At 48.2% G+C, this 72,089-nt stretch overlaps 1 protein-coding gene and 1 long non-coding RNA gene across 3 annotated transcripts; both read left to right on the forward strand.

Moving 5' to 3' along the window:
- The first annotated feature begins 24,715 nt into the window (after window positions 1–24,715).
- On the forward strand, window positions 24,716–43,577 carry LOC144155312 (uncharacterized). 2 transcript variants are annotated; one of them, XR_013319550.1, is made up of 4 exons: window positions 24,716–24,880; window positions 36,132–36,250; window positions 41,301–41,644; window positions 42,475–43,577. It is a non-coding gene; the product is annotated as an uncharacterized LOC144155312 (long non-coding RNA). The 2 variants fall into 2 exon arrangements; XR_013319549.1 differs by lacking the exon at window positions 42,475–43,577 and having other exon boundaries at window positions 41,301–41,840.
- A 5,334-nt stretch (window positions 43,578–48,911) lies between these two features.
- On the forward strand, window positions 48,912–51,998 carry LOC144155311 (uncharacterized). The gene is made up of 2 exons (XM_077686660.1): window positions 48,912–49,186; window positions 51,779–51,998. The coding sequence occupies exons 1-2, from the start codon at window positions 48,975–48,977 to the stop codon at window positions 51,879–51,881; spliced, it is 315 nt and encodes a 104-aa protein (XP_077542786.1). The 5' UTR covers window positions 48,912–48,974; the 3' UTR covers window positions 51,882–51,998.
- The last annotated feature ends 20,091 nt before the right edge of the window (window positions 51,999–72,089 follow it).

Consider the following 72,089-nt stretch of genomic DNA (forward strand, 5'->3'; position numbering starts at 1 on the left):
CCTCGAGTTTTTGCATTTCTGTTCCCCGTCATTGACAATGCCACGGAGTGCCCCGCCAACCGCGGACACCGGGAGCAGCCTCGAGTTTTTGCATTTCTGGTCCCCGTCATTGACAATGCCACGGAGTGCCCCGCCAACCGTGAACACAAAGAGAAGCCTCGAGTTTTTGCATTTCTGGTCCCTGTCATTTACAATGCCACGGAGTACCCCGCAAACCGTGGACACCGAGACAAGCCTCGAGTTTTTGCATTTCTTGTCCCCGTCATTGACAATGCCACGGTGTGCCCCGCAACCGCAGACACTAGGAGCAGCCTCGAGTTTTTGCATTTCTGGTCCCCGTCGTTGACAATGCCACGGGTGCCCCGCCAACTGTGGACACCAAGAGCAGCCTCGAGTTTTTGCATTTCTGGTCCCCGTCATTGACAATGCCACGGAGTGCCCCGCCAACCGCGGACACCAAGAGCAGCCTCGAGTTTTTGCATTTCTGTTCCCCGTCATTGACAATGCCACGGAGTGCCCCGTCAACCGTGGACACCGGGAGCAGCCTCGAGTTTTTGCATTTCTGGTCCCCGTCATTGACAATGCCACGAGTGCCCCGCCAACCGTGGACACCGGGAGCAGCCTCGAGTTTTTGCATTTCTGCTCCCTGTCATTGACAATGCCACAGAGTGCCCCGCCAACCGCGGACACCGGGACCAGCCTCGAGTTTTTGCATTTCTGTTCCCCGTCATTGAAAATGCCACGGAATGCTCTGCCAACCGCGGACACCGGGAGCAGCATCGAGTTTTTGCATTTCTGGTCCCCGTCATTGACAATGCCACAGAATGCCCTGCCAACCGCGGACACCGGGAGCAGCCTCGAGTTTTTGCATTTCTGGTCCCCGTCAGTGACAATGCCACAGAATGCCCCGCCAACCGTGGACACCGGGACCAGCCTCAAGTTTTTGCATTTCTGCTCGCTGTCATTGACAATGCCACGGAGTGCCCCGCCAACCGCGGACACCGGGAGCAGCCTCGAGTTTTTGCATTTCTGTTCCCCATCATTGACAATGCCACGGAGTGCCTCGCCAACCGCGGACACCAAGAGCAGCCTCAAGTTTTTGCATTTCTGTTCCCCGTCATTGACAATGCCACGGAGTGCCCCGCCAACCGCGGAAACAAGGAGCAGCCTCGAGTTTTAGATGCGACGCATCTCTTGCTCTCGGGCATGTCCCTCCATCGGCGTTATTGTTGTCGTCGCGGCGTCCGCACGCTCACTGCACATGTGCAACTCTCTCCCGTTCCTCTCTCCGACAGCTGCATGCAACACTCTCACTCCGTCTCATTAGCATGACAGCTGCGCATGTGCGCTTCGCTACACTCGCGTCTGCTCCGGCGCCGCAAGTGACCGCATGCGCGACTCTCCTCCGCTGTCTCCTCTACTTTAGGCGCTGTGAATATAAAGCGGGTAGCGCGCTGCGGCGGTTCAGTCAAGCGCTCGCTCTCGCTCGAAAAACGGCAACCAGTCTCTCTCTCAGTAAAAGAATGAAAATTACGCCCATCTTCCCGCGTATGAGGACACCTGCATGTGATGGAATGCATCCTACGCGTTCACAACACGTCTCACCCGATTTAGAGAATCAACCCAATGGAAACGCCAATTGAACCCCCCGATGCATCGCATCACATCAGGGTTCCCTCGCGGGAAGATGGGCGTAACTTTTGCATTTCTGGTCCCCATCATTGCCAATGCCGCGGAGTGTTCCGCCAATCGTGGACACCGGGAGCAGCCTTGAGGTTTTGCTTTTCTGGTCCCCGTCAGTGACAATGCCACGGAATCCCGCGTGTGAAAACGGAACCGTCGGTGCCAGCAGGCAGGCAGCCATGGTGCCAAACTCTTTGGGTGCTTTAAGCAAAAAATGTTTGAATGTGTGCTAGGACATCGTTGTTTTCACGTGAAACCAGCATACTTTATTACCTTTGACCTCCCTCTAACCGCCCGTATGGTGAATTAAGGATGTACGCGTCACTTCCGGCGGAATGGCCAGGGATGTTTCTTTACCATTTGGAATCCTGGCGAGCCCGTGCTCATGCGGCCTGCTAGTGAAATCAGCGTCTAGCGTTCTAGCACGTTTCCTTTGGTCTTCAGCGGCTCGACACTTAAATGCTAAGAACTATCAGAATTAAAGCACTGCCAATGTCTATGAAGCTCCCATATACGCAACGCTACCTGGTTTGCCATTTTGAAGTAGCCGAGACAATGACTCCGGAGTGGTATAAGTGTTTAAAACACATGGACTCCTTTAGAAAAAAGTTAGGAACGCGTACGCGTTGCTGGTTTCCTTAAAACTATTCGCTCATATTTTTATATGCCTTATTCGGAGTGAATGCCGAATCTGTAGAAGAATAATCTAGACTACATCAAGTCAAGTCAAGTCAAGTTTATTCGACATCGACATATAGATATTACTACGGACCATAAATTCAGAAGTCAGGAGCGCGGACAAAAAGCCAACAGAAGCGGCTTGATGCGGTTCGTGCACACTAATGTATTTATAAAACAATTGTGTATACTTATGCAAACAAAAATACATACATAACTCAATGTAGTAAAAACACAATTCACATTCCTTGGCAGCAATATAATAAATCCAAACTTAATACACACTGCAACAAGATGCTTGCACAGAATCAATAAAGCGAATTACGAACTACGAAAACCGATAATAAATACACAACATTGTTCATTGATTATTGATTACGTGAATTCATATTGCATCGAATATTAAAGAGTTCTGTGTCAAACAATGCTGATTTCATTTATTTATTTATTTATTTATTTATTTATTTATTTATTTATGTGTTTGCGTGTTTGTTTGCATGTTTGTTTCTTTGTTTGCTTGCATGTTTCTTTGTTTGATTGTTTCTTTCTTTGTTTGCTTGCTTGTTCGTTCGTTCGTTCGTTCGTTTGTTTGTTTGTTTGTTTGTTTGTTTGTTTTTTTGGGGTACCTCCAGTGCTCAATTTCAAGTGCATGCGTAGCAGCCGATAGAAAAACATCAATATGGCTCAATGGATAAATGCTGTCATGAGAGTAAACGAACAAGTGATATGGTCAACGCATTCAAAGAAAATGCCAGTCCGTTCAACTGCCTGTGAACACAAAAAATCCAAGGCATAATATAGTAAACAATTTAAAGCTTTAATGAAACTATTATTGCTCCTTAACTTTAGCAAAATTATTCGAAAGACCGCTTATAATAATTGAAAACTGGTTTTTGAACCTAACAACTTTTGTTTTGCTGCGTTATTTCGCTTCAAGAGTGGAGCCTTATCCTTAACCCATGGCGGCCGTAACCTTGTGAAGCTTCGGATTTCTGGAGCACCGAACATGGGCTTTCATAACCTCAACGACAAGTTCCTCCTGGTCAGAGTTTTTCAAGCACCTGGTGCGCAGTTTTCCGTTCTTACAGGAGCGATTTTCGCTTTTTGTTCGACCGTGTCCCCAAGCAATGTATGTGAAATACTGCATGTAATCATTTTTTTGTCTTGATACGTGTTATTAATTGCACGTACGGTCTACCTTCAATATTCGCAACCGCATGTTGTCTGCTCAAAGCGGCCTTGCTTAAACCCAGGGCTAGAATTTCTAGAACTGGGTGTTCTTCCATTTTTTAACTCATGGCCATCTAGCTGCAATTCACAGTTGATGTACAAGAATGTGGCAACCAAACCCCACACCCGCACACATGCACACGCACGCACGCGCACGCGCGAACATAACTGCGCGCTAACGTTCATCCGCCTCTTTCGTCTCCGCTGTACTATATGCCTCACCGAGGATTCACGTTATCACAAAAAGGCGTTTCTTTTATGAACAATCTCCTAAAAAATTTCCCGGCCGAGACATGGTATTCTTGACCGACTTCCACGAGGTATCTCGATCAAATTCCAAACCTGCTTTAGATCTTAAAACTTTCTTCTCTTACCCCCGTATTCAAACCTATCCTTAAGTAGAACTTTTCTCTTCAGACACTTTTGGGCGCCTTAACGCGTTTAAAGAACCAAACTTATTATCAAAGGCCGCCTTTTCGCGAACTTATCTGACCGAAGCTCCCAACCTATAGCTTAAGTGCGCCTTCTTCCGACCAACATTGCAGACTACTACGATAGCTTGGCTGAGGTGTTCGATTTTGCGCGTAGTTCGGGAGAAATTGATGAAGCTGTAAACCATAAAGCGCTTTCTGTGAGCAAAAACGATCCGCGCACACACCTGCCGCCCTGACGCGGCCGTGCCACCGGCCCGACCGGCGCGCGATGCGGCCAGCGCCAGCACCATGACGCTGCCTCCCCGCGTAGAACGACGCTGGCAGGTGCAGCTACAGTTTGCCGCCGCTTGCCCCAATGGAACCATTCGTGCGAACGGAGTTACGCATGCGAGAAAGGGGATGATACTGTAATGAAAATTCACGCAATAGATAGTCATGCGCGATAGTAGCGCAAGCGGCGATCAGTATCCAGCCGCAATTTTAAGCCTGAATTTCCCTAAAGGCCCAACCACATGCAGCGTACTTTTGGCGTTTTCACGCACCGACGTATTCCTGCGTCGACGCGCGTCAGCGCGTGTCGCCAAAAATGCATGGCGACGCTAGCTGAGGTGCCAGCGACGCCGGTGTCTATGCTCGCCAGATATCGGCGTCGACGCAGCGCAAGACAGCATCGGAAAGCGGGTGGCAGCGTCCGGGTTGCCTGTCCTTCTCGTGTTTGGGGGTCAATCCTTTCAGCAGAAAACAACCAATTTCTTTTTAACTTGCGGTAATCGGTTGCCTTGAGACAAATTGCAAGCTATTTCTGTTCGCAAGCGCTCATCCACTTGTGGCTTGTTCGGCTTTCATCAGGGAGATCGGGGATCTGCCATAGCTTTGTGTGAGTTAAATAAGGAAGCTCTGACTATATTGCTTGCAGTATTAGCATAATGTGGCTTGTCTGCGAGATTAGTGCGTGATGAGCAAGCGTTATCAACGTCAGAATTCTAGCGGTAATTCCATTCTATTCGGGGTTACCGTGGCTTGCGCAGGGGAGAGACCGGGGATGTGTGATAGCTTTCCTTTACTCAAATAAAGGAGCTGTGGTTGCATCGCTTGTAGCACTAACATAATTGTCCTTGGTTCCAAGATCGGTGCGCAAGAAACAAGCGTTACCACTGCTCAAATCTCTCAAATACGACCAAAACAAAGCACACCCCACAATATTCGTAGGCAGCCTCGGTTTTCCCGTGACCCGCCGTCACTGTCCGGCCCGTCCGCCTACTGCACCCTTCTGCCCACGCTCTTTTCTTTTAGAGCGAAAGCTCGATTATGCAATGTAATTACAAACCCTAAAAACGCCTGTTCCGTCAATCTTACTTCCATGCTCAGCAAGGTCAGTCCAGTAGCGCCTTGTGCGGTAGCAGATTGCAAGCGTCTAATCGCTCCTCCGTTCCAGGGAGGTGAGGGGGTGCGAAAAGGGGATGGGGGAAAAGTAAGGCGCGCGCCATCAGGAAATGATACACGAAGCCGCTGGCTGCATCAAAGTACATTGCCGCTCGCACCTGTAGTTCATTTCAGAATCTGCGTACAGCGCAGTGGAGGCTACATTGTTGTCAACAGTCAGCCCACTCATCCCGGCTAACTCACCATGAAGGGGGCCTTGAAACGACGTTTCCGCTTCCCCTCTCGGCAGGTGGAACCACAAGGCCCCCGCACCTATTGTCGCATTCCTTAACGGTGAATTAGGCGCCCTCACTGGGCGGACTGTTGACAACAATTTGGCCTTCACTGTGCTGCACTACGCTTCTGAAATGAACCATAGGATACCTACCCACTGCGCGCAGCAGCGCCTCTTGCGGTGTAATTGTGTGTGAGTTAGTGCGGGCTGTCGGCACAAAAGCCGACCTATCGACAAACTTGGTTTGACTGCGTTCAACCACGGCAAATTTTTTCTTTTATTTGCAACTTTCCGGGTTCCCCTCCCCTCCCCCCATGCTGCCCCCTTGCCTCCAGAACAAGCACATCACGTTTTGTGGGGATAGGATGGCCGGTACTGGGACCAATATCACCTTGTTTCGATGCCAACCCGCTCTGTGGAAGAGTCCTCTTAGCCGAACCGCAGGGCTCACGGTCACTCTAGTGTGGACATCAGGTCGCACCAGGAGTGTTTTTCACCCATTTAGGTATCCTTAAAAGATGGCGTAAACACGGTAGGTAAGGCTTCTTTTTTCTGTAGAATTTTGTGCACAGAGATATATACAGTCGAACACGGATATATCGAACTCCAAAGAATAGCAAAATAGTTCGATATATGAAAAATTCGATATAAAAAATATGGGCTCTGAGACCTCAGTTGTGGCGGACGGCCACTAAGCGATCGGCGCATTCAAGAATGACAACTAATTCCGCACTAACGACGCAACAGGATGCTTTATTTGCGTGAAAAGAAATCGCTGATCTTGGCCTGCTTCTTCGTCCTGTACATGGAATTAAAGACGCTGGTCTCGATATTCTCGAGGCTATCCAGGTGTGACAGCCCAGTTCCTCCCATGTCGCCGCAACTACGTAGAATCAAGCTGAACGCAGCCGCCAGTTCACCGGCGGAGTACGATCGTGTAGCCGCATCCTCGTCCGGACGATCTTCGCCACTCGAGCTATCAGCCTGCGTTCCTGCAACCGCAGCTACGATATCCTCGTCACCGACGCTCGCAACAGCCTAAACATTGCTGTCAGCGTTCACGAAGTCGCCAGCAGACAGTCCGGCTGGAACAGAAGCCGGGAAAAAGGACGACAGCTCGCGAAACGTGTCGTCCACGCCCTATTCGTCGTCGTCGCCGTCTTCGCAAGCTCCGAATGTTCGGCCGTCACGAAGCCTGCCTTCCGGAAGCAGTTGGCCACGCTCTGCTTTACGCTGTTTCCAGGCACCCGTCATCATGTGTATGGCCCCCAGCTGATCAACTTTAAGCTCGGTGCCCACGCGGAGGTTCATCAAAAACCTATCGAGGAGTCACCTCCTGTACCCAACCTTGAACGACTTAGTCGAGTGGGCGAGCGGCTGCAGCCTGGCTGTTGTGTTCGGAGGCAGAAACTTGAGCTCGATGTTGTCGAGCTCACAGGTGGTTTGGTTGGCCGAGCAGTTATCCATGAGAAGGCAAGCGTGACGCTCCGACGCCCCGGCTTCTGTCTCTGTTGGGTTTCGGCGAAGGCACTAAGCGACCGCGGAAATCGGGGGTGCAGCGACCGCCGAGGAGCACCTTCCAGCTTTGGCGGTATTCGATATACAAAACGTTGGGAAAAATACCGTTCGATATAAACGTACGAATTCCCATACTTTTAAACAGAATTTTCAAGGGGATAATTCATGAGTTCGATATAGACAATAATTCGATATATCCGTGTTCGATATATCCGTGTTCGACTGTAGTTAACAATCGTCGGCAGTGGGTATTGTGCCCCGTCTGGCGCCATGCAGTCCTAACCCGCCCTCAACATGAAATGACAAATTGCACCAGCAACGAAGAGCTGCCTAGGCGGATTGCCGCACCACGAGTCCATGAGTGTACTGTATACGAGCGGCTTCGAGAGACTGTCCGCACCACCTGACCCAGCCTGTACGGTAACCGCGCCTGATAAGTTCTGATTTTCTTTTGTTTCCAGTCCCTCATAATGGACTCGAGCTGGTCGCATGTGCTCAAGGTTTAGCCATGGTTCCTATCAAGAGCCCACCAGCAGAAAACTGTGCCCCCCAGAACAGGCACGGCAACGAAGGCGCGCACGGCGGTGAAAATTATGACGACGACGGGCATTCCGTCAGCTACGACGCCCCACCCGGTGACTGCCGATCTGTAGACGTCCGACGAAGCCTACTTTTTGCTGTTTTCTGCTTTCCGATTGCTTAAAGCTAATCCGTCACTTACCATCCATAATCAAGTAAAATAAAAATGTAATCATTTCTTTGCATTCTCACTCGTTACGTCTGTCACAAAGCCCTTAACAACAGTATTTTACTCCAGTCAAACCCGGCGACCTTGGTGAGCGATTTAAACCTTATTCAGCACATCACTTGATGCCCAGCTGTTGCATCACATGGTCAGAAAGAATAGAGTGCCACAACGTTGTTTCCAACACAAAAAATAAAAGAACTACTCTTTTACCATTTTCCCGCACATGAATGCTTTAGGGAATATTACAGCATCAAAGCTGTGGGGCAGGCATTCCAGCAAAAGCCCGTCAGAAATTTTGGAGACATATGTACAGCTTTCCCCAAAAGTAAACGGAGCCCGGCTTCGTGAAATTATAATAATTTCTATTTTGTGCGGCTGCCAGCACAAATAACTATTGAATTACCTTCTTGAGAAGTCACTTAGAGGTTGCTGGTTAGGCACATGGCGGAGAAATTTCCTCAAAATCTCCAACCCGTGCTCCGTCTAATTTTTGGTGCACCTGTACCGTCAATGCGCTCATATCGGTGTTATTTACGGTATTATAAAAAGGTGACTCATAGCGTGCAGAAAACCGGACAAAATGGCCGCCGCATCCATTCGACTTAACTCAAAATGCTGTGTGCACCTTCCTACCTCAGCCATGACCGCAGCTAACTGGTATCACTGAAGAAAGAGCTGCATAAACAGAGCCGACACATTATCAATATCACACAGGCAAGTGATAGTTCATCACATGTGGTGTCATTCTCCTTATCGAATTTATAGGGCCCATTTATTTCTAGGAAACTTAATTTAATCCGCTGTCCTCGGCATTACGATAGCTAGCATTAAGAGATTTTCGCGTATAGTTTCATAAGCTTTACCTACCGCTGAGCCTTTCCGACAAAGATATGCCTCTCAAGGGACACCTAAATGCCCTCACTTCTTCAAAACCCCTAAAGCCTCCACCCCCTCATCTGGTTCTGCCGCAAATTTTCACGTTATCGCACATCCACACACCCTACAAAAAAACCCTTTTATTCCCATAAGCCGTTATAATGTCGATACCTCTTCACCTCACACTCACTGCACTCTTCTCGTTGTATAGCGCTCTTGCCCGAGCAGTCTAGAAAAGTGACTTTGCTCCCCCCGCCAACCTAGCCCTACCACCCGGTTTATGCTCTATGGAGAGAACTATTCTATCTCAATAGCCTTCAGCTTAGGTTCAAGTCGGCGAAAACATCAGGCGTGAATGCGACGTAAATGGGATGCATGTACACCCAGTTTGTTCTGAGAATTGATTGATTGTAGGGTGTAACCCTACAATCAATCGACAATAATTTTTTACAATCAATCTTTACAATAAACCCTGCAATATTTTTTAACGCGCCGACGCAACGCAGGCGATGAGGTGCGCTGTAGTGGAGGGCTCCGGATTAATTTTGACCACCTCGGGATCTTCAACGTGCGCCGAGATCTCGTACACACGGGTGTTTTTGCTTTTCGCCTCCATCAGAAAAGCCGCGGCCGGGAATCGAGCCGGAGTCCTCGTGCTCAGCAGCACAACGCCTTAGCCACTGAGCCTCCGCGGCGGGTCACTTTGTTCTAAAAAAAAGTGTTCCTCATCATCCTGCATGCACCCTCCCCGCCGATTAGGGTCAATGCCCGTGGGCGGGTAGGCCTCATCATGCGCTTCCAGGACGCATGACGCAGCAGAGGGGCTCACAGAAGCAACCCAGCTCCATGCGCCCCTAACCATGGTTAGGGGGCGCATGGAGCTGGGTTGCTTCTGGATGCATGACTGCGCCTTAAAAAGGGGACGCCAAGTCGGCACGAAAACTGGAAGCCAAAGCTAAACACTGCACCCTTTTTCTTTCTTCAGCAAGACGTAACGGGAACGACAGAAAAGTCGAGCCAGTCGCCCATGGCATGTTGTCTTGCATCGAAGCACTACACAGGGCATTGCAGAGGTTGTTTCTTTTTTATTATTTACATTATATCCCATTCATTTACTGCCGATATGTACACCGCCTACGTAAGAAAGAGCAAGGAAGGAAAACTCCCAAATAACTTAAGGTTGATACGTAACGAGAACGCTGCGGGCTCTTCAAGTGGCTCTTAAAAACCTCGTCGCCAATGAAATATTTCAACAGTTTAAAAGGCCCGCGCTGAGCGCCCTATCAAAAGAGCATACAAAATAAACAACAAATAATGCCTCTGCAATGGTGACTCTAAGCCCCAGTCTGAAGAGAGCTCCAACCACGGTGCGGCAGCCAATTCGATCGAAATATACGTCCAGGAAAATTGAAATTGTTTATACTACTTGTTCCGCCTGCCTTCCTTTAGTGCTCTTATTCGGCTGTGTTTTTTTTTTCTTTGCTTCGCATTCCGTTTTCACGTGTGCGTTCAGATCATCTTTATTGCCCGATTTAGCCACCAGGTGATATGGGAATCAAATACGTAATCACTGCGATATTATTCATGCATGGCTGCTCTAAAACAGTGTCGCTTCACCTGACTGACTCCATTTGGTTGAGAATTTTCTTAAATTTTATTTCCAAGTTATATTATTTGCGTCTAGTTATTAGTTTCCTGGCATGTCCCTGCTGCTTAGAGAAAGAAGTTTTTGGGTGATGCCCCCTTATGAAAGCTCATCATTGTCATCATCGTCGTCGCCTTCGTCGTCGTCGTCTCCAGATGGTCACCGGCTCGCGGCATCTCGTGCACATCAACACGTCAGCGTTTCAGCGGATTCTTCGTTCCACTAAGCGTCGCCTTGTGCATATTGACGTCTTTCACGCGGTGAGTTTCTTCCCTGGTAGAGCGGGCCAGACGCATGGCGCTATTAGCCGGAGGCCATGAAAGTGGCGTTGTTTTTCTTGTAATTTATTCTGCTTTATTTACAGCTCCACCGCCACGCGCTGTTCTTCCCGAGCTCCAACCCCCGCCTTCTCGGATCCTTTGAATCGCGGCCAGAGGACACGCCGGCGCCACGCCAACCGTGGACCCCATCGGTGAACTCCTGCCCTGTCCACTTCTGCCACGTCGGAGTCAGAAGAGCCACGGGATCGTGGGGCGCTTCAACGAGCCACAGCTAACGGCGCAAACAGGCAAGTAGCTTCAGTACCGAGCTCTTCAGACGGTATAGGGAAGAACACATGTTGCAAAGGGCTAGAAAATTGTGTTGCGCATGTGAAACAAGTAATCTAACTGTAACAATGCTTATCACGGGAAATTAAGGACCCCGGTCATTTTAAATAACCCACCTTGGGCGTTGCGCTGCTGAGCCCAAGGACGCGATTTCGATAACTGCAGGATTGGCTGCTTTTCTGATGTGATGCGTAAAACAAAAATTCACCTTTGTCGAGATTTCGGCGTAATTGAACGCCCCCAGGTGGTCAATATTAATCCGGAGGCCTCCACTACAATGCGCCTTATATCCCAGGAGTTGCTTTGGCGCGTGGAACTATCAATCAACCAACCATTTGAATCAACTGTGATTCCTGGGACTGCCTTGACGTTGACCCCGCGCAAATGGGGTGCAGGGGGACGTTCGTTCTGTAGGTGATAGAGAGAAACCTTGGCTTTCATTTGTAAAAGTTTGAAAAAATCTAAGGAGGAGGGGGAGGAATAAATGTTTATTTTACGAGCGCTGGTGCTGCTGTAAGGGCACGCGCTCGGTGGGGGCGGGGGTGGGGGCTGGGGTGGGGGGGCGTCCCTAGTCCTGGATGCCCTGGCCTTCGCTGGAACTCCCAGGCCTCTTCACCAGATGGCCCGTTTTTTTTCACTTGGTTTTCAAAATATAACGAAATGCGTTACCTAGCTGCAGTACAGCACGTTTGTCAAATTGAACCGTCTTGACCGCAGATGCTGAAACCGGCACAAAGATTGAAAAAAGATAGAAGAATAACACCAAAATAAATTTGAACTACCTACCTGATTTAGATTCAGAGAAGAAAGGCCCCACATTTGGGCAATTTTCAATTTTTTTCAATTTCGGAATTTTTATTCAAAAGAATTTGCTCCGCAAGCCGAACACGACTACATTAAATCATTGTAGAGTATGCAAAGTCTTTACAAAGAAAGAACTAGTGCGATATCTCCCGTAGTTTTCGTTTTACAGCGGTAAACGTTTCAAATTTTCTGCAAACCACGCAATCCGCCAGTGACCCGAGCCAACTTCGGGAATTTTTTTGAGGAAGATCATTTTTTTTCCACAAAATAACTTCACATATGTTTCCCCCTGTGCACAAGGAGCTATATATAAAATTTTTGTAAAAATTAAAGCTGCCTACCGGACACGCCCGTCCCATCTCGTGAAAACACCCACCGCAGCTTCTGGTTCAGCCGTCGAACGTTACCAGCAAACTAAGCCCAGCCGAGCGCACGTGAGCTTTCGCCTCGTGCGGAGCGCCCGTCGTCGTCGAGGCTTGCGCGTGGACTTCCGCCGAATGAGGATCTCGCAAAAAGATACCCCTAAAATACCGAGCGCGCGTCAGCGTGCACCTCGTGAGGCACGCCCGGAGTCGGCCTGCTCGATCTTCGGGAACACTCTCCCCAGCGTTCGTGGTGCAATCCCCCGCGTGTTGTGCTCATCGCCAGTTCACGTGCGTTCACGCCTGAAAAAGGGGAGCACAGACGCCGACTTCGCTAAGCCGGTTGCCGCCGGTTCTAGGGCGAGCTAACGGTCCACTTTGGGAGAGATGTGAAAGCCGGCGGACAAAACGATCCGGGCCTGCCAGTCATGGAGAACTTCCAGCGGCAAGTTCTGAAATCCATGTGAGGTACAACAGCCGGGTCTCCGACGTAGGGAGAGGCTGTTTCTCCATTCTTGCACCAGTAGTGCAAGCTGCGCCAATTTTTGTGCGACCTTTCCCGCAACATGACTGTTCTTGCTCTGGAGCACTACTTGAAGGCAAACCACGAAACCGATGGAGACGACCACCGCTTCACAGCGCCTGGAAAGGACGATCGAGTTCCGTAACTTCCTAAAATGACCATATTGGAGCAAACTTGAAGAAGAAAATCGGACACCTTGGAAGAAGAAAATCGGAATAACGGGCAATGGTGCAGAATATTATCTCTTGCTTGCAATTGATCACACCTATACCGGAACGTCAGCTCGTATTATGGAATTCCCCCCGCAGGTCAAGGCTATCTCTCTGCAGTCGATAGGCGCTTACTTAAAGGAAAAGAATGAAAACGCTTTGTGTTTACTGCGAAGCAGTATACTGCGAACCAGCCAAGGAAATTTTAGTGTTCGCGCCAGCAGAAAACTCCCAGGCTACTGCAGGATATACAAAGAAACATCCCAGGGTACTACTGACTACTGGATACGCCCAGGCTACACAAGCAATCACTGGCACCGCCAGGGATATAACCTGGGCCTACATACAGAAACGGAGCAAGTGCACGTCGTCTTGCCGACTAAGCTACGCCCACATGTGGAGACGGGGATGCAGACGGTGGCTTGAATTCAGCGTCTGGGGAGTGGGAGAACGCTTTTTGGAGGCGACACGTCAAACAAGGTGAGGGGGAGGCCGTGAGGGAGATGACGCCATAACCGCGCGTGCCGCCCTCCTCCTCACCCTTCGAAAGATGCTCCTCTGCGATTTTTTAAATGCAGAGCATTTCTTAGCCTCGCCTCTTCCTGCGTCGGACGGCGTCCACAGCTCCGCGTCCGCAGCAGGTGCGCCTCTCCTCCTTCCCTCCTCTCTCTCAACAGCAGCTGGCGCGCGCATGCGTCGTAGTCAGCCCGTCCGCTCCGTCGCGGTCTCGGCGTAACAGGTGCGTGATAGCAGCGCGGTGGGGCGTGGAAGGGCGCGCGCTGCTTGCGCATGCGCGCTCTCCCCCTCCGTACTGCTCTCCCTCTACTGCGCGTGCTGCAAATATAAGACGGCTAGCGGTCGCTCGTGCTTCAGTCACTGCGTTGCTCCTTCCTTCCTTGGTTGACGCTCGCTCCACCCTAACGCGACTTTACTCTACTCTCTATACCCCAAACCAACACCAACGCAACTACGACCCAACTACCCACCCTAACGCGACTTTACGCGGCGTTAACGACCCCCAATGCTCTGCATTTACTCGTGTTCCCCTCGCGGGAAGGCGGGGGCATTTTTTCTGCCGAGGCTGCTGCGTTGGGGACGCCGCCCCCGCGAATCCCAGGAAACGGCTGGAAGAGTCTCTGGTTTCACTCTTTGTAGAGCCACGTGTGTGAATTCAAGTGACGCCGCAAGGGTAATCGTTCTGGGTGTCGTTTACAGCTTCGCAGTCCAACCAGCTTCACAGCATGGATTGGATCCATTTTTTTTTAATGCGTAAGCCTTTATATTATTGTCACGAAGCCAAAGATGAAGCAGTTGGTTTGAAAGAAAAACAAGCTTATTGGAGCGAACTGGTGCTCCACTAACCCTAACAACTCAAAGAATACACAGGCGGCGAAGCAGCAGTCAACAAAGTGACGTGTGCAGGCAACTGTCGGCGAATCGAATACCGCGGCGTCTGCTCTGCGGGCATTCATCTCTCAACGCGAGTGTTTTTCGAACCGTCGAATTGCCTCCAGAACACTGCAGATTAAAGAAGATTATTCTAGGCTGGTGACGTTAGTTCGATACACTCTCTCCATCAAAGGAGATAACACGTGCGGCATAAAGAATGGAACGCGCACTTCACTTGGCCCACGGATAGCACAGATAACACAGCCCGGCTTAGCCGGCCAGACAAAGCATAAACAAACAAACCAAATGCATGGTTCGCGGCAATATGCTGACTGAACGAATAAACACATTGGTCCCACGGTAACGCCTGACCTTCACACTTTTGGCGCACAAGAAAACGCCATTAGAAAAGGCCGTACGTCTTTCATGTTTTCATATCAGACCGATTGTATTTCCCCCTGAAAACAGTCTTTCCAGCAATGCGTATGTGTATAATTCTAAGCCAATTGACATGAAGGGGGCTCTGTGTATAGAGCATTAGTGGGATACATGGGGTCTTACGTAGTCATTGCATAAAAGGTCCTAGAGCCTTAATACCAGACTGCTTATATGGCCTCTGATAACGTGCCTTGCCAGCAAGGCATTTTTGTATGGTAGTGAAGCCGACTTTAAAGACGCGTTGCTCGCGCATTTATCCCGAGATTTCCAATTTGGTGTTTTGACGAAAGTACTTTCGTTTTGGAGCCCTGATCAGAATTGGAACGAACGGGTGAACGTATTTCATAAGGATTGCGCCACAGCCTAAAGGAAAAAAGGTGGTGAAAGGGAGAAAAGGTGGCCCACATTTTCACTTTTAGGTCCTTTCCGAGAGGTGTGCCTCCTTGACGAAGGCCCACATAATGAGCAGAGTGTCTTCAACTCGGTTCCTTGAGTATAGCCCTTCATTGACGCTAGGGACTCGCGAAGGCTTGTGTTTGTTCGACACGGATATCTGGCAGTTCCGGACAAGACCTGAGTATATAGCTGATAGTCCGGGGTTTCCTGCGGCATTGCTGCCAGAGGAGCTGGTCGGGTGACATCCGCGCGTTTTCTTTTTTTTTTTTTATGCTGTCTGTACGGCGTCCAACGTGCCGCAATATTGTCAGTGGTGGCGTAGCCGGTCCGTGCTTTGGCAAGGAGCCCTTTAGGCGCCCACGGAATGGTGCGCGGTAACGGATGCTGCAGTTGGGTCACCGTATTATTGAGCTTTTCCTTTCCGATTTGTTTAGGTGTCACTCGTTCTGCTTCTGGTTGTGGCTCGTATTGAAAGCAAGATGCCGGTGACTCGCCGGGGTGACAAAAAAGGCCTCCTTCGCAAGTTTGTGGGGCTTCTCACTGCTCGTGTTGCCACTGTAACCGGGAACCCATTTGATTTGTGCTTCAACATCGCGACTGTGGCGAGGTTTTTTTGGTTCACTCTTTTCTATAATACGGGGTCGAGTTTCGCTTAGGTGGGCCCCTTAGTGTCTTGAGAGCTTCCAAGCTGTCTGTATAAATCTTTTCCTTTGATGTTTCTAAGGATGTCGACATCATCACTGTCTTCATTCCTAGGAGGATGGCTTATAATTCCAACTCGATTAAACATTTGGTGAAGAGCATACCCTCGGTATCGGCGCGCCTTAACGATTCTGTAGCGCGAGAACGCTGGGTGCACTACAACGTTAAGTTCCGTCTACCGTTCTTTCATAGGGCGAAGCCTGTACATCAAGGTCACTATGCGAAATAATGGCGTCGGAATAATGGCGTCCAATTACCTAATAAAACGTGGCTAGGACACACTGAGGGGCGTCGGGCTTGATAGCCACAGCGGCTGCTGTCTGTGCCAGTGGAGAACGCGGTCGCTGCACAGGATGCTCAGAGGATGTCAGCATGAAGATGAGGTCAGCTTACATGTTCACACTTACGTGACGTTAGCTCCCCGTGCTTGTGCAGCGTATTGCCCCTGTTGCCTTTATCGGCTCTTCTGTTTCAGAGAATGGACGAGCGAAATACTACTTCAACCGATAAAAATTCTCGGCGCCGCGAACGTCAAGCTCAAAAAAACTTAAACGGCGCACAGCACCACGGGCGTCGGTTGAGCCTAAAGTAGTGGTTCAACAAACATTTAAAAAAGAAAAATAAAGATCAAATAAGCTAGTCAACAATACCCAAGTGACGCCTGCCCCGCTCGCGTGCTGCACCTCGCTTTCCCCTCAATGAAATTACTTTAAATTTCTTTTTTCAATGCTTATAGGAAAGATCAGGCGTCACATAACCTACAACCTTAACATACCCCCTTCAACCAACCTTTCACCTTCACCTACAACCTTAACATGTACCCTTCCCCACGTCCAACTAACACACTCAATGCGGTCTGGTAGCTGGCTGGGTTGCTGGCTCCTGCTATTGATTGATACGGGTGGCATGCTACGCTGTGCCCCGTAAGCACTTTAGGTGTGGGACACATTGATTCGTACAAACTTATCTAGCTCAATAAGGAGTCCTTTGGGGCTGGGGTGAAGCACAATATCGTTCATCTGAGAGACCTGCTTCACTTAGGTTAAAGCTACAATCGACACTTGTGGTGGCGATTGTACTTCCCCAACTGTTCCCCGACTTCCCCGACTGTTCTTTTTTTTCTTGCAACGTCTACGTTTGGGTGTTATTGTGAAAGTTATACCGCACGAACGTTTTCTGGAAAACATGGCCCAGTCGCTGTAATATCGGCGCCAATAGAAAGCACAGCGCATTGCGGTTGAAAAAAAAAGAGAGAGAGAGAGAGAGAGAGAGAGAGAGAGAGAGAGAGAGAGAGAGAGAGAGAGAGAGAGAGAGAGAGAGAGAGAGAGAGAGAGAGAGAGAGAGAGAGAGAGAGAGAGAGAGAGAGAGAGAGAGAGAGGTGCCCAAAAAATGTTTTTGCCTCGATTTTCTCGTTCTTTTTCCAGGGGCTCTCATCTCGTGCATGAGGCCGCTGTCCACTTCACGTGTCAAGATGGGCCCTTACCACCGGCCCCTGCAGCCTCAACATAAGGGGCGCATCAAGCCCGTGTCGACTTCCTCTGTGGCTGGCCCGCAGTACAGGTCCCCGGCGGCCACACAAACGAACTTCAGCCACAACCAGGGGTTTCAGGATGCCCAGCCGCCCACGGATTCCTCGAACCCCGGTAGGATTCCGCGTGCGTCAAAATAGCGACAATTTTTTTTTTTTTCGCTGGCGTTGTGCTCGGCCTGCTGGTAAATACAAGGTCACGGTAACGCTGATGGTTAGACGGCATACCGTCTGGTCAGGTCGCACAATACAATGGATGAAACACAGTCAATGACCAAGTCAAACATAACAATGACGTTTCGGGACCGCTACCGCTCCCTCGCTCACAGTGAATGCACTCAGTAGAAGGCGCCGATTTAAAGGGCGTCCAGTAATCTTTTCTAAAAATTGACGTAACTGGGATGCATGCAGCGGTCACATAACGTTAGCAATAGATGTCTATCTCTCCCAGTCGTCTCGTATGATGTCTTCGTAAGTTCATTGCTTCCATGGACGAGTGTTACCATAAGTTAAGTCATGGTGCCTGGCTATATCGGGTAGTTCCTGGCGCTGTTGAAAGGTGTTTGGGGGTTATAATGCAACGTATTGTTTTCTCTCCCACTTAGATTTTAATTACGACGTTTTTTTTTTTTCTTTCGAGCAATGAACCACCCACTGGTGCCAGCTAGTAGTGCTGGCCAGGACTGTTTGAAACGGATACAAGCTCCGATGTTCAATGTGCACTGGTCTATGTAATGTTGAAGTTACTATAGCTTTGGCAGATTGGGGAGAATACCTTTCTCAGGCGACTTCACCTGAGTTACGAAGCGAAGCTTGCAAGATTTACGCTGGTCTTCCCGGCAATGTGCTGTCGCGCGTAAAAAGCGTACTAAGTGCACACTTTATTAGGCGACAAAAATCAAGTTGATGTGGACAAGCCCTGCGCACAAGCACGTAGACAAGCACGTGGACAAGCATTCCCTGTGGAGGACTCCACAAAGCCTAACGGCAATGTTCGCCATGTGTTTCTTCACCTTGGTTAAGTATTTTTTGAGATGGCTTTGCTTGCGGGTAAGGCTTTCATTCGTGTACAGTTGTCTAAACAGAGATTTGTACGTAAGACAACTCGGCAGTTAGCCCTTGCCCCTTATGATGTCATGCAGCCTGATCACGTCGTTAATTCGGAATGACGAATTGCCCCAGCAACCAAGAACCGTTCCGCGGCATGACGCACCACGAGCCCGCGAATTCACCGTGCGAATCGTTTGGCGAACTCGACCGCATTGTGTGACGTGTACGCGCCTGATTAGGCCTGTTTTTCGCATTCCCAGCTCCTAATGATCAGCTCCGGCGGGCCGCACATGCTAAACGATCCGGCGTGGTGAGCCATCAAGAAGCCAGCGGCCGAAAAACAGCAGGCTCGCAACGATGACAGTGACGACGATGACGGCGATTCCGGCAGCCACGACGTCCCACTGGATTGCCAAGCGAGCCGAAGACGTCCGATTAGGCCTGCTTTTTGCTTCTTTGTGCTTTTTTGTTTAAAAATTACAATCAATTATTCACAATAGATAATCATTTATAATAAAAATGTAACCATCGAAAGTTTCAGTTTCACTCGTGCTCACCCAGCTCGGAGCAATAGTTCTTTACATGTATCAAACTCTCCGACCTGGATGAAAGCTCTGAACATTTATGAATATGCAGCCAGGAAAGAAAACAGCAGTGCATGAGGAGGGAGAATGTGGCGCAACGCGTGCTGGGAAAGGAAAACAGCCGCTCCGGTGGAGAGCCGTCTCCAGCGGTGAAGGTACTGGTAGGACCAACAGGAGGCTCCCGGCAATGGCGAGAGGGAAAAGGGAGATTAAAGCGGGATGTTGGGCGAGTTGGTTACTAACGGTTACTAACTAATGAATTCATACTGCTGGAGTTTGTTTCGTCTTTTCTTTCCTTTCTTAGTCCACTGTCATGTACGCTAGCAGTCAGGCGCGTAGCCAGGAGACGGTGGGAGGGGGGGTTGGGGGTCAAAACACGCCTACAATTTCCTGAGCGGTGCATTCCCCTCCCCCTTCCCCCGTCCACTTTTCATTTCAGCTTTTTTTCGTCCACGCTGTTCGCACCCCGCAACGGTACATTATCATGTAAAAACAAAAGTAAAAAAATCGCATACGAAATGAAAATGAAATTATATTTGCGCACAGACTTTATTTCCTTTTAGGACTTTTTTTTTTTTTTTTTGCTGGCGGCGTATAACACACCCTTCACAAATTATTTCTGGCTGCGCCACTGCTAGCAGTATGAGTTCATTAGAGAGAAGGGAGAGAATAAACTTGAATCCAGAGGCCTTCAGTGCGAAATTCCCACTGCACGGAGGAGGTTCTCTCTTCACGGAAATCCATATGCTGCTATCGCCGCGTGACCCTGAGCGGAACGAGATTCGAAGGGCGCTATCCAGAGGGTTGGTCAATTGGTTACGGGAGTGGCCGCAAAGTACAACAGAATGGTCAACATCAGATCAAAAGAAGGTCCAACTATATACGCTTTCACCTTCACATTCTTAAGGAATTCAAAGGACCCCTGAATTTTTTTTTCATTACATCCCAATTATTTATTCCCGCTTTATTCACGCATCCATAAGGAGGAGCAGCCAAGAAAAGCTGCCAAATAAGGGTGCTTGATAGAGCGCGCGCTGCGGGCTTTTCAAGATGTTCAAACTAATGTCGTCAATCAAAACTTGTCAACAACAATCTGAAGAGCTCGCGCTACTGCCGCTATCAAATTTCAGCTCAACCAAATTTATTTTTAATGTTTAGTAAGTACCCCCAAATCAGCTGGGACACGAGTGGCAGCCCCGTGAAACGCCTCGTTAATCAGTCAGAGGCGTTTAAAAAGCTCCGCCGCAGACCACGCTGCGCCTGCCGGCGGATCGGGTAAACAGCCATACAGCGCTTGTGACGACCCAGCCGACGGGGGCTTCTTCCTCTAGCCAGCCACGCAGCAGGAGAACGAGTCGAGCTCTGCTGCGTACGCGTCACCGTGACCATTTGCTGCCCCGTACGCGCGCAGAGCTTGCGCGCAGGTAAGCTCCCCAGCTGCTGTCCGTCCGCCCTCTCGCTGGACGGCTGCAACGTCACTTCAATAGCCGCACTCTTCTTGATTGCGGTTTCAAAATCGCCGATTTTTGCTGACCGCTTGCGGCGTCCGCGCGCGTAATTCAGCTGTCGTATTTTGTATCTTGCTTTCTTTTTCAGCAGACTATACGGAAATAGTGTTTTCAAGAGGCGGAAATTCTGAGTGCCGTTGGCCTTTAATATCAGATTTTGCAACGAGTTGATATGGCAATCCCTTGTTCGATCATCCTGCCAACCAGGGATGGCACGCATAACATGTCACTTCAACTGATTCAGTTGAGTTTTGTGGAGTGTGCGCCGTATTGTCTCCCTATGTCTGCATTCGGCTTAATACATTAGTCGTTGTTAGTTTCCTTACATATGCCCCCAGCTCACAAGAACAAAACTGTTTCTTTCAGTGACCCCTATGCAGACGGAAAAGAGGTTTTGAGGGCTCATCATCATCATGATCAAAATCCTCATCATCGTCGTCGCGGTCGTGTCAAACATCACAGGCACGTGGATAGACAACATAATGTAGCATTCCCCCGATGAAACACAAGATTTTCTCAACCGGATTGCTCTAGGATTGCATACGCGTTTTACATCAGTGGGGCGATCAATCCTCACGGGATATCGTCAGGATGACTTTGAGGAAGCCACTCTGGAAGACCTCGAGAAAGGATTGCGTCGAGCCCCTGATTCGGCTCCAGGACCTGATAACATTACAGTTAGCATGCTGAAACCCCTCTTCAGCGACTCCCCCGCCTGCCTACTACACGTGGTTAATCAGTCTTTACGGCATTCGTGGGTTCCATCTGAGTGGCGGCTGGCTAAGATTGTTCCCCTCCTTAAAAAACAATGATTGGGTTTTGCGATGGATAATATTAGACCCATTGCCCTGACGTCTAATTTAGTAAAATTGGTAGAAAGAATTCTACTCACTCGAATTGAAAATATCCTGGAATGTCACAACATCTTTAGCCGCAAACAGGTAGGTTTCAGGCCGGGCTGTTCAATATGGTCTCCCCACAATGATTTGGAGAGCCGTATTCATTTCGCACGCTCACGAAGTGAAGTTGCCGTCCTAGTCAACTTGGATGTCGCCAAGGCTTACAACAGTGTTGAGTACCAAATTCTTTTTAATACGCTTAAGCGTTATCCTTTCCCAAAATACATTATCTCATGAATTATCAATTTTCTGTCTAATAGAATTTTTTTTGTTCACAGGAAGGTCTGTCCTCACCAGTATACAGTCAAACACGCGGTGTTCCTCAGGACTCTGTTTTGTCCCCCGCGCTTTTTAACGTTCTGATGAGCTCCATTACAATACAACCGGAGGCTCAGCTCTACGTTTACACCGACGACATCGCTTTTTTCGCATCAAAGACATTCACACATTCTAGCAACGTCTTCAGACCTATCTATGCTCCTTAGAGGCTTGGCTAGATGTTTTATGCTTATGTGGACAAATGTGCTCTTCTTGTCTTTCCGGTGGGTGGCCCAGTCTCGATTTTTCTTATTTACCGCTAACAAACCATTCTCCAGGTCAATTCCCTAAAATACCTACGGATAATATACGAATGCACTTTGAATTGGCGTCCGCACATTGACTACATTGCTGCTAAGGGTCCGCGGTCTGTTTCGGTATTGAGAAGCCTGAGTCACAAGAAATTTGGAATGCGCCGTGACACCTTATTAATGATTTACCGAATGTTCGTCCGTCCAATCCTTGAATTTGGATGTGTGCTCTTCTCAGGAAGCGCACATAACGAACTTCGGCCACTAGTAACGCTAAAACGGTAAGCCCTCAGACTATGTCTGGGTCTTCCACGGTATGTGCCAATAAACGTTTTATACGTTTTATACATGGTAGCTCGAATTCCCACACTAGTCTCCCGCCTGCACGCCCTCACTGTTGATGCATTCCTAAGAGTAACGGCGTCGCCCATATCCAGACCGCAGACTGCCTTTGTAACATGGCCGTCGTTGTTTTTCAGCAGCCCATGGCCCCGGTTCAAACGCCCACAAGTGATATTTCTACAATCCTTACTAGACCCGTTACGTGTGGCCCTATTATCCGTTACCGTACCTAATCGTTGTCTCATCCTTAGATGTAGCTTTCGATGAAATCTTCCCCAGGAATGCTAAATTGCTCCCGCCGAATCTCTTATCCGGCATTTTTAAGGATCACCTTACAGGTTTCCCTTCTCATGTCATTATTGCAACTGATGCCTCCGTCCGAAATGAGAAGGCAGGCGTGGGTATTGTTTTTTCCCGATTTAGATTGGGCCTTTTCTCTCCGACTTCCTGATTTTACTAGTTCTTTTCATGCAGAATACTTAACAATTATCCTAGCCCTTCGAAAGTTAGATTCTGCTAAGCAACATGTAATAGTGATTACTGACTCTCTCTCAGTTAGCACTGCTCTTTCGTCCCCAAATACATCTCCTCTACGCTGAGCCCTTAATTATTTATTACCTACATCATTACGAGAACTTCGTTCGTGTGGGTGCCTGGACACGCTGGCATCTGGATTAACGAATCGGCAGATAAGTTGGCGGGTCTTGCATTGGATGGCCTAGTGGTGGAAATCCTGCCGCCCATAGATTTCCTCACCTCGGCACATTTTCGTAGATTAGGCCTCCTACATTGCATGGCTGAAACTGCGTGCGTAGGTTCAGAGCTTGAGCACCTCCGGTACTCATGGAAGTGCCGGATTAGTCAATCACGAGAATGTGAAATTAGCCTAACTAACTTTCACTGTGGCGAATCAAATTTAAATAATTATTTGCACCGCTGTGATTTGGCCTCCTCACCCCGTTGTGCATTTTGTAATGAGTTAGAGACAGTAGAGCATTTTTTCCTCTTCTGCCGACGGTTCATCTCCATACGAAAAAGATATCTGGAAAACACTTTTAATCATTTGGCCCACCCAATGTCTGTTCCTCTCGGGGATGTTCCTCTCGGGGCGAAAGTCCTGTGTTTTTGCCGCGGGCATCTTTGCCGCGCTGCACACTCATTCATTTCTGAATCTGGCCGTCTACCATGCTAGCCGCTAGATCAAGATGGTGGGCTGCTTTATAGGCGGTATTCGTTGAAAAGTTTAGCGGTCAATTTCTTCGCTTGGCAACACTGGAAACGGCCACAGACATGGCCGATGCGCCACGGACACGGCGCGGCTTGGGCCACTGCGCCCGCACGCCGAAGAAAACACCGGCGTGCGTCATCTCCTCCGTTCCAATCCAATTGTAAACGGTGGCGTCAACAGAGATGTTAATAATCGCCCTCACATTGAACTCGAGGCAATACTTTGCGTTCGGTTGCTAACGTGAAACACAGTCATGTGTTTCACAGCCGTGCCCAGCATGGACAAGTACCGCCATCCCGCGGAGCCCGACGTAACGAGTGACGGCGCACCACGGCCGGACTAGAGCGGCTGCGCGCGATGTGTTGATACGGCCTTGAGTCGCCCAGTCTCGACGTAAAGTTCCGCCACCAACGCGCGCACGCCGCTGCTCTAGCCCGGCCGTGGGCGCACTCACACGGTTGCATGGAGGAGAAGAGGGGTGCCTGATCTGCGGGCCGTGCGCATAACGTCGCCTAGCAACAGACGCTTGGCCAAAGATATGGTGGCGCACACTTGGTTGCCTGCATGCATTCCACGCCATTGAATACCGGCTATAAAACATGTCGGCGCCTGTTTTCACTGCCTTCCCGCTCACTGCCTTTCCTTCACTGCCGCATCTTCTTCCTTTATTTCTTTACGTAATTTTCACAGCTGTACTGCTTTCTATCCTTTCCTTATTCATTAGTGTTGATTTTATAGCTGGTGTGTCCTCTCTGATGCCGTACCTCATTTTATAGCAGTCTACTTGTTGTCTTTTTTATTCCCGATTATATACACGTTTTCCCCCCAAACGATTACTTCAAGTGTAGTCACTATATTTCTTTTGAGCCGAGCCCAGTTTTTTACTCTCAGTTAGCGCCCATTTCCTGGTAAATCCCCTGAGTGGGTATGAGCCATTCTCTTGGCACCAACCAACCATCTCGTGCCACCGCGCCAGCGTTGCGAAGAACCTCTGTTCGAATGAGCAGCGCATCTCGCATAGCGACGTGATCAACGTGGTAAGCTGTGTGACTGGCGGAACGGCATTCGAAGTCCTTGAAAAGGACGTTTCTCTTCTCCGCAGCTGCGCCGCCGCGTACTCATCTAGGAGAGCCGCCACCCGGTTTCCTTAGACGGCGGCCAGAGGACCCGCCGGTGCCGCCACGCCAACCGTGGTAGGCCCAACCGACGGACTCTTGTTCCTGTCATTGCCGCCACCCGGCAGTGAAGAGCCAGACCCGAAGGCGCCAAAAGGCAAGTCGCTTCACGAAGAAATTTTTAGACACATTAGGAAAGAAAATATATAATTGTTGGGCAGTTGCATTGCGCGCGTGAAACGTTCGCACTTCGTGATTGATTTGATTGATTGTAGGGTTTAACGCGCCGACGCAACGCAGACGATGAGGCGCGCCGTAGTGGAGGGCTCCGGATTAATTTTGACCACCTGGGGATCTTTATCGTGCGCCGAAATCTCGTACACACGGGCGTTTTTGCTTTTCGCCTCCATCAGAAAAGCGGCCGCGCGGCCGGGAATCGAACCCGCGACCTCGTGCTCAGCAGCGCAACGCCTTAGCCACTGAGCCACCGCGGCGGGTGTTCGCACTTCGTAATACGCAATTCTTTAACATGTCTTTAACAAGTCAAGTTATCTTTAACAATTTTTCTCTTTAGTTCCATGGCTTTGCTCTCTTATAGTAGCGCCTGAAGCATTTTTTGCAGGTGTTCGGCAGGCTCACTTAGCAAGATTATGTCGTCTGCAAATCTCAAATGGCTCAACTACTCCCCGTTTATCCATAATCTTATGTTTTTTCTGTCAAGCGTCCTGACTACCCCCTTCAGATATGCTGTGAATAGTTTTGGCGAAATGGTATCTCCCTGTCTAACGCCTTTTCGGATGCGGAATTTGTCGCTTCTTTTGAGAATTATCCTGTCCGTACATCCTTAATTTATGTCGTCTAGAAGTCTTATGTAGGTTTCTCAGTGTATTCCCAGGTCTTTCAATGCTTTCAGCACTGCTGCGGGGTGCACTGCATCAAACTCTTTTTCATAGTTCATAAATGCCATGTAAATGGGTTTGGTGCACTCTGCGGATTTTTCTATAACTTGATTGATGACATGAATGTGATCTATTGAGTATTCTTTCCTAAACCCAGCCTGCTCACTGGGTTGTTGGCAATCTAGGCTATCGCTAATGCGGTTAACTATTACTTTGGTAAACAGCTTATATACAACTGAGAGTATACATAGGCTGATGGGCCTGCAATTCTTAAGGTCTTTGCTATGTCCCTTTTCTTGAATCAGAATTGTAGTGGTGTTCTTCTAGGCTATCCGCACTTTCAATTTCTTTAAGCATTCTGACAATAGTGCAGCAAGCTTTACCAGTACGATATGTCCTCCCTCCTTTATGCCATCTACGGTTTAAGACCTACGTTTATGCCATCGCCACCTGCAGCTTTTTCTCTTTTCATTCCCTTGAGGGCATTTTCGACTGCGTCTTTGGTTATTAGTGGGACTTCGCGAGCTAAGCTTGCATACTGAATATGTGCTCCTGGTCTAATGCCGCTGGCGTATAGCCGGGTGTACAATCGCCCTGCTACTTTCATTATTTCGTTCATGTTTTTCGTTGTTACCTTACTCATACCTGAGTGCGTACATTCTGTCTTTGCCGATATCTAGTTTTCTTTTAGTTGCTTTTAGGCTTGCTCCTGTTTCTAGCGTGACCTCTATCACTGCCATGTTGTACGCCCGAATGTTAGTTTTACATCTGCTAATCAATTTCGAGACTTCTGCTAATGTAGTCTGATCCGCATTACTCGAAACTTTCGTCTTCTTACGTTTCGCAATTAATTCCTTCTTTTTCTGAGTTAGTTTTCCAGATTGTTTTCTATATGTTGCTTCTCCTACAGCTGCTGCACATGCTATTATTTCCGTTCTTAGGTTGTCATTCAGCCTCTTTACACACTCCTCCTCCTCCTCGTTTAGAAGCGCGGATTTGTTTTGGGGGGTTAATTCCTATTCCTGCGTCCTGTCTCCGACTGATTTTAAGCTGGATTTCTTTCTTTTTACCAGTTTCCTTCTTTCCCTTTTGAGGTACAGCCTTACTTTGCATCTCATCATCTTATGATTGCTGCTCGGAATCTGGCGTAGCACCTCTACATCCAGCACAATTCCAGGATTGCAACTACAAATTAAGTCAAATTTCTTTTTTTCTTCAACTGTCGGGACTCTTCCATGTCCATTTCCTGATTGTCTTTTTTTTTTTTTCATTTGCAGAAGAATGTGTTCATTACCCTCAGGTTATGCCTCTCTGCAAATCCCACACGTGCGTCACTTCGACTGTTGCGACTTCCTATTCCAAAGTTCCCCGCTGACCTTTCTAGTATTTGCTTCTTGCCTACATTTGCGTTGAAATCTCCCATCACAATCGTTAACTGTGCTGTTTCCTTTTTCATTGCTGATTCGACGTCCTGGTGGAAACTTTCTGAGGCATCATCCTCGTAGTTAGCAGTTGGTGCGTATAGGCTTGAACTATCTTTAACCTGTATCGTTTGTTTATCTTGATCACGACGACTGCTACTCTTTCGTTAATGCTGACGAATTCCTCCACGTTCCCCGCTATTTCTCTGTGAATTAGGGAACCTACTCCACGCTCTTTCCTTTCTTGAGGTCCTCCATAGCACAGAATCTGCCCGCTAGTGAGCTCCATGAAGCCTTCTCCTGTTCGTCTAACTTCACTTAACCCTATGATATCCCGATGATGTCCGAGAGCTCCTCTAGTAGTACAGCTAAGCTACCCTCACTAGACAAGGTTCGCGCGTTGAACGCTGCGAGGTTCAAGTTCCAGAGGCGGCCTGTCCGGACCAAGAGATTCTTAGCACCCTTTGCCGTACTGCCGCCCTGACCACCCCCGTGGTTCGGTGCTCTACAGCTGCTGGGGACTGAGGGCCGAGAGTTATGTTGGTCAATCATTGGAAGTGGGGGCTGACTACTACACCAGGGTGGCCAGATCCTTCTCTGTTAAGGAGTGCTGTTTGGGTATCAAAGAGCCTCACTAGCGTGGTTGCAGCTATCTAGTTTAGCCTCTCAGGTATCCGGGATCATGGTAACTTCCGGAGCAGGCAGCCCTCCTCCGCACCTGCATCAGTTGAGCTCTGGGAGACGGGAGAGGAGAGCAGAAGAAAGAGGAGGTAAGGAAGAGAAAGAACAAGACAAAACGAAAGAAAAAGAACAGAAAAAAAAGGAAAAAAATAAAAACAATCAACGAAGGTAGTAAGCCCTCCGCGAATGCACGATATACATGTTTCCACTAATCCGCGATCGGTGTATCTTCCTTTCTTCCTTCCACGCAAAGCGCCGCCTCGTATGAGGAAATGAACAACGTAACATTCGAAGCCTGCCTACATCTTATTGTGATGGTGCCAGAGAAAGAAGCCCCTACGCTGTTGCAGCAGCTAAGGAGGTATGCGTCAACAAGCGGGTTCGTTCGCAGTTGATGCAGGTCGTTGCACCCAAATCTAATGCGACAGGCTGCAAGCTCGCACAGAATGTTTTTAAACCGGCTGCATAAATGTATTGAGAGAAGTTGAACGTGCAAGTGAAACGGAAGGAATATTAAGCCGCACTGGCTGACGGTGGTCACTCACGTTTCGCCGCTCACGAGCAAGGAGGGGTATTCGTGTTCTACTGTTACGTTATATCGATATATGTCAGCAAAGTGGGCGTTCGCAGTTAATGGCGGCCTGAAAACGACACCGTAGCGCGTGTATCTTCGCAAAACATCTGCTCTTAATCAGCCGGTTTAAATCGCAGATGGTGCCTGTTACTACTTATATAAGGGTGACTTCGAGAAAAAAGTTTGCAGACTATTTTGCGGTACTATTAACAGCTGAGAGCGGGCACGTAAGGTATACGGCCGCGAGTGATGTTCGTGCACAAAGAGAATTGGCTTGAGCAGTGATGCGGGAATCGCTCTTATACTAGAGAAATTGGCAGCCAGTGGTTGTTATTCTGTCTTCCAGGGCGATCAAAGGAAAGCGTCGTGCAGGGAGCGTTCAATTAGCGGCGTTCAGTTCGCGGGCTTTCAATTAACCAGCGTTCAATTAGCGGGCGTCCTTACGCTGCGTCCTTACGATGCGGTTTTTGGATCGACATATCACCATCCACTGCGGATAAGGAAGGGAAGAATGCCAGTCGTTGCTGTTGAGATCACCTCTCATAGAATCCCCCGTGCAAAACCTAAATACACTGCAACGGATTAGGATGTGTTGCGAAGTTTCCATCTGCTACTCTCCGCCGCGGGCAAACACGTGTACTTAGCTAAAGAGAGGCGAAGAGGTGAAAACTTGGGGTTAACAAGGCATTGTGGCCGTAGAGGAGGAGGCGAGGCGGTTTCACGACAGGAAGCGAGTCCGATGCTGCAGCGTGCGCGCAAAGACTGTTTGGCTGGGCGCGGAAGGAAACCTTGATCAACTTACGGCGCTAAATTACGTCAGCATGCAGACTGGCACACGCCACAGCTTCCCTAGAATCAGGGTTCGGAGCGGGTGGTGTGCACCTGTTCCACTCCCATGCCGTCACTTTCAGGTGTCACGCCGCGCGCACTATTGTACAACTTTCGCGTTTCCAATTGATCACCTAGCGATTATAAAAGGCTGGCGGCAGTAATAGATTCTCATCATTGTACATGATTAAAGGGGCCATGCAGACAAAAAACAAGTTGGCTTTATTCGAAAGATTTCATGTTTTATGTGCCCCCAGCGCTTGTCCGGCAGCAAACTAGGCCGTATTCACTGAGAAATTAATCAATTTAGGTCAAATGTTCATTCTCCCGCCAAATCGTGTTTTCGTTACGTCGTCTATGAAGTTACAGGGTCGGGTGTTCAAAGGAACTTTTAGTGCGTCATTAGACCCTGCAGACTTGCTGACCGTCAGTCCTCTCAGATGGCGCTACCATGCGGAACCGCAGACCGTTCTCCGCCGTTGCTTTATTTTTGACCCGATATGCCCCTGGCTTGTTTTAAAGCAAAGCTTTCTACCTCTACCAGCCAACGGTTCTTTCGCGGCGTGCGGGACAAACTACCAACGCGGCGGAAGCGGCGGCGGGGGAAAGGGGGGTGGAGTGGAGGGTTTCACTTACGAAGCACACTGTAGATGTAGCGGCGAATTTACCCAGCGTTCCCCGTGCGGCGGCGCTTGCTCGCCGGCGGGCGCGTCGGAGTTACGGCTTTGTCGTCTGCTTTAGCCACGGTTGTTTTTGGCCTGTTCAAGCGCAGCTTCGCGTCCATTGCGCACTTCCTTCGCACGGCTTGATTAACTTACTTCCGGGTTACCCAGTTACCTCCTGGGTAACCCGGACCCAACGGAATTAAGTGGTCGTACGGCAAACATACGTTAAGGATTGGTTTGCAGTGCGGGAAAACAAAATGTAGAGACTATATACAGAAATCTGGCCGCTAAAGAAACGCTAACTTTTGCGCACTGCTTGCCCCGCATGGGACTCCGTTTTCTAAATTGGTGAATACCAATTCGGTTGTGTTTTAAGAGGCCAACAACAGGCGAAAGGAGCAACTGGTTCTGATAAATAGCTTTCTCGCAATTCTCAAAGTTGCTAAACCAACTAGTTTAAATCGGTATAAATGGGAATCACTAAGCTCACAGGCCGAATTGTTTCGGTGTCTGCGCTTGTGTCGCGCGTTGGTGTGGCCCCGAGTTAGCACATCAGGATGACTAGGTTCCGCTGTCTCACCCTTCGAAACACGCTCCTCTCCGTTTTCTTTCTGCCGACGCACGCCTGGGCTATAGCGGCCGCGTCCGCCGCTCTAGCCCGGCCGTGGCCGATGCTGCTGAGTTCGGGACGCCGACCCCGCGATTTCCAAGTAATGGCTGGCAGAATCTCTGGTTTCACTCCTTGTAGAGCCACGTGTGTGAATTCAAGTAATGTCGCATGGGCAATTGTTGTGGGTGTCTTTTAAAGCTTTGCTTTCAAGTCACCTTCACAGCGTGGATTGGAGCCTTTTTTTTTTTCTGCTACGCTAGAAAGTAATCGCTTCATAAAACATGGGGTGCGCTCTACAAACAGGGTCACGTAAGATGACGTCGCTTACGCCAATCGGCCAGTGTCGTGTAAGACAACTACAAAGCGGCGGACTGCTGTGCAGCCAAAAGAAGCGTAGTGCGCCCAGCACCAACAGCAGTTTGCATCGGTACTTCAATGTTTACGTGTCTTTTCCTAACTTTCATTGTTTACCCCAACATTCTTACGGCTGTAAAATGAATATGCGTTACATTTAATCGCAAATAGTTCGTTCGGAAAGCTTATAAGCCCTGCCCAATTTGCGTCTGTTTTTACCGGCGTCAGCCAATCGCACAGCTAGGCATATATATGACCTCATAGGTTCTGTTGCGGGAAATGAGCTAGTGGGTCGCATGGCCATTTCCTTTTCCCTAGTTATATAGCTTATTTGAGCGAAGTGTGCGTTAAAATTGCTATCAGTATAATTCAAACGAGGCAATCTTTCGACTGAACTAAACTTGTGTTTTGTCTGCATGGCCCCTTTAACCATTATTGTTTATTGCAGGGCTAGGAGTATCAACTTCCACCTTGCATCACAGTAATCCATTATTCACTAAATGCTCTAAACTCGGTCTCGATGTACACTGTAAAAATATTTACACCCTTAAGGGAAACCTTCACTCTAACACCCGCACACCTCACAAAAAACACAAGAAAACATTATACGGTATTTTCTTGCGTTTTCGTCAGGGTGTAAGGGTGTGTCATAGTGAAAATTCCCCCAAACTAAGGGTGTAAATATTTTTATGCGTACCTGCCTTATATTTTGTTCACTAAGAAATTGAAATTCCGTATTTTCCGTTCTGTAAGTCGCACTTTTGTATAAGTCGCACCCCCCTCAAAACGGCAGTTTTTCCTAAATAAAACGTATAAGACGCACCGGTATACAAAAGGCACTTGTTAATATGGTAAACTCACAGAGGATCAGTTCGTTAGAAAGTGCGGCGAAAGTACATGGTTGCGGCGGCCGCCGCCTCTGAACGCATCCTCCGGTAAGCAGTGCTAGACACGTGCATCTACCGTCGAAAGTCTACACAGAACTTCTCAAAAATGGTGTATTGGTACATCCAGATGGCATGTACCTACAGACGGCGTTTAGGTCAAACCATCGAAGCCTTCTGCTATAGAGCTGTGTCTCTTAACGTGCGCTGACAACACGCAGCACACAGGCACCTTTTCGAGTACGGACCGCGCACGGCGGCCACGTACCGAATTTATTCCATACATAAGTCGCACCGGTGGATAGACGCACCAACGAAAATTTCAGAAAAAAAAACGCAACTCATACACCGGTAAATGCGTCTTGCAGCCAATGACGGATCCAGAGGTGGGCCCTTCCCCCCCCCCCCCCTCCCCAATACACCTGTTCTTCCCCCTTGCTGTCCCCTTTCATACCCATCTCCACCCATGCGTTTCATTCGCCAGCAACGTAATGTTCTGTGCATGGCTCCGGGCTCTTCATAGGCGCACTTCGCACCGTCTCACATTTCACCCCCCCGCACACACGCCGGCGGCTCAGTGAGCAAAGAAAAGCGCCGGAAATCTGTGCAACACCTTTGGTCTCTTTTATTTGCCTGTCCAGCGCAGTTTTGAGCAGCTCCTGGCAGTCCAGGACTGCCCCCGCGTAAGGCAAATGAAATATGTGCAAATGGGCAAATGAAATGCAGAGCCAGTTTGGAGCAGTTCTGAGCAGTCCAAAATGACAAATAAAAGAGACCTCTTAGTTCGCGGGCGAAAGCGACGGCGAAGCATCAGAATGTTGCTACAGGAGCACTGGAACACACCTCCCCCCCCCCCCCCCCCTCCAAAAAAAAAAAGGCTACACGTTGCACTTTTCTTTTCGTAACAAAAAGATGGAAACGATGTCTGACGTCATGCCACACGGGGTCATTTGGAGAAATTTGAGTGATTGCTCCTTTCGGATATTCAAAAAGGGTTTTAGTGCAAGTACTGCGCCCTTTTTGGGCCGGAAAACGCTGGCGGCAAGCCCGAACCGGTGCCTCTTCAACAGCTGGTTTCCAAGTCACGAACGCAGTTCAAGAAATTGCTAGGGCAGAACGGTAGCCTGACTACTCACGCAAGAAAAGCATCACTTGGCTGCTGTGAGTTCAGGGAAAGAGTTTCTCCAGCGAATTAACGCGCCTGAGATAAGCGTAGAAAGCCAGCCCAACGCCCATCTATTGTCTCAGGTAAAAGAAAATCGGCGAAAGCTGGTGCCAGTCATCAATGCTATCATTCTTCCTGGCCAACAAAATATTCGTTTTCGGGGACACCGAGATGATGGGGCCCTTTGGAAAGATTGTGAAATGAATTTTTCTTCTTTTCCTAACGAAGGACATTTCAGGGAACTTTGAAGTTTCCGGGTTGAACGCGAAGACAAGGAGCTCGCTGGACACCATACTCGTTCCTCACGCCGGGAAACGTACATCAGCAAGACCATTCAGGACCAACTTATATGCTGTTGCGGCGATGAAATCAGCTCTATCCTCACAGAAAGAGCTAAAACTGCGGTTTTACACAGAAACATGTTTGATGAGACTACGGATATTGCCCAAGTCGCAACTAGCGCTGGTGTTGCGCTAAAGGCTAAAGGCGTACTCCGCGAGGACTTCCTTAAATTTATCTCTTTGAAAAGGTCATCTGCCGAGCACTTTAGGACAATGAATCACTGCCCACGAGCCGACCATCACAGGTAAAGATCTGCGGCGCACTGTTCTCGCCATTCCACAAAGGCATGGACTGAATTTAAAGAACTGTGTCGGCGTTAGGACAGATGGTTGTAGCACTACGGTGTCTGAAATGAAGGGAGCTGTAGCAGAGATTCAAAGAAGTGCACCGCATGCTCTAGGATGTTCATGCTACAATCACGCACTTTATTTATCAATTTCGAGATCAATTGAGGTGCAAGATATCCGGAATACTGTCGGTGTGATAAAGGAAGTACCCGCATCCTTCACAGCTTCGTCTAAAAGAAATGAAGTTCTCAAACAGATGTTTGGAGGGCAACTTACAGGATTCTACAAAACCCGATGGGTGGAACGCCATGAAAGTGTTTAGCAGTTCCGAACCTGGCCTCTCCGGAAGATTGTCGAAACGTTAGATAACATTGCCCGCTGTATAGGGAACGCCAGAGCGCCTCCAGAGTTGCGACACTTCTCGCTGCGATATCTGATAGTTGTTTCGTTATTGCTTTGGTGGTCCCAAATGATCTTTTGGCACACATGTACCCACTCAGCAAGGTGTTTCAAATGCCACAGACACTAAGACGGCTCAAGACGCTGTACAGGACACGCTGACAGCTAGACTGCGGGAAAAGTGACGTTTGAGCGAAAACGAATTTTCTAACATTTTTACGAGGTCACTGCACTCGCTTAGGATATCGGGACAAATTCTCGCCTGAAGCACACACCGAAAAAACAGGCTTGCTCCCAAAATATGTCCACAAGTGACAGTACCACTTACTTCAGACACTGTCTACGTGCTTCTGTTGGACAATGTGATCGTGGTCATTATCCAAAGATTTCCATCTGAGACGCTGGATATATTCCAGCTCTTTCCTGTGTTGCCTTCCAATTTAGTACATACTAGTTGTACTTCCTAAACTAGCCTCATTTGCAGCAGCCTTGGAATGAAATATGGCTCGCATGCCCCCGACTAACCCTGAACAGGCGTTCTGCGTTGAGTCCGACTTGTGGTTTGCGATGTGGTGCCGAGAAAATGAATGTGGCACGTGCATTCCGTCGACATCCATTGAGACCTTCGGCGCTTGCGATAAGGACATTTTTCCGTCTATTCTCAGACTCCTACAGGTCCTGGTGACCCTGCATTGCGACAGCAGAAAAGTGCTTTTCAACTCTTCGTAGTCTGAAGACGTGGATTCGGTCCACCATGTGCGAAGATAGATTGTTAGGACTTGCTTTACTGTGTGAGCACCGGGACATTTTCGTCGGCGTAAATAATGTAATTGAGCGGTTTGCTCCTGGTGGGAACGGCTGATTGCTGCTATCTCTGTAATCCGTCTGTAATGGCAAACTAGTGGCTGTAGATTGACTGCTGTTGTCTTTGTAACCCGTCTATAAAGGAAAAAGGAATGGCTGTAGATTAACTTTCTTGTGTTGGGTGCGTTAGTTTTATGCCTCCTTTTTTATCGTTGACATCTATAATTTTTGCGTTTAGAAGCCGAGAAATTTATTTTAACTGTCTAGTTAGGCACAGTGACGCTGTCTGGTGCTTGAAAGATCCCGTGTCTGTCTGAAAGTATGTCATATGCCATACTGGAATTTTTAGGTGCGGAGTACCTTAGGACCACACAATGTCCGTCCGCGTCCGTGCGCATAGCATTTACAATCGCAAAAAATCACACAGACACCGGCAGGATTCCAGCCTGTGTCTAGACCAGACAGAATTACTGTCAGGCGCCTTACCCATCGGGTTACAACCGAGAGTTAGTACCCGAGAGTCAAACGGCTTACTCCCTCGCCTGTAACGGTACGGAGTACCTTAGCATCCCCCAATGTCCGTCCGCGTCCATCCATGCGCACACCACCATCAAGCGAAAATCAAGCGAAATTCGATTTCAGCTGTTAGTTGCAGTTTCATTTAGGGAATAATCAAGGTGAAACTCACGGCTCAAATCGAATGACGGTCGGGGCGCAAATCAGATGTCACTCGGGGCGCAACTTGGATGTCATTTCGAGTCCCCGTACTCCGCACCCTCGCCATCATCCATGGAGTGGAGATGCAGCCATTTTGTTTGCACTTTTTTGGCGTTGTGGTTCAGTCGCCGACGCTCCTTTTGCACTAAATAAATTATCAGAACAATGTAGACAGACTTCTCTTGCTTTCTGCATGACATTTCCCTCCGATACATAACAAATACACAGTATACAACTCCTTCCTTACTCAATGTGTGTCGAAAGATTGTACTTTCAGCTCTGAGCACTTAACGCCAGAAATCACAACGGACGTCCTGGGATTTGTCTTGCAGACAAAATAGTCCACTGCGACTGTAACTGACCAGTGGTACGTGCACACTGCGTACTTTTTTCCCCTAGTTTCTTTAGCACAAAAATAGCTCAGCGCATTCGCAATATCATTATGTAGTGCCGCAAGGTTTGTTTTCTTGTACGCCTTTAAAGTAAGCCTGCTTGGGGTATACAGGTGTAGGAAGCAGCACAAAAATAAATTAGTATTTGCGTGGATTTCTTCACGGGGTAACTTTAGCCTCGCTCTCCGCGCATTCCCGTTCTCTGCCCCCCCCCTTCCCCCCTCCCCGCCCCCCCCCCCCCCACCTCCCTGGTTACCCTACCCGGGATCCGCCCCTGCTTACAGCCCTCGTACAGCAAACTTTTTCGTGAAACTCTAGCTATGTCTCATACCCTATCTCTCATACACCAGATTGATTAGTATTTCAAATTTTTTGCTTCTCCTCAGGCAAAGCTCCAGCTTTGAGGATTTAAAGCAGTACCAGAGACACACGGACCGTGAGACCAAGAAAACACTGCGGAAGTTGATACCGCGTGGTTTCAAAGTTCCAGAGGGCCTCTCCCCTGGTAAGTACATTTTGTGTTCGTGACTGGTAATAACTATTTTATGAAAATACGAGAGCAATACTCAATACGTAGACTGCGTGCTTGCATGTGGCGCTGATGGCACTATTGATCCCGCACCAAGAGCTAACCCACCCTCATTATTTTCTATATTTGCTCCTCTTCTGTAGAATGTTTACAGTGAACAGTTACGCCTGTCTAAACCAGACTGCCATACTGGACTTTAGCGCACGTGAGTTTCGGTTTCCGCCGTAGACTGGCATGCTCCGTTGGGAAGTGTGTCGTTCGTAAAATATGAAAATATTCACAACTTAATACTGTCGCCGCAGTCCTAGCTCATGTACGTCGCCGCGACATGGAACAGAACGTTCGCGGAAGCACTCCATTGTACGGACACATGCGAATGCCCTGGCGCACCGCCATCACTATAGCGTAGCTCGATCGTTCACTCCTAACATTTCCGATCATCAATGATATGTTTTATCCCACAGGAAAAAAATATTGGTTACCGAATTATAGTCATTATGCAGTGACTTGCCCTGCACCTGCCTTCTTCGGAATATCATAAATTATCGCCATCAGAATTATCATCGTTTACCGTTATGACAGTCATGGGATCTATATTTTCCTTCGATTGAGGCTACTATTTTTTTAATACTTTTCCCGCAGCCTAATTGTGCTTGCTAAGCACCATTCCGAGCCATGACTCGCGGCTGATGGTGATAACCGCTTGTAAGCACCAGGACAGCACAAATCGAGTTCACTTCGCTCCGAAACATCCTGACCGACAACTATACCGATAAATCTGGACACCTCCCTTATAACAGTTAGAAAATGATGCACACCATGTCTTTTTTTTTTTCAATCACTCACACCGCCGGCAGTGGGTTAGACAGCTCCCACTCTAAATTTAAATTGTACCGGGCATGACCCCCTGGGTCTCTAGTTAAGAAAGTAAAGTGGGAATGAAGGGAATCAAACGGAGGGATTACAAGTAAAAAGGAAAACAGAAAACGTTTCAGCCATTTAGCTGCCATGCGTTGCACTAGTTCATTATCATTATTCCTTGAACACCATTTATTCGACTGTCACGCTTGCTGGCACCCGCTGCCCTCCTACATGTGGCTTGTTGTGGCGCTACAAACTTCAGCAGCCACCTGCCGCCTGCAGGATTTTCGCCGGTGACCTGCACTCATTGCAAACCTTTTTTTGTTTGTTTGTTTACTAGGCGTTCATTTGCAGTGGTCCACCTACAAAAGCATGGCTGGGGCATTATTCAATGCTTCTGATCACTCCTGACGAACATGACCCGAGCCTTTTCTGCAAACGAGAGTATTCATTTCCGTTGACAAATAGCATTTCGCGGCCCCCTTGAACATAAAGAGTGGCCTACCGACGCGTCGGCGTTTCTGACTGGAGCAAGGTCACTGTAGTACTTGTTCAGTTATTAAACCAATCGCTACTTAAAAATCTTCATCGTGATCAAAATTTAAATCTACGCGAGTTCATGCTTTTGAACGTTGTGGAATATTCGATGACTAGACTGCTTTAAGAAGCTGCACAGAAGTGTCTGAATCATCATAGAAGTACAAATATTCACATCATAAAATTATTTTTGCTTTATTGGTAGGCCTGCCTGTTTCAACAAAATAAAAGCACTGAACGATGGATTGATTGATTGAAATATCCATTAATAATTTGGGATGAATTCCATACTCATGAATTATTAATCAATTATCTGAGCGTTTGGTTGGGATTAGTAATACAATCATTTGAATTTATCTATTAATTAATTAATTAATTGAATAATCAACGTGTTGGTTAATGATTGAAGTAATTAATTAAACTGGTGATTCCTTGTGTGATTTATTGATTGATTGATTAAACACGGGAAGTAAAAGTGAATCAATTACAGTTCAGTTTGTCACTTTGAAAGGCCACATACGTATGAGGTGACATTTAATACCAATACGAATATCAGTATTACTACCGGTAAAGCCAAGCACAGAGGGCCACAAAAGGCAGAACTTTCGGCACCAGTGAGGCTTGCGTATTCAACCTGGGACCAAAAGCATTTGAATTTGCATAATTCCAAAGCTTTCCTTTCTGCTGTTAAGTTAATGTCAGCATAAAAAAGTATAAAGCACACTGATAGTAGTAGTCATCGTCATATCCGTCTATATCGTCGTCTTCCTCATGCGTGACAGGTGGGCCCGGATCGTTTGTCCGCAAGCTTTCACCTTTCTCCAAATGTGGAACGTGTCAGCACGCTCTAGAACCGACGGCAACCGGCTTCGCCAACTGAGCGTCTGCAGCGCGAGCTGTCTTGTGCTCCCCCCTTGAAGCGCGGTCGCACGTCAGCTGTTTTCTTGGTATTTTTGCGAGGCCACGCGCAAGCCTGGCAGACGTTGGGCGCTCCTCGTGAAACGCGTGCTCACGAACGGGGAAACAGCAAGAGTAACTATGACGTCGGCTTTTTTATGACGTCGCACCCATTACGGCCAGCAACAAACACGCGGCTCTTAAAACCAAAATTGGCAGGAGGTTCAGCGCATCATGCACTTCCCCTCCAGCTTCTATGTCGCCCTATGAATATGTAGTCTTTGTCAAAATTTTCTAGGCCACGGCTCCCGTGGCCCGAGCAGGCGGCTGACCGAGCAGGGGCGCTGCGGTCATCGCTACCGGCTGGTTGCGCTGCTAAAGAGGGCGAGGACTACATTCGCGATTGCTTTCTCTCTGTAGCAGGCGCGGCCACCAAGTGCTGCGCGCGGTCAGTTTTTCAGCGCAGGCACTGCGCAGCAGGTGGCGTCATGGAGCATTCAGTGTGAATTTGGAACCACGCTATTTCCATAAAGTTTCTTACAATATACACTAGAGAGGAATCTGGCGCTAGCGTCTATGCGGCTCACATCAAGGTCGTCTGTGTCGTCATGGGCCGCCATTATACATCGCGCTCGCCTTAGTTTCATCATTGGCTTGGATTGAAACGTTTTAGTGACCACAAATTTAAACAAAGTGCCACAAAAGCGTGAATAGTGTGCAATTCTGGAAGTGGAAAATAAAAACAGGCTGTTTTAAAACTAAGGAAAAAGGAAGTAAAGCGTATTTTTGCCGGACGATTGGGCCTGCTATTCCGCATGCCAAGGTTGTAGTTACGAACAATGTTAATATTTGAAGGGTAACTCATTAGAGACTGATTTTATTAATTTTACCATTATTTCAAATAATAAGTTGTTTGAAGAGTTTCGAAAGTTTTTTTAGCGTGCCTATGAAAACGTTGCCTTCGTTTTGAACCGGCGCACCGACCGCCAGCTAGTTTAACAAGAAACAAGAAAACGTGGCGTAAAACAGTCGTGGACGATGACAAGATAGGACGCATACAAGCATCCGTATCTGCCGTATCTTTTCTTCGTCGAAGTGCGTTTTGTTTCTTCTTTTCGTCGGCTACAAATTTCGCGGCGGCATATTTATACCGGCTTGGTCATACGTCCTTCGACTGCGGCATGAGCCACGTCAGGTGCGATGACGCATTGCCTGCTGTTTCACTGAACACGGCTACCACAGAAACGAGAGGATTTCGGCTTCCTTGTAGCTCGTAAACGTGTTAATGCACAGTGAAGAAATCAAATCCCAAAAATCGCTTAAGAATCTAATTGTCATGTTAAGCCGAAGACAAAAAGGGGGGTCTTCCCATGAACCCCCACGACGACATGGCTTACGAGGCGCAGTTTCCTCTCTAGTATACTTACTAAGAAACTCTATGGCTATTTCGTGCCCAGCCGCGCACCGTCCAAACTTTTTCATTTTGTTTTAGACGGAAAAGAAATGGTGTATCCTGCGATGAATATTTTATGCCTTCAGAAAAAATCGTCAAGAATCAACGGCGCCTGCTCCGCAAGAAGGTTTCGGTCGCTGTCTGAAACAAAATGAAAAAGCTTGGACGGTGCGCGGCTGTGCACGAAACAGCGTGGTTCCAAATTCATCCTGAATCCTCCATGACGCCACCTGCTGCGCAGTGCCTGTGCTGAAAAACTGGCCGGGCGCCGCACTTGGTGGCCGGGCCTGCGACAGAAAGAAACGCGAACGTCCTCTTCACTCTATTTAGCAGCGCAACCAGCCAGCACCAGCGACCGAAGCGCCCCTGCACAGCCAGGCCAAATACAGGAGGCGATGGCCGCGCGCCTGCTCCGGCACGAGAGCCGTCGCGTAGAAAATTTAGGCAAAAACTCTATGTATCTGAAAAACATTGCCCATACCGACTTAACATTGCCGCCGTGTTTGAGCAATCGCTCTACGGGCGCATCTTCGTCTTCATATCAAGCATCACGGTGGAGTTACTCATGTGTCACGTAGTCCGAACATTCCCGGGCGGCATAAGTGCGACCATTCCCACCCCGGTGAGCCACAAGTAGAGATGCGGAATTGCTGGAAGTTCCGAGTGCCCGTAAACAAGTTTTTTTTTCAGCCTTTTTAATCGCAATTCTTAAACAAGCAATAATTGTAAGGTCGTGCATGTGTAATAAAGAAGGGGTGAGGTTAATTCAACTTTATTTATCAACAAATTAAGTACACACAAATTGATTCACGAAAGCAGTCGTTTCGTGCCAGGTCAGCGCAAGCGCATCACTTCCCACTTTGGTTCGGAACTGACCCTGTATTTCTTTTTACCTGCAACTCCGAGTGCAGACGAAGCCCTGAACTGTTTCAGCTCTCGTGGCGACCTTGGTGAATAGAAGAGCAGGAGGTAGACGCTGCGGGATTCACAAGACTATGGGAAAAGCGAATGCTGCGTTGCCTCCCCCAGTGCAGCCAAATTGCATAAATCTATTGTGCGCATCCTCAAGCACAATTCTTGCCACGTATCAAATGCTCCTTTGACCTACAAGTGCGTAGCTAAAGCGAGTAAGAAGCTTCAACTTCTGGCGGCTTCTACGTTACAAATCGTTGAAGAAATTGGTTTTCCCTTTGGTGTGTTGGACAGAGATCTACCAGTGTTGCACAGTTTTCGAAAAAGAGACCAAAAAACGAGTTTTTACTTTAATGTTTTTTTCAGCGCCTCCTCCCCCGCTAGAAGCCATCCGCTTACTTGCATGTGGCCACCGACGACATCATGCTGCAGCCACAGTCTGGCGAGTGCAGCAAGTCCGTGTCGCCCTCATCTGTGGATGGTCCAGAATCCAGAAAGGACACCACAACTGCCCTCTCCATATGCAGCCACTTCAGCCATGGGCAGCTGGATGCAGTCAGTGCCTGGCGAGCGCAACAAGCCCGTGTCGTCCTCATCTGTGGCTGCAGGTCCACAGTCCAGAACGGACGCCATAATCACCCTCCCCGAAAGCAGCCACTTCAGTCATGTGCAGGTCGAAGGGCTACCGGACTGAGCTTCCGCTGAACCCGGTAGGGTTTTGTGTGCGTTGACCACGTCAAATATTGGCAAAGTGACACATATGGTGTATTAACGTGGTATCCCCAATACTTTTTATGTATGTTGTTTCTATTTACTCCAGCGTAAAGACATTCAATAAAACTGCTCCAATGATGCCTAGTTTAAAGTGGCATGGATGCGAATTATCCTGTGTTAAAACGCTACATACTGGCAAATTAAAGTTCAAATATTCAGTTCATTGTTGAGTCTGGTTGTGTATATCCCAGGGAACCTTCTTTTATTTACCTTCAACTTGCCCAACGATATTAATGTGCAGAACGCGCAAGTGGCATTTTCTAGGGATCATCCCGATATTGATACCTCCATCCTGGCTTTCGTTGTGAACTCGGCCTACGGCACACTTCACGAACGCCGAACGCCGAGGTCCGTGGTCACTGTAGTGTGACGAAATTAGGACAGACAATGTGTTTGCTAGCGTTGATTAAGAACTTTCGAGGCAGACGTGCCTAAGGCGTTCATTCGTGCATAACTATCAGGACAGAGATTCGTACTTAAGACCACCCCGAGGTTCACCGTTGCCTGGTCCGCGCCAACCAATCCTATCACGACATCACCAAAAGATCATTGCACCAACAACCACGGACCGTTGACTTCGCGTATGGGACTCTCGTAGAGGGTAATTCTCTGCCGTAGATCTCTCAAGGTGTGATTTGCCGCCTTGGCGTACCACGAATCCACGAGTTTACAAAGCAAACCACTTGGCGAACTCTCCCGACGCCCTCACATGTACCTGGAATGGGTACACGCCTCGTTAGTTGAAGTTTTTTCCCTTCGTTTCCAGGTGCAATGATTACCGACTCAAGCGGCCGCATGTGCCGCAAGTACCGCATGCGTGACTCTGCAAGAAGCCACCAGCCTAATACGACGCATCTGAGAAGAAGCACGGCGGCCGGAGACGACCGCTGAGGAAGCGACGGTATACTGACGACGACTACCACTCAACCAGCGACGAGGCTTCACCGAACGGCTATGGAGAAATTTGACTAATAACGTATAATCGATAATTGACAATACTAAATCGAAATACAACGACGAATTTTGGTGCCCAATGAGTACGTTGGTGGGCCAATCCGGCGCAATATATTGTATTGCACACCTTTTCAAAACTTCCCGCCATTGCTGAACGTTGTAAACATCACTTTAGGCGTAGGCATTTATACAAAAAGGGACCAAGGAAAATTGCGACAAGGCATATACTCAAAAAACATTGAAGAAAATAGCCCGTTAATGAATGTCTCGATCGCTGGACATTATAGCATCAATGCAATAAATACGGTATGGGTTCAAACGAAGGTTTTTAGAACGTGTGGACACGTGCATCAACCTTCCGTACGCTCTCGCGAGTTTAAAATGTAAGAACATGGGTGTCCTTAGCTTTAATAGGAAAAGCAGACGAATATCTTGAACAGGGAAAACTATACACAATGGTTTCCACATACAGGTCGCATGTATCCAGTAATCCACAGTAATCCCCAGGGGCTGGGAAAGCTTCATTTTATGCATCTATCACGTTTTCGGCGCGTGAAGCTGGTGTCGTTTTCGCTATGGATATTGGGACGTTGAACGTTTCCTTTCACGTCTCATATTTCTCCACGCACTCGCCCCGGCTCGCCGTTCTTCAGAAGAGGCAACTACAACAACCAATATTACAGCCCCAAAAATGCCACACTCCAGTTCATTTCAACCCAGGTATGCCGTGATAAAACCTTCGCGTTACGTCGATTCCCACCTGTGCATGGGATTCAATTTTTTTCTCTTCCTCACCTGAGTTTTTGTTTTGTTTTTTAATTTGTATTCCCTGCGTGGCATGTTGGTATTTCTTCCATTCCTCAATACAACTGATGCTTTCCTTAAATTGCGACACATTTCCAAGATTGCTGCACCTGAAGCACAATTTTTTGGGTTACAGGCAGTTTTGCTTGTGTGCCAGCATTCTATAATTGCTGCGTCCAGTAATTCTTTGCGCCTTTGTTTGACTATGCGGAAGAACACTTGCGCGTTGTCATTTTGCCTAAGGCCCAATACGAGCGCTACAGCCCTGCAGCAGCAGATTGTTGTGCCCGCGAAGTCAGCACAAGAAGCTGTGCTAGATACTCGCCGATTGTGGTCGTGTGCTGGGGCGAAATGCCATAGGTGCATCCCCTTATACCTCCCGACTAAAGCTTCTCTGGTACCATCACAGGAGAGCTTCACCAACTGAGCCCACAGACTGTCAACCTGACATAGACAACTGACATAGACATAGACATAGACAACCTGACATAGACAAAGGATTGTTCAGCACACCTGCTCTCGCTCTTTTTCTGTTGGTGTCCTGGCGGAGCACCGGCATGGACGAAGTGTTGTGACTAACTATACTGCCAGACTCTGCGAATTTGTTTGAAAATTCGTGCGCGCTGCCTCACTTCTTTTAATACATAGACCTTCATGTTTGCTTTCTCTTATGGCGCAGCATTAAATGCGTTCTCTGCTACTCTTTCTCTTCAATGCACCTGCAGGGCCCCCTCCTTCATCAGTAACTTTGTCCGCTTAGCCCAGCAACGTAATAGGTAGCGAGAAGAGCACATCCCGCCTTCTCCCAAAGGGCAGAAATCCCGTACACTTCCTCTACAAGCATTACATCTGGCCAATCCCCGGGGGCAGTGATATCTCATCATGGGATGCAGGATGCGATGGAGTAGCTCCCCGAGGCAATCTCGCATAGTGCGCGGTCGACCTTGGCATGTTGCCTCGCATGGAAGTCCTAAGTCGTTTCACAGGTTTTAAGGCGAAAGCCTTAGTGCCCCATTCTGGGATAAAACTCGGTTGCATACAGTTGACCGGCAGTGGAAATGGGCGCCGCAGTAAATGGTATACAAAAACCCATTTGAGTTCCCGTGGGATATGAACCCAAGTCTCTAGAGTAGTGGGGGGGGGGGGGGGGGGGGGGGTGCGTAACAAGGTGCTATCCCTGCACGCTGGCAGTGTTAAAACGAAAATAATTACCCTTGTTCGTTCTTTTTTTCTAGCACGTACCCACTAAGGGAATGGCCAAGAATGTTGACGTTTAGGGGGATAATGTGACCGTCTCACAAAACAACGAATTGGAGGCATAAAATTTACAGGTTATGAAATTGTGGGTGTCGCGTGACACGGGAGCGTGATGTCATGCCAGTGGAACAGGTGCACACCATCCGCGCAAAAGTCTGTTTCTGGGGAACACGTGGCGTGTGCCAATTTGCTTGTCGCAGTAATTCACGCCAAAAGACGAAGAAACGAAAGCGTAGAAAGAAACGCAAGCCCGATGTTGCAGTAAAGGAGCCTGCCGACGTAATTGGGGCCAGAAGACGAAGGAAATAAAGACAAGAGGCAACATTTTCCAAACAATGGGGTTCACCGCTCCGGAGATACGTCTGGGCGATGAGGCGCACCGTAGTTGGGAAGAGGGGGGGGAGGGCTCCCGATTAATTTCGACCATGTGGGGACCTGTGACGTGAGCCTAAATCTCTACAGACGGAATTTTTGCCCTCCATCCAAAAATCAGCCATCAAGGCCGGGGTCGAACCCCTGTCATCGGGTTCAGGAGCGCAGAAAGTGAATGAACAGACGCAAATACAATACATCAGAAGTTATTGGTAAGTATCGCCAGACCTTCGCCCTCCGAGCACGTAAGCATACGTAAGTTCCCCGTGAATTTTTTTCCCTCCCATTAAGGCCAATTAATTTATTCCCACCATGTATACGACGTAGATAAGGAGGAGCCGCCGCAGAGAGCTGCTGCCAAATGAGGTTGCTAAATATAAGGAGCGCTGCGGCCTTTTCAAGTTCGTGCGGAAATCCTCCTCTTAAAAGTTTTTCACAACAATCTAAACAGACTCCGCCTCCCACCCTATTCAGCATTCCTAAAAAATCAACAATAAAATCACCCCGCCGAGTGACACTTACGAGCATATCAACCCAGCTCAAAAAAAAAAAAAAAAAAAAAAAAAAACTATTTGAGACTGTGCTCGTATCAGGCCTGTAATCACCATCATCGATTCCAAGACATTGCCGGCACGTGGCATCTCGTGCTTACACCACACCATCAGTGCCGAAGAAGCTTCGTTCGATTCGACCCCGCCTCAGGCCTAGTAGCCAGCCACATGCTGATTTCATCGTGGCGAGCTGCGCGGATGACGTTGTTGGACATTCGCACGGCGGTATAAGCAAGAGTCCTTGAATGTGCATTCTTTTTGTCGCACCTCTCTCTTCCCCACAGCTCCGCTGGCACGTATCCTTCCTTCGGAGCGGATCCCCACTTCCTCTCGGCTCCCGTCTGGCGGCCAGAAGACACGCGGTGCGCGCCTACCGTGGACCCCAGCGGCAACCTGTGCTCTTGCCATTTCCGCAAACCGGCGTTGTCAAGAGCCGGGATATCGCGCCGAGCTTCGAGGGACCGGAGCCGACGGCGCTATCAGGCAAGTGGCTGGGATTCCGAACTTTTTACACGCTTGAGGCAAGAATATATCTATATGTGGAACTGGTGGGGCTATGTGTTCGCGCGAGAAACCGCCGTACATTGCAACACTTGACCTAACTTAAACTTGACCTACTGTAACTTAAGGACACCTCGCTTATTTTAATAAACTGTAAATTGTGGGACTGCCTTGATGTTGACGGCGCGGAAACAGCACTTACCTGGACCTTAGTTATCGAGTTGGGAGCCAGGGCGAGCGCGTGATCACGCGGCATGTTGGCTGAATCAGCGTCCAGGGTTCAAGTTACGTTTTTTAGGGGGTTTCATCGGCTTCATCACCAAATGCTGCGCGGCTAAACCAAGAACGTTTCGCGCCATAACAGTGCCAATGTCTTAGCTTCCCCTATTCGCAATGACACCTGGTTGGCCATAAGATGTAGAGATACCTTACCTCGAGTAGAAAGATAAATGTTAGAAACACGCAGGCCCTGCTTGTTTGCCAGGAATCAGTCATTCGAAGTAAATACGGAATGCGTACCTTAATTACCTGTGCTATGTTTCATCGAAACGCCAAGAATACTTGGTTGAAAATTGGCACATGACTGAACGAACGTTATTCGATAATTAATAAGCGTTGGCTTCCATTGCACCTCTTGCGTGCTCCGGCATATTTGATCAGAAATTATCAGAATTTAAACTGTTGCAGAATACCCTGTATATTTCCCGTGTGATTCTGCAATAGTTTCCTTCGCTAGCAAAAACCACGTTTTGTTCCGTGCACCTTCGTCACAATATGGCTGTGCCTACTGTGGAGCATTAGTTAAAAGCAAGCCTCCCCACTGATGGTGACTACCACCGCTTTACAGCACCAGAAAAGCACGAATCGAGTTCCGCGAGCCCCGATGATGGCCATATTGGCCAGCCTGGAAGAAAACAGACACCTTCCCTAAGACAGGCAATGGTGTAACATGCCTTTTCGCAATGCCATCTCCTATAACGAAATTCACCCATGCGGGGCAATCCCATCTCCGTGATCAACAGGCACTTACTCGAGGAGAAGGATGAATGAGTTTTCTGTTTTTGAATACGTGTGGCTTTATATGCGGACTCAACAAGGAAACCCGTCAGTACGTCTGTAACACCTGATGCGTCACACTTTTGTCGAAACAAGAAAAGGTCATTAAGAAAAGGCCGCACGGCTTTCATATTTTTATATGAAGCCGCTTGTATTTCCTCCCTCAAAAAATAATCTCACAACAATGCATTTGAGTGAAGTATCGAAGGATACTTGAGTCATTGCGTACACCGATTTGTAGAGATGCATGGGCTATCATGTGGGTATTTTTTGAAAACACACTGAGGCCCATAACATGTCTCCCCAGCAATAGATGTGTGGATTGTAGGAATACCAACATTAAAAAGGGTCAGTGTATACTTGAAGCGTAGCTGCTTGCACATTTATCCGACAATTCCCGCTTTGGTGTTTTTGCAGAAAATGTTTTGCTATTGAGCTCTGACCTCAGTACATTAACGTGTGGTAGCAATTCGATAGCCCAGGTACCTGGGCGCGTTCGCAGTTCTCTGGCGCTAGTGTTCTGGGTGACCCAACTGGTAAATGCCTTGCCCCTCGTTCTGTCGAATTGTGAATCCTGGCTGTCAACTTCACAGGAAGAAAGAAGGCTGTGCTATCGAGAAGCTTTGCTAGGCAAACCGAGGGGCATCGGTCATGGTAGGCGCAGCAGCTGCTGTATCTGAAACAGACGGGGCCGTAGCTTCACAGAATGCTGAGTGGGAGACGTTACGGAGAGGAGGTTAGCGTTTATACAGCCGCGTTCCGACCTATGCACCTTATTCGCGCTTGTTTGTGCAACGAATCGCCTTTATCGACTCGTAATAGTTTCAACTGACGGACGACGTAGCTCGATATTGATGCGATGCTTAGCGTCCCGCACGGAGTGGCGTCACCCTAGCCAAGCTAAAAGGAAACTGAGCGACGCCAAGCTCAGCGTGACCATATTAATTTCAAAGCAGTCGCTAAAGTAAGTTTGAAAAAGAAAAAAAGAGCGAGAAGACAAGATAACTAGACATTACAAAGCGGTGCGGTGCTCCCCCCGCTCGAACACAAACATTCGCTTTCCCCTAAATGAACTTGCAACAGAGTAGTGAGCTGGGCAAGTTGGTATGGCGTCATTCTGGGCAACAGCGCGAAAAAAGACGTGGACGAAAGAAACGGACAGGACTAGCGCTGCATTTAACTTGCTTTTCTGCACAGATTACAAACGCTAAGGCATCACTTGTCTTCGGGACGACCTTAATATACACCATTCACAGCTGGTGTACGCAGCACGGTCTGGTAGCTAAATATTTTGCTGGGTTATCCGTTTGTTCGGCGGCGTTCGCGCGGTATAGTTGCGACGCGATGAAGTTTTTGGGCTAGCGTAGTAGTCGCTGCTCGGTATTAGGTGGGGAAAAGGATTCATTTGGTCGCAGTTAAGGGCAAAGCTCAATGATCCACGTTTTTGGCTGCGGTGAAACTTAAATTGATCTCTGATTTACGTGATACATGAAAGATAAAGCAACGATCGAGAATGGTGGTGCATCGTGAGAGTTGGGAAACACTTTCCCCCTCTTCATTGCTTTTTTTTTTTTTTTTTTTGCTGTACGTTCACATTTCAGACTTCTTTTGAAAGTTGTATAGCAGGGAAAACGAACGTTTCGGCAGCGCAGAAAGCACGGCGCACTGCTGTGTGCAGAAAATGGGGAGGGGAGTGGGAGAAGAAAAACGGCATGCAGAAAACACCGTTTCTGTCTGATTTTCTCATTCTTCTTCCAGCGGCTCTCATCTCATGCCAGAGGCGGCCGTCCCCTCACGTGGCGAGGTGGCACAGGAGCACCTCTTGCTGCAGTGTCAGCGTGGGGCGCGCATTGAGCCCGTGCCGCCCTCTTCTGTGGCTCATCCACAGTACAAGGTGTGCACCCCTGCAGCCGCACGGGCCAGCAGCGGCATCACGCGTGGGAGCCGCAGAAGCCCAACCGCACACGGACTCCGGACAACCAGGTAAGGTGCCGCGTCTGCCAGAATCACGCCAAATTTTTGGCGCCGAGCGGCGTGGTCGACTTGGTGGTGAACACAAGGGTGACGTTTAAAGTGCGCATCCATATTTTTTGCGGATGTCACTGCTCCCCGTTCAATCTGGCGTTGTACATGCTACATCGTTCGTACAGCGATGCAGCAGCTTGCGTTGTCTTCGTATGTAAACCGTGCCTTCAGGTCAGCGAATGACCCTCTCCCCGTCGTGGACATGAGTTAAAGGCTTACAGAGTGTATCTGTGAAATCCATTTTGTATATTGCATATCCGCTGATCGATATCGCCAAGGCTTCGTGTCTGTGACGGCCAGAGATTTTGTCAATTTTGCCACCTCACATGAGATATTTTATATTCTTGAAGTGTTCGTGGTTATCCACTACAGCGAACCTTGAGAAGCAACCTTGCTGTAAACTTCCCACGATTCATCCACCTCAGCACTTGAATGTTATATTCCCCAATCGGTTGGTTTCATTATTTCGTCAGTTTAATTATCTCCACCAGTGTTATCACCCTCGAAGTCACGGTGAATGTTCATATCGATTGAACTACTGGCGCTGTTAGGTTTTCTGTGGTTAGGATGCCATGTACAGCAGGCCAATTATTTTAATGTCACGGAAGCGTCGACCATTTCAGACCGTGTCAGCGCCGTATTACGGTGGGAAGCAGCGAAATGAGCGAGAGTAGCGGACAACGTCCCAGCCAGTGCAACCGCCGCCTGCTAGGCTGTTGCTGCAAGCACGACGCATACCCTTTCCGCTGGTAATCAGTCGTCAATCTTCATTGCCGGGAGATGAGAGTGATTGCCCGTGCGCCTTGTTCACGGCAGTGAAGATATCCGATTGATTACAAGCGAAAAGGGTCGTGCTTGCAGCAACATCCTTGCAGGCGACGGTTGCACTGGCCGGGACGTTGTCCGCTACTTTCGCTCATTTCGCTGCTTCCCACCGTAATAAGGCGCTGACACCCTTCTGTCGAGGCTACCGAAAGATCATAAAAAATTGGCCGGCATTACACTCAACCTCCCGCGTAGCTTTTTTTTTTCTTTTTTTTTCCAGGTATACCGATATATGTGGCCTTTCTGGTTTTTTTTTTTTTTTTTTAATGAGCAGAATCCACCTAACGCGAATTTGAGAAAAAAAGCTAGTTTCTCACCGGACCTAATGCAACGCTGTCATAGCTATTTTATGACACATTTTACTAGGGGAATTTTATGGTCACAAGTAATTAAAAATATGCGATGAATTTGAACGATGATAAGATCGGATTTGGCTCTACAGAATTGAAACATTCAAACTGATGCGGCATTCTCATGAAAACTTTATTGCGATTCACGTTCAAGAATGGTATGGCGGAGAAATGCTGACAAGGTGTCATATAATTGATAGGAAAATGGAGAAAGCCTAGCCAAAAGCTTTGCTGTATGGACTTTGTAAGACCCACCGATTCATTTTGCTGCTCTTCGAACATTCATCAAATTTACTCGCTGAAGCTATACCACGCGCATGAGGCGCCCCGTGGGCCGTAGAAGGTGGATGCACGCACGGAACCCTTGGGCCAAAGTGCGTTTGATTTTTCGCCTCTTCCAGGAAAAGAGCTTCGGTTACTTGGAATTGAGGCCGCGACGCACTTTTTGAGCCCACCGCCTTTAACTGTACTTTATGCTTTGAATGTCTAATCTGTCCGGCTGTAACTGATTGAAGGAGCTTTTTTAACTATGAGGGGCCAAGTTCAAATGCCTTGATGCTTACGTTGCCAACTTATCGATCCTCGGCCTCGTCTGCGTCACACAAAAAAAAAAAAAGCTTTATTGGGCAGCTTGGAGAACGGGAAACTCTGTAAATGTGTGAGATCGGGCTTCATTAGCGGATAATGAGCAGAGAAGATTTCGTGGCGATTGCTTGCTGATTCCTATTCTTTACGCCAGTACATAGTGACGTGATGAAAACAGCGGGGCGGAATCAAGACACCGACGGAGAGGGCGGACCAATAATTATGTCTTAACCCCCGAAGTCCTCTACTCGCTTTCACCCGCAATGCTAAACGCCTGGTCTGTAAACTGGGAGAGGGCGTGCCTGAAACCTCTCTCGATCACAGCACGAGAAGCAAACACCCACGGCCGGACACAGCACTTGCAGGGAACACCGGCACTGCAACAACAGGCGTATATCACGCCGCTCTAAGATTCCTGTAATTTCCAGTTTATAACATGGCTGCTCAAAGGTAGTCTAGTTCAGTTACACCGAGCAGGATCCCGCTCACAGAAACACAGGCTCAATTCGGCCCCATTCTTTCCACCTATTTAGACAGTGTATAGTGCCTTCCCAGAAACAAGATATTTGTGAGAGCTGAGCAAAGTTGGTGGCACTTAACGGGTACAAATGTACATTGGAGTATATGTTCGTACTGTCCGTTCAGTGTATGTTAGCTCGTTATGAAAAAAAAAACTGACCAAAACCACATTAGCTACACCTCTATCAATCGGCGCAGATTTTTATTTGACTCAGAGAAAAAAATACGAGAAATCATTAGTTCCCGCCTCTTCCTTCTGATGTTGCCCCAGGACGCGCGGAGGCTGCCGGGATACCCGAGCCGTCCACGCCAGGGTCCACGAGGAGTGCAGGGCTACCGATGTCGCGCCCCCATCGACGACGTTGTGGAGCTGACGTCCGAGGATGAACGTGCTTTCACCGCCGAGTGCATCCAAAAGATGCGGATTCGCAAGTGGCGCGTCCCGTACCTGGTCAAGTGGCGCGACTGGAGCCACAAGTTTGCTGCTTTTAAATCGAATGTATGCACTCAGATTCGACACTGTACAGATGAGATAATAAACGTAGAGCAAAGGTATTGTGCATATTTGTACGCGGGCCACCTCTGGGGAGTAAACGAATAAACTTGGTTCGCGATGCTCCAACAGTAACAGAAGGCGATGCGGAAAAGACGGTCATGGGAATGAAGATAGTGAAAGCGGGAGCAGACGGTGGAATAATCGCGGATTTATGCACTAGGAAAGCGACAACGTTACTCTCAGAATACCTAATGTCCATGAAGGTGACTCTACCATAGATAAACAAGCGACAACCAACAAAAATCAACATTATTGGGGTCGTAAGAGCTTAACAGTATACTAATCGGCCTACCCTTTTTGTTATACGAGCTGTTCATTATTTAATACCCAATAGAGCTTAATAGTATACTAATCGGCCTACCCTTTTTGTTATACGAGCTGTTCATTATTTAATACCCAATAGCTAACTGCATGAGGTACACTCCGGATTCACACTTGTAGCGAGCACTTTCGATTTAGGAAACACTCAACAATGGATCAGATTCATGTGATCAACCAGACCGTAGAAAATCCCGAGGAGTATGTACAGATTAGAGAAAGAAGCCTTTGAGGAAGTGGGCACCACCGCCTTAATGGAAGCACTGAGAATCCCATGGAGCAGACGACTTACCTAGGCATCTTAGATAAGACTAATCTTGCTCAAGAAGTATGACACGTGCTCCATCCCCATGTGCATCAATAAGGCGGAAACCACCAATCCCCCATAAAAGGACAATTCTGTATAAATGGGTAATTCAAGAAGTTTGGTTAGTACAATTCGGGTAGGGTTACCTGGAAATTAAAAACTTTAAGACCGGTTGAGCTTCACGCATGACATTTTTTTACACCGTTGGTTGTGGTACCTGCAAAAAATGCCTCTCGAACTATATACTGAAATTTTAGTCGTCAAGGTAAATATATATGAATAAATCTGAAGCATTGTTACACAGTCACATAGAAAACCTCCTCCCGTGATTAGGCAATAAAATGCTGTCACAGGTGAATGATTATAATGGTCTCGCAAAACTTGTCAGTGCTGTTTGAAAGCACGACCATGAAAACAAGCGTAAGAGAAGCATGGTCTGGAGTGCTCTCCGCAAGCACTCCAAAGTAATGACTAGAATCTTACCTGTGTCATTAAAAAGGGTATTCCTGCATCGCGTACTCCCGGTGAAAACTGATGGGTTAGAAACGTCGAGCCTTACTAAACACATGAAGAAAACTACAAAATATCGGAAAAACTAGTCTCGAATCGAAGAATGGTACTTGCAACGCTTAATGTTAGGATACGGGCCTCTTAGATTACGGGCGACCCACACGTGGAAAATATGCAGTACAGATTAAGCATAAATGAGTGGGATTGGACGGGAATGTATGCAGAGGAGTGGCAACACATACACAAGCAGGCTGAAAATAGTGGCTACCGACAGGCGAGAGTAGAGACAGGTGAGATACCTATATTTGTCGCTAAAAAAGAGTTACAAGTAGCGCGTCCTCTGGGCGAGGACTTATGGGTCTGAAACATGGGGCCTCACGAAACATAAGAAAAGAATCTTCCGAGGGGTGTGAAAAGAATGCTACGGCGAGAAATGGATTCGGACAGGGTACGATAGGGGTGGTTGGAAATCTATGGGAAAACCATTGATCGATTGTAGGGTTTAACGTGCCGACGCAACGCACGCGATAAGGCGCTCCGTAGCGGAGCGCTCCGGATTAATTTGGACCACCTGGGGATCTCTAAACGTGTGCCTAAGTCTCGTACCCATGGTCATTTTTTCTTTTCGCCTCCATCTGAAAAACAGTCGCCGCGGCCGGGAATCGAACCCGCGGCCTCGCTCTCAGCAGCACAACGCCTTAGCCACTGAGCCAGCGCGGCGGGTTGGGAAAGCTATTCGTCTTGCATTAAACAATTATAGTATGATGATGACGATGGTGATCATGATGACGACTAAACCAACTACGACAATTGTGGCAACAACGACGTTGATGACGGGGTAGGAGGAGAAAGATAATCGGGAAAAAACGAAGAGGAAGATAATCGGGAAAAAAAGTTTCTTGTGAAAATTTTCTTCAACTGCTGGTGGTGGGCCCTTCGTGGAGTTAAGGGTAAAACATTTGGACGACGGTGGTATAAGTAGCAGAATGGCTTTCGTTTCGCAAATCTCCATATAGTTCTACCACAGGTACCCACCATGACCCTGCGTTGTTTGTTGGCATTCAACGTCCAAATTTCATAGTTTCGTCTCTTTCAGCAACATTTGGGAGGCCCGAAGACCAAATAAAAACTTGAAAAATAAACATTTACCCATGACCTTGGCGAAGTAAAAAAGATTACAAGAAATGAGCCAAATTGGGACGATAAAATAGCTGAGTGCCACAAAAATAAGAGAAACCATATGAGACAGTATTCCGCCCTTCGTTGATAATCGGCGTATCTAACCTTAACAGCATCCTAGCCACGGCAAAAAGCTGGCTTTAAACTCGAATTGCCACCCTTTTCTCGACCGAGAACGCGTCGTGGGATGCAGAGGATTTTGAGGACAAGCTTAGTGCGTTTTGTGGGGTGCTGCCGTGTGTGCCAGACCACCTTGTTGATTCGCTGTGTGCTCCCGTGGATGCTGACGAGCTCGGCGAGTGTGTTAAAAAATTGAATGGTGCGTCGGCGCCTGGGCCTGACGGGATTCCTGCTGGGTTTTACAAGAGGTTTTTCCCGGCCATTCAGGGTGCGCTCCTCGACATGGTGAACGGCTTTTTTCTCCATGGAGTAAGGCCAGAATCGTTCCGTGAGGGTCGCGTTATCTTGATCGCGAAGCCAGGCGGGGATCCCACGCAGCCCCAGGCGTATCGACCGATCACACTCCTCAACACGGACTACAAGATTGTAGCATCCATTTTGGCTAGGCGCACCAGTGCCGTTTTACCCGACATTATCAGCCAAGCGCAAACGTGCAGCGTGCCAGGTCGCACGATTTTCTCGTCCCTGGCATTGACGCGTGATTTATTCAGCTATGCGACGAAGATTACCACCTCTGGCTGCTTCATCTCCCTAGATCAAGCGAAAGCCTTCGACAGAGTGGAACATCGATACCTGTCAGGCGTTTTGCGTCAATACGGCTTTCCCGCCGACTTCGTAACGTTGCTTGAGCTGCTGTACTCGAACGTGAGGGTTAGACTCCTTGTCAACGGACTATTAAGTAGTCCGTTCTCCGTCACCCGTGGGATAAGGCAGGGATGCCCCTTGTCGCCTCTGCTCTTTGTCATTTGTCTAGACCCGCTGCTCCGCCGTATCGATGCAAACACTGCCATCCGCGGCTTCCCGTTGCCTGGCATAGGCCAAGTCAAAGTGTCTGCGTATGCGGACGATGTGTCCCTGTTCATTCGGGACGAGGACAGCTACCAAGCGTTTATGCGGCTATTTTATGAGTACGGTGAGCTGTCTGGAGCTCGACTGAACAGGGGCAAAAGTATGGCGGTGCGCTTCGGCACATTTGCATCTAGACTAGCGGGCGATGTAGAATGGGTTACGGGTGTTCGAGTACTTGGTGTGGTTTTTCATTCCTCGGCTGAAGTGGCGCGTAGTACGTGGAAGCGCCTCCTCGAGACAGCGGAGCAGCGTCTTGAGGTTGCGTCAAAGTTCAGACTTTCCCTCGCAGAGCGCAGCTACATAATTAAGTCGTCCGTCTCGGCGGCGCTTTTTTATGTAGCACACGTAGCGAAACCGCCGCGCCATTTCACCCGTCAGCTCGCCACGAAGTTCGGGTCGTTCTTTTGGGCGGGCAAGACAGAAACAGTGTCGCGTGCGCTGTTGAGACTGCCCAAGTCCATGGGTGGTTTCAGTCTGCCTTGCTTGCAAACCATGTGTAGCGCGCTGGCCGTACGCGCAGTGTTCGACCTTGTGGACTCAACTGAGTACCCAGGGAGGGCGCTGCTGCAGTACTTTCTGGGAACTTACCGATCAATGTTTTATGACGAACGCATTGCCGGTCCCTCTGCTGAGCAGTCACCGCCATTCTATGCCTATGTAGTCAAAACACTGAGGAACGTCCAGTCTACCCTGCCAAGCCTAAATTTCAGAGAAAGTACAGCAAGCGAATTGTGCGAAAAATTGGCAATAAACCAATTAGATAATCAGCAGACAGCAAGATCACGCGGTGTCCGTTGGCATCAGCTGACTTCGACGGAGCTTCCTTCTGATGTTAGGGATTTCGGATGGTTGCGTGGATGGCAAGTTCTTCCAACGTGTGACCGTCTGGCGAGATTCGGCATCGTGCGTTCCTCACGGTGCCCGCACTGCGGGCACACTGAAACATTGGAACATGCCTTGTTTCAGTGTGTAGTAGCGGTAACGTTTTGGACTTTGCTAAGCAGGTTTTTGGTGTTACACTTAGAATGAGCACACGTTCAAATGACACGTTGGTGAACTTCCTGATGTGTGCTGGGGCTTTTGTATTGTGGCGAAATCGTGGTGCCGCGTGTCTTCGCGCCCGACCGCAACGGGCGATGTTTCCATTGTTGGGGCGTGTCCGGTCAGTCCTTATGAGTCACTTGGAAAATGAGTTGGCAGTTCTAGGCGAAGAAGCCTTCCTGTTACGCTGGTCCACGCGTTTCATAGTGACCAGGAACAACACCCTGAGCATCACTATTGTCCCGTATTGACTTTCAACGAGTTTATGAACTCTTTCTGTGAACGCATGTGAACTTTTTATGGATTGATTTCGGAGTAGCTTGTTTTACCACCACAGACATTTGTCGTGCAAAGTGTTGACTGCCCGGAGTATTTGGAAACTGATTGGATTTTGTTTTTTCTGTTTTTCGGGCAGCGCTGTTACCACTAGTCGCTGCGTGCTGATATGTGGCTTTATAATAAATTCTCTTCTCACACATCGCAAGTCTGATCGCGGCATCCAACGCTCGGACTTTTCCGTTTTTAAAGGGACATACAACCGATTTTTGTCGCGTATATGTTCTCTAGCTCAAATGAGAGCCAGCGTTTTATATAGCCCGGTAAACACAAGCAATTTCTAAACAAATCGGCGGAAATGATTTTAATTTGGCAGCAAACTTCCTGAAATCGGAAGGGAGGCGGTTCACTACAATATGTGTCCCTGCACGGACCTGCAAACCTAGCAGCTACTGTAACTGCTGAAACGTTTATTTACGTATTGAAAACCTTTTAACACAAGTATTTGTACAAGGTTAAATTGTATATGTATTTCTAAACATTATTTTGAAAATTCTAAAGACACGCCGCCCGCCGCAACTGGGTTGCTCTCAGTGTGGCTAACTGAGCCACCATGCCCAGAATCACCGGCAGCGTTCAGTAAACAGACCCAGTGAAGGAGCTTTGACGATTCTGCCTGAGTCAGAGGCGTTCGTTCTGCCAAAATATCTAATTTCAGTTTCTAAATACGCCAACGGCAGCTTAAAAAAAACGTCGCGCACGGGGAGAATCGAACTTCCCACCTCCACAACGTGAAGCCAGATTCTACCTATCGTCTATCCCAACAGATGGCGCATTCTTGCCCAATAGACTCCAACAACGGCACCCCGACTACACAGAAGACTGCAGGCTATGCGGAGAGACTGCTACCCTCGTCCATGCAACGTGGGCCTGCCCACACCTCTGGGCAGGGGCCCAACACCAAAAGAACCCGCCACTGACTTCCCATGAATCATGGGAGGCCGCCCTCGCCAGCCCCGACTTACAGATCCAAAAGGACCTAATCAGCCAGGCGAAGACGGGAGCAGAAGCCACTGGAGCCCTGGACAAAGGGTTCCACATATGATTCTTTCATCCTTTTCTCCCCTGCCCCTTTCCTCCATCTTTACTTCAATAAAATTTATTCAGTCAGTCAGACCGTTGCATTAAAAAACACATAACGGAACAGGAAAGCCTGCGATTCAAACTTTTTTAGCTGGGGACAAGTTTTTAAATATCGTTTTTCATTTCGCATACAGACAAAAGTATGTTGACAAGCTACTCTATGTCATGGTTGCCAGCATCATTTTTGGGAGGGACACATACGGCTCGCAGATCTAAAAATGTCGATTTAAAAAGTTCTAGGGCGTTATCTGCAAAACCGTTTCTCGTCAATGTGCTTTAAGTGATGCCCTTTCGTTTGGGATAGAGAATATATACTCAACAAAAATCGGTTGTCTGTCCTTTTAAGACGTGAGCTCTGAACAGCAACCAACAATTAAGTTTTGTGCGCGCACTCTATCTGTCATCGTGACTTGAGCGTTCCGCAGTCTGCCTGCACCAAATTAAAATCAATGTGCCTAGTTACAGCGCCATTCTGTTCTCGGACAGGTACAGGCCCTGCACTTCCTGTGCGCATCCAGCGTCACCTACTGATTCGCCCGGAACACTCCTCCTATTCCGTTGAACAACTGCTCAGGAAACTCCGCTGTTCGGTTTAAGTAGCCTCGGGGAGAGTCGCGAGTTTTAACGCGAACGACATGCGTTCGAGCCCCAGAAATACGAAAATTTTATCTCGCGACCCGTGATTTTTTTTTTTTACACGAAAGTGTTTTATTCCTGGACATACCAAGGTTTGACTGGCGTCATATCTGTCATGAAATTGACGCCAGTACAACGAAGCAAGCGGCCTGTAAAGGGTGCACCCCTGCACACAGGCTATTCTTGCGGGGAAGCAACCTTTAGTACTAATGTTAGGGAATGTTATACGCAGACGACATTGTTCTTTTAGCTGATAACCAAACCGATATGCAGCGGCTAATAAATATTTGCGGCCAGGAAGCCACTGACCTCGGGTTAAATTTCAGTGCAGAAAAATCAGGAATAATGGTCTTCAATGACGCTACCACCGACGTAGTGTCTATCCAGCAAGGCGAATTACCTAGAGTGAAGTAATATAAATATTTGGGAGTGTGGATAAACGAAGGGGATAACTACTTAAGTACTCACGAGTAGCAACTTAAGGTTAAGGGAAAGCGAAACGCAGCTATAATGAAGCATAGAGCTCTGTGGGGGTATAACAAATATGAAGTAGTAAGAGGAATGTGGAAAGGAGTAATGGTTCCGGGTCTCACGTTTGCGAATGCTGTACTCTGCTTAAAATCAGACGTTCTATCAGGCCTTGAAGTAAACCAGAGAACGGTAGGACGTTTGGCCTTAGGCGCGCATGGAAAAACAACTAACGAAGCAGTTCAGGGAGATATGGGCTGGGCGTCGTTTGAAGTTAGAGAAGCTCAGAGTAAAATATGCTTTGAGATGAGGTTGAGGGCAATGGATCAACGAAGGTGGGCAGCTAAGATTTTTAGGTACCTATACTTGAAAAGCGTGGACACGCAGTGGTTAAGAAAGACTAGAAGGCTAACGATTAAATACGGAAAGAACAGTGGGGAATCCAAAACAGCCAAGGTAACCAAAAAAGAGGCAAGGCAGATTGAAACAAATAAATGGAGGGAAAAAATGGAAGCTAAAACGTCGTTAGAGATGTACAGGGCTGAGAAGATGAACATCAGAAAGGAAAATTTCTACGATAATTCCCAGGGCAGTGCTTTGCTTTTTGAGGCTAGAGCAGGTTGCCTGCGAACTAAAAGTTTTGTGGGGAAGTATTCACAAATGATGGGGTATGCGTGGTCTGCGGAAAAGAAACAGAAACTATGCGGCACATAGTGTTAGAATGTGAGGGTATCCATCCAAATCTACATGAAGGGAATATTGGGCTTTCAGAAGCCCTAGGATTTAAGGGTATCACAGAGGAAGTTAACTTCGAGGCTGTCGAGGGGACGAAAAGAAGATTAGAATGCTGGTGGACGAAAAGCAGAGAGGGGAATATTGCCTAGGACAGTTACCACCTGTAACAGGGAAAAGAAAGTATTTCGGGCCTAATAAGCTTTAGTGCCTGCCCTAAGCAGCGCTAGTATTATACCAAGAGTGTAAAACATGGTTATATTAGTCCTTTTTGGTAAGATGACATGTCATCACCCCGCTTCAAAGGGGAAACCAATAGGAATCATCATCATCATCAGTACGTTACACTTAGGGTTGTTCGTATTCGGGTTTTATATTTTAACACAAAAGTGTTTTACGCAGGAATACACCAAGATTTCACTAACGTCATATCCGTCACGGAAATGATTCGAGGACACCTTTGCCTAAGGATTCACCAGCAGGGCGTCGCTCTCCAAGCACACCCACAAGACAGCCGCCAACCCACAAGTCATGCTCAGCTGCAGATTTCGCTGCACATTTCACTTTCGTGTTTTACCGATTCCTATGACAGGGGATCAACCACAGTTTTTTTTTTTTTTTTTTACTGTGAAATGCACCATCGGGTAAATTTTACGCATTTATTTCGTCAATAATAGGGTTCGGCATCTTTTATGCCGGTGAAGTACGGACGAGGCAGGTCAAGTTCAGTAAGCGTTCTGCATCGAACCGAATGTGCGTCGCTTGTGCTTATCCCCAAGTCTTGCAACGATGCCGTGTGCGAATAGATAGCGCCGTACTCATCAACATCTAGTCGCTTCATGCCACAAATAAGCAAAAAAAAAAAAAAGGAGGGCATCGTTTGCAAGAGCAGCGTGGTGCTGGTAAATGTCACAGCTGCATCCAGTGGCTCTTCCGCGCGAAGTGCTGACGCCTGGCGGCAGTGGGGATGTGGAGGGAACGAAAGCGCGCACGTTTTAGAGGGCGCTAACGTCACGCATCAGTTACGGAAAGGCAACCGGAAATGAAGAGGATGGGCCGGCAATATCTAGTTTGCAGAATTCATTCGTCTGTTGTTGGCATAGTCAGTTGGGTAAATCAGATGGCTGATAAAATGTAATACGTGTTCGCGTATAATAGTTCCCAAAAGGTGTTGCATCTCACGCTGAATGTCGTATCACATTGAGTCATCGCCTAGAATTTGTTCTCACGGCGCTGGGTGCGGTGTGCCCACGCCAATGTAACCTTAGTTTTAACCACCGCCTTCAGGTGGCCTTAGTTTCCAATGACGTCTTCAGTCTAATTATGGCCACGGCTGAGGTTATATAAGGGGTGTGTCACCCGTTCTTTTAAATCATCTGTTATTTTCATGCGTAGCGTTGAATGCCCGTTCTCGCAGAAAGGCCGTTCTAGTTGGAAAATTACTCTTCGTTTCAACGGGGTAAAATGGTTCAACGAGGACACGAAAGAAAGAAAGAAAGAAAGAAAGAAAGAAAGAAAGAAAGAAAGAAAGAAAGAAAGAAAGAAAGAAAGGGAAAAGTAAAGGAAAGGAAGGGAAAGCAGAAAGGATCGCCTGTGCACGCTTTCCTTTCCTGCCCCTATTTGGGTGCACTAAGGGTGCACTAAGTATACACGATGAAGTCAGCTTTGTAGGCTGTGTGAGCGATAAATCGGCATGAACGCGAAATCCTGTAGCGCAACCTTGCGGCACCCACTGAAAGCCACCGGATAGTAAGGCACCGCCCCAGCAAATGGCGTTCGAGCAGGTGCGGAAGTATTAGCTGTAACGCGCATATATGCTACTGTTTCCACGTGTTCGTTACCACGTGTTGACAGGATATTAATACATCTGCGCCGGAAAAAAAACTCAGTCTGTTAGTCTGCGCTGTATGGCGTTTCATTTCTGTTTCTTCCGTCATTTTCGCGCTTTTTTTTTTTTTTTTTTGCGAGAGTTTCCCTTACGGCTTAACAGTTATATATGCATTTTTTTCTCATCGAAGCTTGCGTTACTTCTGTCTACTATGCATTCTACCTCTACATCGCCGGCAAGTTACTGTCGTCTCTTTCTCCTATTTTGTCCGTGAACGTAAGACTTGCCTCTGAACGCAGTGTTTTCTGACTAGACGACGACGACGACAACCGCGTATGGTGCCGACGCCGTCGCCCACACTGGTTTTGCCCAAAAGGGTGCCTGCAGCAGAATATCGACGTCGCAAGAACCCAGAAGTCTCGCTACGTTCAGCATCACCAAACTGTGCACTTCTTCCCCAGGGCATAATTTCCTCTCTGGATCCCTTTGCACCAGGTTGGGCTATCCGAAAAACTATCGACATGTCTCACTGGCCAACCACAATGCACGCATGGTTCTCCCAACTGGTTCGCTCATGCTATCGGCGTCATCACTGCATTGCGCGTGGTTCCGTGTTCACGTCTAACGCCTGAAGCCCTACTGCTCCGCACCCAGCTTCCTATTGAGCTTTTTCCGTCGTTTGCCCCGAGACGATACCTTCGCCACCAGTTAGGGGTCGAGTTACTAGCTCGTGTCCCTTCGCGAAAGGTATGACCGACGGAGCTCAGATGCGACATTTCGTTTCAATATAGCTTAGCCCGGCACTCCCGGTGCGAGACAGAGCGTTGTTTAAACGGGTTGATATGCTGTACCCCCCATAAACCGAACTAAAAGCTACCAAACCCTGTCATTTACGAAAAGAATGCCCAAAATTGAGCTAAGAGATCATTTCACAGCAAAAAAAAAAAAACATGTTGATGTAAAATTTGGCGTCACTGGGGCTCGAACCCACGCCGTTCACTCCGAAACCTACAATTATACCCACCAGAGTAGCGAGGGCTTTTCGCATCGCCGGACGTCGACATACAAAAACCGACACATGGCAACAAAAGACAACATGAGTTAATACACTGAAATAACTTTTTAGCGACAACGCCGTCCGGAAGACAACTTAGGTTGAGCAGTGGAGTTCGTTAAGTAGTTGCTTAAAAATAAACAATAAATAAATAAATAGCGAACCAGTAGATACCCATGCGTACGCACAGGAAGCACATGGCTTATACCCCCAAGCTAACGGAATATGACAGCTCAGACTTACCGGTCACTCACATATGGCCACCCCACCCCTGAGGTTGGCGCCACTGTGCTGGCCGTAAACGAGGGCGTCCCGTAGGCTTTCAGAGAAAGAGGAGGACGCTCGCAGGCGCTTGGCACGCACAGTTTCTGGAGCCTCGGAGACGTCAGAGCTCCACCAATTCTTAAGTCACTCCAGAGTAAGTGGAAACTGCCAGGGCTCACAAGCCATCCACAAACCCAAGCCGGGGGCGACAAGCTAAACCGAACTACGCCGCACCTCTTTCCAAAGAAGTGACGCAGTTATCCGAATTACGAGAAGGAGTGTACGCAGCCGAGTGCATCAAGAAAAAACGAACGCGAAATGGCCGGATCGAGAATTTGATCAAGTGGAGGGGCTGGAGTTCAAAATACAACACCTGGCAACTGGAGGACAATGAACTACACAACTGCCGGCCGCCCAGCAAACTTTTGATGCGACCCCGGAGCCGCCTCCAGTTGATGCCATAGACACTCATACCAAGGCTACATCCCCTGACCCCGTCCTGCATTTCACCAGTACTCCTCAACCTACCCAGCCTATAAATGTGTATGAGGAACAAGACTACAATGACCAACTGCCGATCGGAGTTCCGAAGAACTACCCGTCCCCTCTCATTTTTCAGAGACGCCCGAAGCAGTACCCTTACCACGCATCAAGACAAGCTCAGCTGAATCAAACAAACTTGACCCTATGCCCCTCTATGGACCCCTAAATACCCTCACTTCTTCAAAACCCCTAAAGTCACACCCCCCTCATCTGGTTCTGCCACAAATTCTCACGTTGTCGCAATTTCGCAAACCCTAGAAATGACCCTTCCATCCCCATAAGATCTTACAATGTCGATACCCCGACCCTCACACTCGCTGCACAATTCTCGTTGAATAGCGCTCTTGACCGAGCAGTCTAGAAATGTGACTTTCTTCCCCACGTCAACCTAGCCCACCCACCTGGCTCATGCTCTACACCGAGAACTATTCTATTTGAGCAGCGGGCTCCATACTAGGCCGAAGTCGGCGAAAACATCAGAGGTGAATGCGGCGTTAAAGGAGCACTGACACGAAAATTTTATGTTACACTTTTATGGCTTTTATCGATGCTTAATGGTCTGGCGAACCTGAAACAGCACTTCAAATACTTCAGTTCGCGATAGTTAATTACATTGAACGGCTTGAAAATCGTTTGTTTTAAATTCCCGCGCTTTCCTCCCGAACGGCGCATATGACAGCCTCCCGGTTTGACGTCACCGCTTTGTGCGGACGTCACCGGTGCCCGCTTGAGAGGGTGTTGCGCCCGCTCGCCGCTCGAGAGGTCGCGCGCGTGAAGTGACGTCACGAGTTTTTGGCGAGCCCTGCGCGTCACTTCTTTTTCCTCTCCTGAAGTGATGTCACGCTGATGTCCATTTGCTGAGTGCCGCTCCGCGCGCTGCTCCGTCGGCGCGATAAATGCGATCCAATTGAACTATGTTCTTCGCGTCGCAGGCCGCTCATATTTCAGCCAGGGTATTCTGTTGAGTGAAGGAAGCGAACTGTGCAATAATATTAACGCCAAAAATTGGTGTCAGTACTCCTTTAATGGGACACCTTCCTGCATGCACCCTTACCGCCGATGACGGTCGATGCCCGTGGGCGGGTAGGCCTCGTCATACGCTTCTACGACTCATGACGCAGCAGAGGGGCTCACCGAAGCAATCGATCTTCATGCGCCCCTAACCATGACTGCGCCTTAAAAAGGGGACGCCCCGCCGGCACGAAAACTGGAAGCCAGAGCTAAACACTGCACCCTTTTTGTTTCTTCAGCAAGACGTAAGGGGTACGACTGACAAGTTGGGCCAGCAACCCATAGCATGTTGCCTTGCATAGAAGCCCTACAGGGCATCGCAGAGGTTTTTTAGATGCAAAGCATTTCTTGCTCTCGGCTCCGTCGTCCGTCGTCCGTCGTCCATCCATCCGCCGGCCCAGGAAGACACCGGCAACACTGCCGCTCCAGGAGCCCTTTAAGAGTAAGCGTGCTCGTCTCGTGCCGGCCCAGGAAGACACCGGCAACACTGTCGCTCCAGCATTTCATGGTCGGAGCTATGTCCCTCCCTTGTTGTGGCGCCGTCCACACCCCCACTGCGCATGCTCGGCTCATCTCGGGCCGGCCCAGGAAGACACCGGTAACACTGTCGCTCCAGGAGCCATTAAAGGGTAAGACACCACCGGGCGTTCAGTAAGCCGAGCATGCGCAGTGGGGTTGTGGACGGCGCAACAACGACAAGGGAGGGACATAGCCCCGTCGCATCTAATAAAATTACACCATCTTCCCGTAGGGGAACCGTGAGTAGTATGCGAAACAGCCATGGGCTCAACGCAATTTCCCATTTGGTAGTTCCGGTAAGTGAAAAGTGTGGTAGTTACCATGGAAACCAAACTGTAAATATAACAGTAGCTACGTACCTCAACCTAAGGGAAACGACGAACTGAAAACTAATGGGCACTTGAATCGACCCCATGGCTGCTTTGCATACTACTCAGGGTTCCCCTACGGGAAGATGGTGTAATTTTTTATTTATTTACATTAGATCCCATTCATTTACTGCGGATATGTACACCACCTACGTAGGAAAGAGCAACGGAGGAAAACTCCCTAATAACTTAAGGTTGCTACTTAAACCGAACGCTGCGGGCTCTTCAAGTCCCTCTTGCAAACCTCGTCGCTGATAAAATATCTCAACAACAGTTTCAAGGGCCCGCGCTGCACGCCATATCAACAAAGCATACAAAATCAACAACAAAAACGCCTTCGTAACGAAGACTTTCAGCCCCAGTCTTAAAGGGACCCAGAAAAGCCTTTTGTACTAGTTACAAAAGACCTGTATTGTCGCGTAGCACCAATACAGCGATGCAATGCCGTTGGAATTATTGATCTACATTCAGTATTAGCTGCTCCAGAAGCAATTAAATGCACCTCTCCCCCCTTGCCGGTAGATTCCTCCTCCCTTTCTTTCAAAGCAGCTGGAAACACTGGGAATAGCCATGTGACATCGCGACGCTCGACTTCCGTTCTGCGCTAGCTACATTCCTGCGCCTAGGCACGCGTCAATCGCTACGAACCCGCCTTTGCCTTTGCACAGTCCGCAATCGTCCGTATCTTTCACCTGATGGATCCGGACCTCAAACAGCGTCTCCTCGCAATGAGCGCGGATATGGGCTCCGACCCGTATAGCGACACCCCGCCTCTGAACGTCGACCTCGAGCCTAGCGGCAGCAGCGACTCGTCACCCGATCCAGGCAGCTCGCAAGCAGCCCCCGACGCCGATCCTTCGGTAGAGAGTGCCTCATTTTGACACCACTCCAGTCACTCGCTTTGCAGCCAACGACGTGGCACGGATAACTCATCTTTATCCAGATCCAGAGGACGCGGAGCGCTCGTATCGGAACGTCGCTGCAGAAACCCGGCAGTTTAGGCTTTCTCGGGATCGCGCAGGAAGCAGGAAGAGCAGCCGGAATCCTATGGCAGTGACGTTGCCGGCGGCCGACCTCGCCGGCGATTGGGCGAATCAGGGGTCGCCTCGCCGTTGCGTCAGCAGCGATCGGCTCGCTGCGGCGTCGCGCTCATCGGCTGAGAAAGGCGATCTTCAAAAATTGTTTACAAATTATCCGTACAACGTATGGGGCTCACACTTGGCTCAAAAATCCCCCGTTATGTGTTCTACCACCTGAATGCATTTGATTGCCACCATCACAAAGCTTTTCTGGGTCCCTGTAAGAGAGCTCCAACCACGCTGCGGCCATAGAGGTTCATACTAATATAGCTAGAGGGAAATACGGCGCCACTGTCTACGGGAGCCGCGCATCAGCGAGCGTTCAATCATGTACCGAGCAGGCACGTTCCAATTGTCATTGGCATGGCTCATAAACAGGCTGAAAAGTTGCCTCTGGCTGCAAAAAAACAACAACATAACTGTAAACGATTATTCAGTTTTGTTTTGTTTTTATAAAATTGAAGCACCAAAAAGATTTAGTTGTCAGTGATTATTTGGAAGCTTCATGCGAGATGAACAAGACAAAAGTGTTGCCCTTTTTTGTTGATTTTGGCTTAGAGACAAAAAAGAAGCCATGTGGTTAGCTAAGCCAAGTAGGCGAGGAACGTCTCTAGCTGCAATGGCGGCGCCCACAACGGCCCGCGACTGCAGCGCCAGATTTCCCTCTGGTATATATTAGTACGAAACTCTATCCCTGCGGCGGCCAACTCATTCAGAATGTATGTCAAGGAAAATTGGAATTGTTTATACTTGTTCCACATGCCTTCCTTTAGCGCTCTTATTTGGCTGTGTTTTTTTTTTTCTTTGCTTCGCATTCCCTTTTCACTTCTTCGTTCACATCATCTATAGTTTATCGCCAGATCTATACCCCCAGGTGATATGGCAGTCACATACGAGATCACTGCGTTATCATCCATGGCTGCTCTAAAACAGTGTCGATTCACCTGACTAGCTCGATTTGGTGAAGTTTTGTGCATTTTTTTTAAATTTCCAAGTTATATTATTTGAGTTTAGTTATTAGTTTCCTGGCATGTCCATGCTGCTTAGAGAAAGAAGTTTTTGAGTGATCCCCCCTATGAAAGCTCATCATTGTCATCATCGTCGTCGCCTTCGTCGTCGTCGTCTCCAGATGGTCACCAGCTCGGGGCATCTCGTGCCCATCAACACGTCAGCGTTTCAGCGGATTCTTCATTCCACTAAGCGTCGCCTTGTGCATATTGACGTCCTTCACGCGGTGAGTTCCTTCTCTGGTAGAGCGGGCCAGACGCATGGCGCTATTAGCCGGATGCCATGAAAGTGGCGTTCTTTTACTTGTAATTTATTATGCTTTATATACAGCTCCACCGCCACGCGCTGTTCTTCCCGAGCTCCAAGCCCCGTCTTCTCGGATCCCTTGAATGGCGGCCAGAGGACACGCCGGCGCCACGCCAACCGTGGACCCCATCGGCGAACTCCTGCCCATGCCACTTCTGCCACCTCGGAGTCAAAAGAGCCACGGCATTGTGCGGCGCTTCATCGAACCAGAACAGACGGCGCAAACTGGCAAGTAGCTTCGATGCCGAGCTTTTCAAAATGTATATGGAAGAACACATCTTGTAAATGGCGAGGAAATTGTGTTGCGCACGCGAAAAGGCTGCACTCGGTATCAAATGACATAACTGTAACAATACTTATCACGGTAAATTAAGGACCCCCGTCATTTTAACCAACCGACCTAAGGCGTTGCGCTGCTGAGCCCAAGGACGCGAGCTCGATACCTGCAGCGGTGGCTGCTTTTCTGATGTGAGGCGTAAAGCGAGATAGCCCGTGTGTCAAAATTTACCCGCACATCATCAGAGATCCCCTGGTGGTCAAACTTAATCCGGAGCCCTCCATTACGGCGTGCCTCATAGCCCAGGCGTACCTTCGGCGCTTTGAACCCGAAATCAATCAATCATTTGAATCAACTGTGATTCCTCGTACCACCTTGACGTTGAGCGCAAGCAAATGGCGCGTAGCGGGATGTTCGTTTCCAAGTTGAGGACCCGGGCAAGCGCATTCTCACACCGCCAGTTTGTGAAATCAGCCTCGAGAGTTGAAGCTACGTTTTTCGTACTTCACCGGCTTTGTGTCAAAATTATGAGCGAATGGCGTAAAACCATTTCGCATTAAACCAGTGCCAATGTATTTAGAATCCCCATATTCGCAACGCCCCCTGGTTTGCCATTTGGAAGTGGTCGCTACGAAAGCGCCTCAGCGGTTAAGTTGTGGACACGCGACGACCCGTGCAGAAGACAAACGCTAGGACGCGCACGCCCTCCTTGTTTTCTAGGAATTAATCACGCGTACTTTTTATGTCTCATTGGAAGTTAATCCACAATGCGTACCTTAAAGGGACCCTGAACCACTTACCACCGACTATTTGGAATGCATTTTGGTGTAAAGTCTATTGCCCAACAAGAATTATAAAATATCCGTCCAGTATCACCGTAGCTACGCGAGATGAAAAATCGCGCATAATCGTTCCCTCAACTCGACCGTAGACTACGCTACGAAGGCTGCGCTCTTGAGTCTCAAGAGCCCGTGACGTTCTCTTTGGCGGCTTTCGATATATCACAGGCTGGGAAGTTTTCTCTTTTTCTCGGCAACGAAGAGTAGTCTATTTCCGGAGTAGGGAGAAACAAAACAGACATCGGTGAGAAGCAAAACAGACCGGTCGCTTTCCCGCCCGCAAGCGACCGGTCAGGCTGGTAGGGCGTTTTTTTTTTTTAAGCAATTACCCGTAGCACCGCAGAAAATATTGGTCAAACTTGTCGGACGATAACATTCAAGTAATACGATTATCCCGCCGCGGTGGCTCCGTGGCTAAAGCATTGTGCTGCTGAGCACGAGGACGCAGGTTCGATTCCCAGCCGCGGCGGCCGCTTTTCTGATGGAGGCGAAAAGCAAAAAACGTCCGTGTCCTAGAGGCGCCCGTTAAAGAGCCCCAGGTGGTCAAAATTAATCCTGAGCCCTCCACTACGGCGCGCCTCATCGCCTGAGTAGCGTCGGCGCGTTAAACCCGACAATCAATCAATCAAATCAAGTAATACAATTACCTACAGATTACTTGCCTTGAATATTTTGTATCCTCCAGCATAATTGATCATAAATTATCATAATTAGAACTTATGAAAACAGCAGGTATATTACCCCTGTGCTGCTGCGACAGTTTCACTCGCTGGTCACAAATGCGTTTACAATTGCAGCGTGTTTTCACGACATGTGGGACAGGTGTGGCCGGTCGACATCTTTAATTCTGACGAAAATTTTATAGATAGTTTTTTGTGCCCGGAGGAAACATATCTTAGGTTATTTTGTGGAAAAATAATTTTCCGTTCCCCCCAAAAATTCGTCGGCTCGGGTCACTGCGCATTCCGCGGTTCGCGGAAAATTTGAAACTGTTAAACAAAGCTACTGCAGCTACCATCCTAGTTCTTTTTATGTGCAGACTTTTCATACTCTCAAATGGTTTAATTTACTCGTGTTCGGCTTGAAGAGCGAATTCCTTGTAATAAAAATTCCTCAATGGGAAAATGTTTTTAAAATTGCTTAAATGTGGGGACTTTTTTCTCTGCATCTAAACAACGTAGGTAGGTCACATTTTTTAGTGTTATTCCTCTATCCGTGTTACGCATTCGTGCCTGTTTTAGTTTATGTGGTCAAGACGATTCAATTTGAAAAAAAGCACTGTAGTGCAGCTAGGTAACACATTTTGGATATTTTGAAAGCCAATAAAAAAAAAGGCCCTCATCGATTTTTTTCAAACTTTCACTGATTAAAGCTAAGGTTTGTCTCTATCACTTACATAAAGCATTTTGTACTATTTACGTGGTTTTGGAGCTACAAAGCACCAAATATTGCATTGTTAACAGTATTGCGGCGACATACTACTCAGGTAGTTTGTAAGAAGCTAATTATCACCGCAATGTGGGGAGAGAAATGGCCGCTACAAAGAGAACATTATTAAAGAAACCTCGCGGTGCGCATTCTTTGTTGAAATTGGACGTGTATAGAGTACTTTGAACCTAAATCTCATTTTCAAGCTCCGATGTCTGAGCCCATGCTTTGTCGTGTATATAACTATCGACTGGTCGCGTCTCAATTGCGCAATTTGATACCTGGCCCTTTTAAGACAGATGGGCTTTAAGTTATTGCCGTAACATTTTGGATGAAACACAACAGAGCCATGGTGTGATACAAAAATGTCTAATGAACCAAGACTGCAAATTATCCTTTTGTTCGAACTATGTCCATTTCAATTGTCTGCTCAGGTACTCGCGCTTTCTTCAAACTTCGGGAATAGCACCCGTGTGCAGTTGCCTGTTTACTTAAATTTGATTTTACATGAACTGGCTCCCTAGGATCAATGTAGCCCCATATGCTACTGCAGAGCACTTAGCACTGACGAAGTCTTCACTGGCGTTCGTTTGAGCATGAAGCAGGAGGGCAATGAGGCTGATCCAAGAGACCAATATATGGTTAGCCGCAACCAAAGCGTTTTAGATGCTAACAATCCCAGGACGCACCAGCTGTATAGTGGCCTGAAATACAGGCCAGGATGTGCATGCTCGTTAATCACCTGAACTGGATCTATTGGTCCAGTGTCCAGATCTTTCACGCTGCGGAAGTTCCTTCTTGATTGATTTTTTTCTTACGCCCTCTTAAGTAATAAGCCCAAAGCACACGCTCCTCACTACTCTTGGGCCATTGAGCCTCCTGGGGCTCGTCGATGCGCGTGAATCGACACAGGCGATGATCACGCAGAAACTGTTCCTAGCTGGGGCGGTGTTTTCAGGCCGCCTCCTGTTACTGCTCACGGCGGCTAATATAAGGTCATGGTTATTATTTGTTTGATACTTTCTGTTTTGCTCGGCAGCATGAGACCGTATCTCACTGGAACTAAACAGGAAGTTCAGCCGCCTTCCTTCAGTACTTATTTCCACCGGTGCACTTTCTCCGACGCTGCAAGTTAGACTCAGCTCGCACATAGCCGATGCTCCCCGGTCGCTCCCGAGAGGTCCGGATCTCATCTTATCAACTCTGTATATGCGAGTGGCCCTACACCGAGCGCACACAAAAACTGTGAGCAGCGCAAGAAGAAATGAATCAGGAAGAGCGAGTGCGCTAGCTTGAGCGATCCACTTTGGACGCTTTTCAACAACTTGTCAAAATGCTGGGTACGTTGTTCACGCTTGATTTAAACAAAGCATATTACCCCGCAATGTTTTTTTTTTATGATTTTCTCTTTGTAACGGCCATTTCTCACCCCAAATTGCGGTCATAAGCTTCTTACAAACCCCCTGCGCTTTGTAGCTCCAAAGCAACAAAAATAGTGCAACATGTTTTTGATGAGGTGACACACACAAATTTTGGCTTTAATTTGTGAAAGTTTGAAAAAAATCTAAGATAACCTTTTTTTTAACTGGATTTCAAAAATACTATACCAAATGCGTTAACTAGCTGCAGTACAGTACTCTTTTCAAATTGAACCGTACATCTCGACCACATAAACTAATATTGACGCGAAGATTGAAAAGGATAGAACAGAATAATAAAACTCAACAAATGTGAACAACCTATACCTGGTTTAGATGCAGAGAAAAAAGGTCCCACATTTGGCCAATTTTAACAGCGGTCACATAACGTTAGCAATAGATGTCTTCTTAATCAGGGAACAAACGCGTGTTAAAGGACATATTA

Source organism: Haemaphysalis longicornis, unplaced genomic scaffold, assembly GCF_048455015.1.
Source record: "Haemaphysalis longicornis isolate Haplotype H1 unplaced genomic scaffold, Haemaphysalis longicornis Haplotype H1 scaffold_1, whole genome shotgun sequence".
NCBI lineage: Eukaryota > Metazoa > Arthropoda > Arachnida > Ixodida > Ixodidae > Haemaphysalis > Haemaphysalis longicornis.

What these genes read in the sequence shown, in the direction of transcription:
- LOC144155311 (XM_077686660.1), top strand. Translation starts at nt 48,975, where the DNA reads ATGCCAGAGGCGGCCGTCCCCTCACGTGGCGAGGTGGCACAGGAGCAC. An exon ending in CACGGACTCCGGACAACCAG is followed by an intron (nt 49,187 to 51,778) that starts GTAAGGTGCCGC and finishes ATGTTGCCCCAG; the next exon opens with GACGCGCGGAGGCTGCCGGG.